The sequence below is a fragment of the Crotalus tigris genome, unplaced genomic scaffold (genome assembly GCF_016545835.1).
Source record: "Crotalus tigris isolate CLP2741 ecotype Arizona unplaced genomic scaffold, ASM1654583v1 scf7180000018058.1502924, whole genome shotgun sequence".
Lineage (NCBI taxonomy): Eukaryota > Metazoa > Chordata > Lepidosauria > Squamata > Viperidae > Crotalus > Crotalus tigris.
The window spans coordinates 924,235-979,552 of NW_024096801.1; the positions used below are offsets into that span (position 1 = coordinate 924,235).

The 55,318-nt window shown below is 37.8% G+C and overlaps 3 protein-coding genes across 3 annotated transcripts; 2 read left to right on the top strand and 1 right to left on the bottom strand.

Moving 5' to 3' along the window:
* Positions 1–9,891: 9,891 nt before the first annotated feature.
* On the bottom strand, positions 9,892–24,948 carry LOC120309731 (vomeronasal type-2 receptor 26-like). Its single transcript, XM_039347253.1, has 6 exons — positions 24,898–24,948; positions 22,911–23,240; positions 15,375–16,214; positions 14,694–15,029; positions 12,740–12,866; positions 9,892–10,805 (listed from the first exon to the last, which is right to left on the bottom strand). Exons 1-6 carry the CDS (start codon positions 24,946–24,948, stop codon positions 9,892–9,894), a joined length of 2,598 nt encoding a protein of 865 aa, XP_039203187.1.
* A 5,822-nt stretch (positions 24,949–30,770) lies between these two features.
* Positions 30,771–42,017, top strand: LOC120309732 (uncharacterized protein K02A2.6-like; the record flags this gene model as incomplete). Its single annotated transcript, XM_039347254.1, has 3 exons — positions 30,771–32,808; positions 33,424–33,554; positions 41,727–42,017. Coding segments are annotated over 3 exons (2,460 nt in total), but the record flags the coding sequence as incomplete, so codon positions are not given.
* Positions 42,018–44,403: 2,386 nt separating this feature from the next.
* On the top strand, positions 44,404–49,240 carry LOC120309733 (vomeronasal type-2 receptor 26-like). Its single transcript, XM_039347255.1, has 3 exons — positions 44,404–44,592; positions 47,142–47,268; positions 48,339–49,240. The coding sequence occupies exons 1-3, from the start codon at positions 44,404–44,406 to the stop codon at positions 49,238–49,240; spliced, it is 1,218 nt and encodes a 405-aa protein (XP_039203189.1).
* Positions 49,241–55,318: the final 6,078 nt, after the last annotated feature.

The following is a 55,318-nucleotide window of genomic DNA, read 5'->3' on the forward strand; positions in this document are numbered from 1 at the left end:
ATTTCATAGGGGACTATCTGAAACAAGTTAGGATATAGCTGTTTGTCATTTAGGCTTGGGTCAACAGATCTATAAGAGAACTGTGTAAAGAAATGAGTATATTACAAATAAAGTATCTATATTCAGTACATGATTATTATGCAATTCTTTGCCTTCTTTGAACTTATGAAAAACTCATAGTGTACTTTCCTCTTTTGCAGAAACATTTATATTCAGTTATATTTTGCAAGGCAATACATTTAAATAACTTTCAAGTGACCTTAAACCTTAGCTATCCAACTACATACCCAACCAACCCACATTTTCTTTTGAACAAATAAAATTGAAACTTGCTTTACTGTATGTCTCAAAATATTTACCTGAGGTATTTTATAGGTATTTGTAAGAGTGGCTAAGTTGTGAGATGGCATAGAAGACATTCCACCAACGACAGCAATCAAATTGTTCTGAATGATGCATTTGTAATTAGGACCATGTATGTTTTGTGAAGAAAGAAGATCCAATGCAATCTGATAAGTCATCTGAGGATTGCAGAAATTATTGATGATATAGAACCCAATGTAACATTAGGCAAGACTTTAGGATCTTTATTAATCTCCTTTATTGCAAAGATAATGGCCAGAATTTGCTGGTAATGTCTTGGTATTAGGCTGCAATAAAATATGCATTCTGTATAAAAGACTTTTTAAATTTTTTAGTTATTATTAAATATAAACCACAAACTGAATTTACTCATATTTATTTCAACCCTATTTTACTCCCTCCTCACTTCTAATGATTACATATTTTGGATGAGAAAGCTAACTTTCGAAAATGCATAAGACACAGTTGGAGAAGCATCTTTCTGCCAAAATGGTTAATTTGATCATAAGATAGTTTGGAAAAAATGCAACTGAGAAGATATGGGGTAGGTACAAATTGCATAGTGTTAATGTTAAGGAAGGGTGATTAGGATAACCTTAAGGGCAATCTTACAATTAAATTAATAACTACAAGCAATGTTCATGCTTATATAGAGCAGAATATCAAATGTTAGCTAAGAAAGAAAAGACCAGTAACTTTGAGTTTAGGATAAAAGAAGACAGAATTTTAATAGTTACATGCAAACATGAAGCAACACCAAGGAGTTATAAACTCCCTGAATGTTACTTTTTTTATTGAAAAGTTTTACAAAAATTACAAAATATACCCCAAACCCACCCCCTCCTTCTCCCCCTCCCCCACTTCCCAGAGCTGAATACAGGGTAACAAATATAATAATCATAATCTAACTAACATTAACCAACTATGTAGATAAACAAATATAATGCACTTTAACTCTCTTTTAACACAGAATAAACAATTTGCAAATAAGCTTTATCATATAATCAAATTAAAATCCCAATTTATAAACAATACAATATAATAAAAATTCCACTATACTAAACTATTAATAATAACAATAATAATATTCAATAATTTATTCATAAAATAAATGGAATTTTTTAATCCCATATTTATTCTGAATATAATCTATCCATCTTCTCCAAACCGAAATATATTTTTCTTGTGAATAATCCTTCAAATAAGCAGAAATCTTAGCCATTTCTGCTAAATTTAACACTTTAAGCTTCCATTCTTCTATAGTAGGCAAAGAATCCTTCTTCCAATATTGCCCTACCAACAGCCTTGCTGCAGTTATTAAATTCAACATCAAATTAGTTTCTTTAACATCAAAACCTACAATAATATCCAACAAAAATAGTTGAGGCGTAAACTTTATCTTTCTTTTAAAAATATTCTGAATGATCCACCAAATTTTAATCCAAAAAGTTTTACATTTCTACAAGTCCACCAAATATGAAAATAAGTTGCATCCAAACTATCACATCTCCAACATTTGGGCTGCAAGTTAGGATACATACAAGACAACCTTTGGAGATCCAAATGCCACCTATAAAACATTTTATAAAATTTTTCTCTCAAATTTTGAGCTTGAGTAAATTTTACATTTCTAACCCAAATTGTCTCCCATGTATCCAATAGAATAGGCTCTTGAATATTTTGTGCCCATTTTACCATACAATCTTTAACTAATTCCGTTTCAGAATCGAATTCTATTAAGACATTATAAATTCTCTTTATATGACCTAGCGTTTGATATTTAATCTGTTTTATCAAATTTGCATCCTCTAAAGTAATACCTACCTTTTGATCTAAACTCCACCTAACTGACAATTGATTATACTGAAACCAAGAGTGTACAATATTTTCTTGCTTCAACTCAGCTAAAGATCTTAATTGCCACTCCTTCCCTACCAAATCAAGTAATTCCTTATAAGAAATCCTATCTAAATTCACTCCCCTAGATACCCCCTCTATCACATGTCTGGGAATCCCCCAAATTGGAATTTTATAATTTAACCTATAATAATACTTCTTCCAGACATGTAATAAAGCATTTCTTAAAATGTGAGATTTAAAAGCCTGATCTAATTTATTATAAATTAGATATGCGTGCCATCCATATAGTAAATCCCATTCTTCAAGAGAAAGAATATTTTTGTTTGTTAAGTTGAGCCAATCACTAATCAATGTTAAAGCCGCCACATCATAATACAATTTTAGATTAGATGCCTTGAGTCCTCTTCTTTCCTGTGCATCTTGTATAATCTTAAACTTAACTCTTGGTTTTTTATCTGCCCAAATAAATTTGTTAATCCCTTTCTGCCATTCCTCCAAGTTAGCATCTTTTTTCAAAATAGGTATCATTTGGAACAAAAAGAGAAACTTTGGAAGAATATTCATTTTAACTGCCGATATTCTCCCCAGTAAAGATAAGTGTAATTTTTTCCAATCATTTAAATCCTTTTGCACTTTTACACATAATGTCTCATAATTATTCTTATACAATTTAACATTAGAAGCTGTAATATATACTCCCAAATATTTAACCTTTCTCACTATTTCATAACCTGTTAGTTTAACTAAAATCTCCTTTTCCTTCATAGACATATTTTTCGATAATATTTTAGTCTTACTTTTATTTACCTTAAAACCAGAAACCTTCCCATACTGGGTTATAATTTCCACCAAATCCCTTACCGACTCTGTCGGTTGAGATAATGTCACAACCAAATCATCTGCAAAAGCTCTCAACCTATAATCATTCTTATTTATTTTTATTCCCTTTATTATAGAGGATTCTCGAATTTTAATAAGTAAAATCTCCATTGTTAAAACAAATAACAATGGAGATAAAGGACATCCCTGTCTTGTTCCCTTTTCAATATTAAATGCTTCTGTTAATCCCCCATTAATTATAATTTGTGCTGATTGTTGTTGATATATAGCCTTAAGAGCACACAAAATTTTTTCCCCAAAATTCATTTTCTCTACAACTTTCAATAAAAATTGCCAATCCAACTGATCAAAAGCTTTTTCAGCATCCAAAAATATCAAAGCCGCAGGAATTTGATTGTTCTTGTCCAAGTACTCTATTAAGTTTACAATTTGTCTTACATTATATTTCATATATCTTCCAGTTATAAATCCAGATTGATCTCTATGAACCAATTGCTTCAAAACTTGCATTAATCAATTTGCCAATATTTTTGAAAAAATCTTATAATCTGTGTTCAAAAGAGATATTGGTCTATAATTTTTAGGCTGAGTCAAATCTTGATCCTCCTTTGGGATCAATGATATAAAAACCCTTCTCCAAGATGGAGGTACCTCTGCTCCCAACAAAATACTATTAAAAAGTTCCTTCAATGGTTCTATAATTTCTTCTGATAACATTTTGTAATAAATTGCTGTTAATCCATCTGTATCTGGAGCCTTACCAACCTTCAATTGCTTAATTGCCCAAATAATCTCCTCAGAAGTGACTAAACAATTAATCTCATCCCGTTGGTCATTTGTGAGTCTAGGAAAATGTGCCACTTGTAAATACTTTTCTATATCTGAAACTTGTATATTCTCACTAACATATAACTTTGAATAAAAATCTAAAAAACTCCTTTTAATCGGATTTTGTTGGTATACTTTTTTACCTTTATAATTTATTTTCTCTATAATCCTTGACTTCTGTTTCTTTTGTAATTGATAAGCCAACCACCTACAGGTTTATTTGCATTACAAAATGTATTATGTTTCATATACCGCAAATTAATTGCAATCTGATCAGCCATTAACATATTGAATTGCTCCCTAAGCATAGTTATAGAAACCTTTAAGCTATTATCCAATTGATTTAAAATAAGAGCCTTTTCTTTAAATTTAATCTCTTCTTCCAAGTCTTTACATTTCTGCATTTGTTTACGCTTATATGCATTATTCATATGAATCAACCCCCCATATACACTTTACTCGCATCCCAAGCCATTGGCATCAAAGTACCCTTATGCATATTCAAAAGAAAAAATCCTTCAAATATTCTCTATATTTCTGTGAATTCCCTTCATATCTAAATAGATTTTCATTCAGTCTCCAAGTCCTTCTATTCCCATCTTCAATAGATACCTCCATCCATACAGGACTATGGTCTGACAATATTCTAAGAAATATCTTAGTGTTCTTCACCCTAGAAAAAAGATCATTACTAATTAAGAAAAAATCAGTTCTAGAATACGATTGATGCCTATCTGAAAAAAAGTGAAGTCTCTTTCTTAAATATTCCGTTCTCTCCAAATGTCTCTAAGATCCAAATCATCCTTCAAATCAAAAAAAGCTTTGTGTAATTTAGCATGATTAGAAGATTTAAAAGAACCCTTCTTGTCTTTGATGGAGTCTAAAACACCATTCCAATCACCCATCAAAATAACAGATTTATAATCCAATTGAATTAGTTTCTGATGTATCAATTTATAAAACTGTTTTTGTTGTTGATTAGGGGCATATAATCCAACGATAAGACATCTCTTACCATTTAATAATAAATCAATAAAAAGATATCTTCCTTGCGGATCAGAGTCAATTAATTTCGGTGATAAATCTTTTCTCACATAAATAACTACTCCTCCTTTTTCCTGCGGAGCAGAAGCTATAAAATGTGATCCCAACCAGGAGTTAATCAAATATTTTTGATCCTTTGAAACAACATGAGTCTCTTGCAAACATACAACATCATTCTTATGTTGTTTCAAATAGTGAAATACTTTCTTTCTTTTCTGTGGTGAATTCAAACTATTAACATTCCATGTCAGAAACTTTGCCATTTTTAGTGGCCTGAAGCCTTCGGAACACTGCATGCAAATCTGCAGTCGAAGATCTCTTCGGTCTTGTCCTTCCCACTGGCTCTGAGGTAGTCAAGTGTGTTGTAGATCCATCATCCAATTTTTGCTGCTCTTTTTCTTTATGTCTATAAGCTGCATGAGTCATTCTCTGTTCCTTTGGATCATCTCTTGTCTCCAAACACTGTTGCATGGATTCAACCTGCAATTCTTCTCTTACTAATGACATTGCACCTTCAGCCAACTGTACTTGAAGCTTCCCTTCAATTCTTAGATAATGGAGATGGAGGTGCACCTGCCTTCAGAACTCATAGAAATCTCTTGCTTTTAAAATTGTGTTAAGTCTATAATGTGTCCCAACATAATTCACTACTATTACAACAGGTACCTCCCATCTAAACTGAATCTGTCATTTTTTAAGCTCCTCAGCCAAAAAGGCAAAGTCCTTTCTTTTTCTAAGAATTTTTGGAGGTATTTTAAAATTATAACATCTTGAGCTGCAATTTGAAATCTCTGCTTATAAAAGGCTTGTATAATTTCATTACTAAGTGATTTTCTAGAAAAATAAATCACCACATCTCTTGGTAAGTTTCTCTGTTTCCCAATCCATGAATTAACCCTGAAATTTTTTTCTATCTCTTTCAACATTTCTTCAGATTCACATCCCAAAATGGAGGCTAATTCTGCTGCAATTTCTTCTTTCAGATTCTCTTGCAAATTCTCCTTCAAACCTCTTATTCGCAAAGCATATTCCATATCTCTATATTGTGACATAATAATTTCATTCTGTGCTGTATCAACATCATTTTCAACTTTTCCAACTCTGTCTTCTAATTTTTCAACACTTTCCACCACATTGTCCACACGCTCATCAAGTCGTTCTAGATGGGCTGCCAGCCCCTGAAGAGCCAGCAGTATATCTTCTTTCATCTCTCTATTTTTCTCCTCAAAAAGCTCTGCCGTCTCATGTCTAATCTCTTGTGCTGTTTTTTCCAAAGCATCCTGTAAATCTTTAAGTGTGAATGCCGGTGGAGGAGGAGAGGGTGGGGGAGATTTTGGCTTTAGATTACTGTACAGTCTGAATTACCGGAGAAGAAATTGAGTCTTTAGGAAGAGAGGAAATTCCAGGGTGTTTTGAAGCCATTTTAAAACTTTTTTTTTTAAAAGAGTAAAAGGAGGGGATAGTTTAAAAAAAAATCCCCCCCAAATGAGAAAAAAGAAGCTTACTCTTTAAATAAATAAAATCTGTTACATTGTTTAAACTTTGTTGCCAGATGAAAGTGAAAGTTTTTCTTAGCAATGTCCTTTCAGGCAAAAAAACGGCATTCCTCCGCCATTTTTTTCCTTTCTCCTTTCTCCTTTTGTTAAAGTAATAAGAGGAGAAGATACTTTGATTATTTTGAGTTAAAGTCCCAAACTCTCACAATCTTAATCCTCCTGGTCAGCTCCATCTGCTTATAATTACTCACATATCACTTTAGACAGCAGATGTGGAAGCAGCATCTGGCTTCATTCCAAAGAACAAAGGCGTCCTGGGATGCGGAGACAATCCAGACTCCGAGCGAGTTCTTCCCCTTCATCCTCCCAAAAACAAAATTAATGGAGAACTAGGGGAACTCGACCTCTATCTGGAAAAGCTCACCTTCTTCCCTTCTCCTGGATGACAGGTTCAAGCTGCGGAACAGCTGATGAGTGCTGTCTCTGCCGGCTTTAATGCATTCCCAGGTTGGACGGCTAAAAGAAAGCTGCCATTGACATGGTAATCGCCACTGGAAGTCCCCTGAATGTTACTTAAATCTCATTGATTCAGCCTCTGGAATATCCTTGGTAGGGGGGAAGTATAAGGAATCTTGCTTCTTTTGCAGATGTATATTTGTATCTTTATCTATTTGTCTATCTATCATCTAAGTCTATCTATCGCTTGAGCTCTCTATCTATTTCCTGGAGCAATAGGGAGAAATAGCAGCTGTGGTGGAACAATACTGTACTAGACAGAATTTATGTGTAATGTAGCAATATAATTTAAATGATTTTAGGATCAAACACAAAACATTTTTTCACATTCAAAAGAAGATAAGACCCTCATGAAATGTTTTTTTTTCCGTGTTATTTTGTTCATTTCTAATTTATCAGTTAACCTATGGGTATCCATGTTATTTTGGTTCAAGTGCTGCCGCTAGCATTGTCCATCCTATTGAGGGTAGAAAATGCCATATCATAATGGGACCAACATTACAAGTATTCTTGATAGTGTGCAATTAATAATTTAAGAGATGAAATCTCAGCAATTGTTAATTCTAACTCTGGCCATTTATTCATTTATTTTGTTTCAAAAAGAAGAAAATGCCAAATTTTAGGAATTTGTCTATCATGGAGAACTATGGGTTGGCAACTTTTATAAGTTTTGTTTTTTCTGTCATTTTTCTAAGCAGATAAATGTCATGTGGAAAAACAAAAACAAAGAAAATTCCTTACACATTTTTCCTGATCAAATCAGGAGAAGGTGGTACACTGAAATTTGTTCTGTAGCATTGAAGGAAGCTAAGAGGAAGTACTTCTCCAATGATAAATTCTCCCTACTGAAAATTTTCCTGAGTTTTCAGAAAGAAGTTACTTACTCTGCATTTCTTAGAGGTACTCTGTGTATCAGGAGGAGCAGAAAGTTTCTTTTTTTTTTCCAGCTGAAGTTTTATTGAATGACAGCTGAGAATTCTTTAAAAATCATTGGACATCTCTTTAGGATTTTGTATGTATCTACTGAATGTATCAGACCATACATTCTGATTGTCCTGATGCTTCTGAGAACATCCTTAGCCTCATTGTTTTTTTTAAATATTTTTTTTTATTTTTCCAAACTCTCCCCCATACATATACTGTGATATTTATCAGATGTTAACATACATTCTTTTTACATTCATATATAAGATACTTTTAATAAAATGAAATAAATACATACACATGACTTTTGGTGTTGCTCGCCCATTTCCCCTTTCACTTTATCCACACTCCTTCTTCTCTACCTTCTTTCTCCCTTTTTTCTCTTCCCTACTTCCCTCTTCTTCCTCTCCTCTTCTCTTTCCTTCACCACTCTCCTCCCCTTTCTCCCCACTTCTCCTCTTCTCTTCCAACCTTCCTACTCCCTTCCCCCCTCCTTTACTCTTTTCTCTCTCCTCTCCTTTCTTCCCTCTCATCCCTCTTCAGATACAATTCGGGGGTAATGTCCGAGCAACTCCTCTCTCCAAATTTCCCTATCTGTATTATATACAATAAGATTAATTTTCTCTTACATTAATACTTCTATTTATCTAAACTTCTCGGTATATACTTCCATAAATATTTATACAATCTCCAGTTATTCAATGCCTGGGTCTCCCTCTTTATCAGGAGCAGAAAGTTTCTTATTGACACTGTGAGGCAGAAGTGCAAGTAGCATTATCAATAACAGTACCATTTTGTGGACAAATCCATCATTCCAAGCACATATTCCACTGTCCTTTTTAACTCCCTTCACTTTGTGTATATCCATTTATTCCAACTTGCTCAAGTTTTGTAGGTTTAGATTAAAATTGGAGATAAGCAGTTAGTCAAATTATATAATTGTTAAAGCAAACCTCCAATAAGCTTGGACAATGGTGGACTTTTTGCAAAACATCTGAGCATTAAAGAAGAGTTTTATAATCAGTGACTGAAATAGTTCTTCTTCTTTCTGGGCTTTAGAAATTCCTTGGGTGTTGTGGGCAGGAATTCTGTCGCCTCCTCCTCCTCCTCCTCCTCCTCCTCCTCCTCCTCCTCCTCCTCCTCCTCCTCCTCCTCCGCTGCTGCAGCCCAATTGCCTTTTGAAAAACACCTTTGAGATAATTATGACCTCAATGACTGAGAATCTTCATAGATATTCCCCTACTGAAAGGAGCCTCAAAACCAGTTCAAATCAGATCCAGCTCAGATCTGAGGCCGGGATGTTATATGTTTTAAAGCTAGTTTTAAGCCTTCCCATTTGTTTAGAAATATTCTTTCCTGAATTATAGAAAGAACAATTGCAACAATGGAATTGCTTTATTTCTTATCTTTATTTATTTAACTTGGATTGTAATTCTTGTGACACAATGACATGAGTCACTTAAGAGAAAAATTGAGAAATTTTAGTATCTTTTCCTTGTGGAACATTTTGAGGCTGATAGTGATTTTGGATGAACATAGTTAATATATGCATTAATACAATTACTTTTCAGATAATCTATTTCAGATTGGAAAGATCGGGGGAACACCTTGTTGAAGTTCTAATCCTTGTTCCCTCTCCATAGTTAGTGTTGCCTGAGGAGATCTGTTATCATAAATAAACTTTTGCACTGCATTGAAATCACATAAAACAAACGATCACAAAACAAACCATAAATCAATATTATACAGATACATTGTCCATCTTTTTTATATTTTATGGACCACGTCTATTATCTTACACCTGAAGAAGGTTCACACAGTCACAAGAAAACTTTATTATACAAACCAGAAAACATTTTTTCATGGAATAATGAATAAAGATATTATTTGTTATCTTTCCCTTTTGAATATATCTCAGTCTTTTCATTTGGCAAATTAATCCGACCCAACAAGCAAACAAATGTCAAGCTGGATGAGAAATCTTGAATCTTCCCATTTCTTTTATTAAGTGTTCTTATAATCAATTTCTACAGACCACATTTTTCCTTGTTAGATGATCCTTCTTATTCATTTCAGGCCTCAGGACAATTATGTAACACTTAGGGAGGAAAATGCAACCAAGTAATCCAGCACTGGAACTTAGTAAAGCAAAGATTTCCACAGCAACCATATATTTTCCCTTCGAGCTTAAGTATGTTGGAACAAAAGATAGCCAAACATTGCAAAATACTAACATGCTGAAAGTGATGAATTTGGCTTCATTGAAACTATTGGGCAACTTCCTGGCTAGGAAAGCCATAATAAGGCTGACAATAGCCAGAAACCCTAGATAGCTCAGAATACAATAAAACATAACAACTGAACCTTTGTTACACTCAAATATAATTTCTTCAGTCAAGGAGATCAAGTCCATATCTGGGTAAGGGCAAGCTACACAAAGCCAGGAAATACAAATTCCTATCTGAATTAGGGAGCTGAAAAGGACAATGTAATTTGACAATTTTTTCCCTACCCATTTCTTTATCGTTGATCCTGGCTTAGTGGCCATAAAAGCCAGAACTACAGTGATGGTTTTTGCCAATACACAAGAGATAGCTACTGAGAAAACGATAGCAAAAGCTATTTGTTGTAAAGGGCAGATCACTTCCCCAGGATGGCCAATAAATAGCAATGACGAGAGGAAGCAAAGCAGAAGGGAAATTAAGAGAAGATAAGAAAGATCCCGATTGTTGGCTTTGACAATAGGAGTATTCCTGTGCTTAATAAAAATTCCAAGCACTGCAGTTGTGAGCAGAGCAAAAAAACAAGCTGAAAGGGCTAAACTGATACCCAAAACATCATCATAAGACAGAAAGATTAAACTCTTTGGCAGGCATTTATCTTGAGGTCTGTTAGGATACTGATCTTCTGGGCACTTGAAACAGTCATCCATATCTGAAGAATAAAACATTACATTCCAAAATCTGTTAGTTATTTAATTTACACAGATCTTCCTATAGTCAAGATTATAGAAAGATTTAGACTGGAGCCTCACAATACTCTACAGGCTTTTCTCTACAGAATTTAAGATAAACAGCTAGGAGGCCTGGTAACTATAAGTCATTCATCTGAGCATAATATAATTCACACTTATCACACTAGGATATTCACTCTTTTCTCAGCATGGTCTAATTTTTTTTTTAAATGGAGATGTTCAAGACTGTGCATATTAAGAGAAAATAAATAGGTCAGTGAGTATGTGTCTAAATAAGTAGGTCAAAAATATACCAGGATAAATATTTTATTTATTTATTTCTTTAAATTTGTTTGCTTCTGATCTCTACAAATTATAAAGAGTTTTTATAAAACATTTTCAAACTGATAAAAAAATAAGAGTGGAATGAAATTGTCTTTAGAAAAATGAGACAGGGCACAATCAAAATGCATTTTCTTTGTAAACCAAAAGATGAAATTGGCATGTTACAATTTATAGAATAAATATGGTCACTTATCTTGAGACACTGTTGAGTTACACTCATTACTGTTTGAAAGTTATAAACTTTGTCAGTGTTTCCTTTATTTATTTACTTATTAAATTTATTTGCCTCCCATCACCATGATATTTAATTCCAAAGGCATCTAAACTGTAATTTGTACTAGAAATAAAGAAAACAGTTTTGTTTTCTATTTTTATGTAAAATAAGGACAAACAACTCATTTGTGGCTAAAGTTATCCTTAACCTTTTTAGAACTATCATGAGTGGAGACATATTAAACATGTGGTTAAGATTGGAAAAAGAAATATTTGCATATTTTCTTTCTTTTCTTTTAAAACCATAATGTACCTAGTTTATAGTTTATACTCCAGTTTTCATGTAATTTTAATCTCAGATTGAAAAATAGTACTGTTAACTTTTAGCAACTATGGTCAGAGGTGCAGATATGCAATCGAAGGACCTGAAATTTCATAACCTATTTATAAAACAATTATTTTATATTACATTCATAAATAAAAGTGTATGAAAAAAATACTTTAATTTCCAATCAAGTTATATTGTGTTTGCATATATAATTAATTAGAACTATTGTTTCATTGTGACACATTTCCCACTGTTAGTTGCTTATGGATTTTTAATAAAGCAATTATGGAATATATATATATATATATATATATATATATATATATATATATATATATGTCTTTGGTTGTTCAGGTTTTCTCCCGCGTAAAATTGGAAGTGTCTTGGCGACGTTTCGACGAAGTCCCATTCGTCATCTTCCCATTCGTCATCCTCAAAGCATGAAGCTAAAAACACCAGCCTGAAGATGACGAATGGGACTTCGTCGAAACGTCGCCAAGACACTTCCAATTTTACGTGGGAGAAAACCTGAACAACCAAAGACCTACATACAAACACCCGCGAAAACCTCAGAAAACATATATATATATATAACTTTGATCCATAATAATCCCTACAAATAAAAAGTAAAAGAAGCCTTAAATTTGTTTTTGTATATCCCACCAATTTCTTCATTTCTTCCAGTATGGAATTTCCTAGAGATCCTCCCCCACCATGTTCCCTCTTAAATCCTTTGAATTACATGTCTTTCATGAAACAATAGGAAGTTCTTGAATACTTTGTGTGATGTGTTCTTATTATAATCTTTTGAGTCAGACTTAACTCCTGGTGACCCCAGGAACAATTTCATGCGGGTTTCTTGGTAACATTTTCCTAGCACACAGAAGAATGACTGATCCAACCATCAGACTTTCATGCCTAAAGTGGGAATGGAGCTCACAGTCTTTCAGGTTCTTTCGGGTTCTAATCCAGCACCCTAAACCATTATACCAAAATGTCTCTTAATAAAAGGAAAGGAAGAATTCTTACCATTCTGATTTGAGATCTTTCCAGCTGGACATGGAATACAGTCATAGCAACAATATGGCTTCCCTTCTTGCTTTTTCCTGCTATAACCTGGATGACAGTTTTCATTGCACACAGCAGATGGTGGCACCTATGTATACATAGAAAACTGTAGAAGTTTACTAATTCTTGAAACAGTATTTGGTCCTTATGTCATGTGGGAATGCTCTTATTTTGGCATGCTCTGGCATTATCTATGTGCTTTTATTTATTTGACCCTTCCTTCTTTCTCTCTTCTACCTTAAGCTCTTCTAAATATATTTCTGGTACACTGGCATCCCAAGTGTCAATTGAATCCTTCAGATACAGTATTCCTTCCACTTCATTCTTGAACCTGCCTCTGCAAATCTCTCTTTCCATAACCAGGATTTCCTATTCCTAATAGCTGCTGTGACAGCTGATAGAAAAGCAAGTATAGTGAACAATTATCAAATTTGGAGCCCTGTTTTATGATTTGGTGAAAAAAATACAATCAAACTATGGTTCCTGAAATGCTTTCCCAGGTCTCTTAGTATTTCTGCCTTAATAGAATCTTCTCATTCTCTTGCCTGAACAATTTATAATTTTGTGTAAAAATAAATTTAGTAGGTGAATATGAAGTATAAGGACTAAAGCACTGAATGAATTTGAGTAGTACTGTTCTTGAATCCAAACTTTTATTGATGGATGTTGAAATTCACTCTGATGCTAATAAGTACAATGCTTTTTCCACTATATTAAAAATAACCTCTAAATCAATATGTGATTGTATCTCTCTGTCTCTGTCTCTGCTCTGTCTCTGTCTCTGTCTCTGTCTCTGTGTCTGTCTTTGTCTCTGTCTCTGTCCCTCTTCTCTCCTCTCCTCTCCTCTCATCTCATCTCATCTCTTTCTCTATCTAGAGAGCCATGATGGCACAGTGGTTAGAATGCAGTCCTGCAGGCTAATTCTGTTGACTGCCAGCAATTCAATTCTCACCAGCTCAGGGTTGACTCAGCCTTCCATCCATCTGAGGTTGATAAAATGAGGACCCAGATTGTTGGGGCAATATGCTGATTCTGTAAACTGCTTAGAGAGGGCTGTAAAACACTGTGAAGTGGTATATTTGTCTTTTTATCTTTCTACATCTCTCTCTCTCTCTCTCTCTCTCTCTCTCTCTCTCTCTCTCTCTCTCTCTCTCTCTCTCACACACACACACACACACACACCCCTCTCTCATCTATCTATCTATCTATCTATCTATCTATCTATCTATCTATCTATCTATCTATCTATCTATCTATCTATATCTTTCTTCTATATTTAATTTCTATGCTGCCCATCTCAAAATGACACTGGAAAGCATAGAAATTTATTTATTTTATGATCCACAGTTGTTGCTGTGTATTCCTCTTGTTTCTTGTAACCCACTTCCCCATCAGTGTTCACCATACCTGCTTATACTTGCTTCCTGATCTGAAAAAAAAGCAAAGTGTTCTCTTATAACCAGAATAAGCAATTGTTAAGGTCTACGTAATCTTCTAGCACACAGTCTCAGATGCTGAAATTTGCTGCAACACCCCTCCAAGTTTGACAGTATCCCCCTCCCAATATTAATAGTGAGAAAGAAAGAATGAAGTCTTTCAGAACCTTGTGGAAACCCGCAGAGCAGAGGAGAGTTCTGTTATAATAAAACATGGGACACACATACTGTATATCCTGAGTATGTGATACCCTGTGAGAACTTCACTGAAGTTTTATTTGCCTTTGAAAAATACTTTGAAAGCTGTTTATTGTCAATCAAAATTTAGAATAACATATTTTATAAAACCACCACTTCATTAACTATTATTAGTAGCATTCACCCACTCTACTGTATATGCTAAAGGATAAATGCCAAGCATCAATTTTGCAATACCTTCCCCATTTGAATTTATATTTTAGAACATAATTTGGTCTAACCTTGTTAAACTCTTTGTGCCATACGATAAGATCTTCATTAATGATGAATGGTTTGCTGGATGAAGCCTCTGAATCAATCCTTCCAACCCTGATATTTGAAAAGGATTTGTTTGGAAAACCAATCAAATTTGTTATGTCATAACCGGATCTTAATTCACCATTTTCATTGAAAGATATATGGTCCCCAACATTGTTATTAAATGAGATTCTGCTCAGGAAATGATGCAGCTGATTTGGAAAAAATAAAACATTCAGAGTTTGGTAGACAATTATTTCTTTGGTTGCTCTTATGCTTATCTTATGGAGCTGTCTCTGATTCTGTCTACCTCTATAGCTCTATGTGTCACAACATGTGCCTCACTAAAAATTGCTTGCTGATCATCTGCTCTTGTAGAAATGAAGAATCTAAAGCTCTATAATGGAAATTGATGGAATGCAGTTTGTAATAATATCAGCAAGCATAACTCATGGTGAGGTCTGATGGGAGTTTTGGTTCTTCTACATAAGAATGGGAACAGAAGTTCCCCATTTGTATTTTGTATTTTGTATCACATCCTGCAGCATCTATTATTTCATCTATCATTTATTATTCATGCAGGAGAGTTAACTACAGAACAGCATACGAATCAGAAAATAAAGAAATACTCCTTAATAAATAGGGCACTTTGAATGTTTTCTTACCTTCCAAGGTTCTAGATTCAGAAACTCCACTCTTGCTCTATCTATAGTTGGTTTCAGCCTAAATCTGGATGATTTCAAGTTATGTAAAACATGAGCAATGGCATAGACAGAATTGTAGATGCTGTAACTCTGACCAGTCATACTTATTTGAAAAAAAGACTTTGGTAGGTTTTCTAGACTTCCGTCCCAACCACATTCTTTTTTGTTTTCCTGGTGCATATTAAAACAGGGTATCAAACATTCCCTCTGCCAAATGAACGTGGAAATGCCATCTTCTTTTGGCCAATGTACATTAAGGAGCTCAAGGAAAGGCGGAAATCCTGGTACTTCATTAATTTGAATGGCAAAGGATAAAGCACCGTGGAAAATTTCTATCCCCATCTTTTTGAGAAATGTTGGTGATCCAAAGTCCCAATGAGCTGTGATAATCCACACTTTGCCTAAACTTACTTCTCCCAACTGCAACATATTTTTGAAGCTCCACATTGTCTGAGTATCTGAATACATGACAATTACATTGGTTGTCATATTTTGGAGAAAATGGGTCATACTTTGAATGTGCTGTGTCAAATGAACAACATGAACTAAATCAATTAAAGGTTGTATTCTTCCTATGAAAGCTGCACAGATTCCATTCTGGGAAAACATTGATAGCATAATTGCCATAACCTTCTCTCCTTTATCTGACTTTGTTACAATAATTCCAACCCAAGTCCATTGGAAATGAAGGAGCAACTGAACAATTCCATGAAACTGCTGTGCTTCACCAGGAACCATACGATAGAAGTAAGGTATCCTGTTTTCAGCATCCTTCTCTATAGCAAAAAAGCAATAAGCAACCTAAGTTAAAAAGAAACATTTTTTTAAAAAAATTGGGTAAACAATTTATCTTATAAATTCTCCTATAGAAATCTACAAATTAAAATTCATGCAAATTAAACATATCATTTAATTATTATTATTTTTTTTATTGAAAGTTTTATAAATTTTACAAAAAGACAAAAACAATACAAAACAAAAGACAACATATACAAAAAAGAAACTAAACATTACATATATATATATAAAAAAAAACCCCATCCCCCACCCCTCACAAAAACCCTCCCTTCCCCCCCCGAGCTTCCCAGAGCAGAATATAGGCTTAATTAAAAATTAAGAAATAAAAATAAAAAATTAAATTAAAAAATCATTTAATTATTATAATGCTGTTGTATATTTCTATTTTCTTAGTAAATTAATAACAATGCAGTATTTTGTTATGTTTCTGATATTAAAAAAATAGAGTTAAAAGGTGATTTGAACTGGAGTGCTTCTCTTTTATAATTTGTGATAGTTTTCTATGTTTTATCTTGACTATTAAATCAAATACAATAATGGTAAAGCATTTTTATGTTGCTTGGTTTTACTTTCTTCCCATGAAGGTGGAGAACATGTACGTGTGTGTGTGTTCCCGTGCACCTGGGTGCACATGTATGTGTGTGTATTATTTTATAACTATGCTTACAATTCTAGTTCTCCACCTTCAGGGGAAGAAAAAAGTACAACTCTCTTCATTTTCTTTCATTTGTAATCATAAAGCATTTTTATAAGTAATATTTAGTTTCTTGAGGGCACACAACTGAATGAATATTTGGGGAAAAAAATCTGACTTGAATCTTTCGAAGGGTCACTGTTACATTTTTCATGCATTTGAAAACTACAGAATAAATGTAATATGAGAAACCAAAACAAACCTTGACTGAGTATAGAGAAGTGTATATTTATTTAAATGTTTTAAAAACATGTATAATGTATGTATATTTGTATTTGTAATATTTGCCATTCATGTATATGAACCTGAAATCTCTTTAGAATTTTCCATTTTTATAAATAAGCCATTAAGAGAATTTTAATAGTGTTGAGTCCTTGGATCAACGGCGAATGAAGAAAAGACATTCTGCTCATTACAACAGCCTTTATTCAACAGTTCTCTCTCCGTCACAGCTCTCAGGCTCACAGGTCTCTCAGACTCCTTTTAACAACGTCCCCGAGCAGAATGGTAACAATTAGGCGCGCTCCGAGCCTTGCACATGCGCGTGAAGCCGGCGCCAGCTAGTCTGGTCCCGGGCAGCTTGCAACTGCCTGGGACCATTGCAATGTCCCGAGCCTGCCTTTGCAGGCTCAGGACACAACACCCCTTCCCCCCTGGATGAGACTTATTAACTATATAGGTAGTTATACACGACCTCAACATGAGTGTGGTGTGCCAATCCAAACCTGCACATCTATTGCAGCTGTGCAATACCCACACCACAAATGGTACCGGGCTATAGTTCTGGGATTAATACCCAATGCCCATACTTCTATTTTCCACAACAACAGGCACCCTCTCACTTTTTCTGCTTTGCCAGCAGGGTTACAAAGTCCTCAAGATACTTGGGAGATCTTTTTACTCTCTGTGACCTCCTTAGATTCTGAGAATCCCCTACTTCCTCTTGTACAGAGGATGACGTGGAGTTACCCCCTCTTTCAAACCCTGGTGGTCCCCGTGAACTGTGCCCCGTTGCCTGGTCTGCTTGCTTGCCCACCGGGCTCGTCAGACCAGGACTTTGCTCCCCCATGAACCTGGTTGACCTGCCTAACTGTAGGCTCTCGGGCCCCTCTGTAAGCCTGCCACTCTTTGGCATTTCTGTAGAGCCCTCCAAGCCCACAATGGACCTATCAAGGGAACGCATCCCTTCACTCCCAAGCCCCGTAACGGGATTGTCTGGGGTTTCTGCAGTGCCCCAAAACTCAATTGCCCCCCAATCTATGCCGGAGGTGCCAGAATTGGGATTTGCCTCTCCGACCACCTCCCTGTGTGAAGGCTTCCTTCTGGAAACAGTAGCAGTACTGGGCCAGCTTGACTGTTTGTGTGCCAGCTCTCTTGCAATGTTCGGGTTATTAGGATGCTCCCGGTTATTCTCCCTGAATGGAGTGCTGAATGGTAGTTGTGAATGATGAGTATGCCCCCTGGGTGACTCCCTGGCTGGAGTAGGCACTGGTGCCTGTGTGATTTCTTGTTCCCTTGAATTCCTGTTTGGAACACTTGCGGAACCTTGGAACAGGCTGTCTGTGGCTTCTCTGTTTGGCCCCGGCTACTGCCAACACGCTTCCCTTTGCCCATAGTGGTTCCCCTCCCCCCTGGAGAAAACCCAGGAGTTCCAGAGGGTAAGTCCAGTCTCGTACGCAGCTGATAGATATGCCGCCGAAGGACACGACCATCGTCCAAGGAGACCTCGTATGACAAAGGGCCAGTAACCTTGCATACTATGGCAGGAACCCACAAGTGACCAGGCCCATAGTTCTGGGTCCTTACGGGGGCACCCACTTACAGTTACCGCAGTGCCCTGGGTTGGGTGACATCAGGAGGCAGTCTATGCGGGTGCAACCTGTCAAGTTTGGTGATCAGTTTGCGCCTCCAATGGAGTTCAGCTGGGCTCTTCCCAGTGGAAGTTGAAGGTGTGGTGCGGTAAGGAAGAAGAAAGTCTGCCAACCTGTGGTGCCAGTCTCCATAGATCAGTTTCTTTAAAGCATCCTTGGTGATGCGGACCATCCGTTCAGCCATACCGTTGGTGGAAGGGTGGAATGGTGCAGAGGTGGCATGACGAATCATGTTGGCCTGTAAGAAAGCTTGAAACTTGAAAGAAGTGAATTGAGGACCATTGTCAGACACCAGGACGTCAGGGAGCCCATGTGCAGCAAAAATCCCCCTCAGTACTTGAATGGTCTTGGCAGCAGTGGTTGAAGAGACAGGTACAATCTCAAGCCACTTTGAATAGCTGTCAACAAGGACCAAGAAGAATTGACCCTGAAAGGGCCCAGCATAATCAATGTGCACCCTAGACAAAGGTGACTGTGTTTCCTCCCATCTATGTACAGGAGCCTGAGGCATTTCTGGGCGTGAGCGCTGACACAAATGGCATCCGTGCACCTGAGCCTCTACTTCCCTGTCTAACCCTGGCCACCACAAATGGCTGCACACAAGTGCCTTCATTCTGACAATGCCAGGATGGCCCTCATGAAGGGAAGCCAAGACCCTAGGCCTCATTGAGGTAGGAATAACAACTTTGCTGTCCCACAGTAGACAGCCTGAAAAGTGGATAACTCATGTTTCTTAAGCCAGAAACTCTGAAACTCAGTACCTTGACAACTCTCTGGCCATCCAGATAAAACCCAGGACAATACACGAGTGAGTGTGAGGTCCATGGCTGATTCAGCAGCCACATCCCTGGCATTTAAAGGCGACTCAGGCAATGCCTGAATGGAAAGGATGTTGATAGCAGGGGCAGGGTCAGCCTCTACCATTTGTAAGGGTAATCTGCTAAGGCCATCAACATGGCCCATTTCCTTGCCAGGTTTGTGAACCAGAGAAAAGTCATAGGCTGACAGAAAGATGGACCATCTCAGCATTCTGGGGGAGATGATGTGGGGGGTTTGTTTGTTTGTAGTAAACAACCCCAACAGAGGCTTATGGTCAGTGTAGACCGTGAAGTGTCTGCCATATAGGAAATCATGGAATTTTTTAATTCCAGCAACAATGGCCAAGGCTTCTCTATCTATCTGAATGTAGTTTCGCTCAGCAAAAGACAAGGTTCTGGAGTAATATGCAACAGGAACCTGAGTTCCATCAGGTCTTAGATGGCTAAGTACTGCTCCCACCCCATATGGGGAAGCATCACAAGCGATGCACACAGGAAGAGTTTCATTAAAATGTGCAAGCACATCATTTGATGTAAGTAAGGCCTTAACCTCATTGAAGCTTGCTTCATGTGCTTGTGACCAATGCCACACTGCCTGTTTGTCCAAGAGCCGATGAAGTGGCTCAGCTACATTAGCTTTGTTAGGTATGAATGAATTGTAGAAGTTCAAGTGGCCCAGAAAAGCTTGTAATTCAACTTTAGACTTAGGCCTAGGAGCCTGCAGGATAGCCTTTAATTTAGACTCAGCAGGGTCAATACCCTTGGCATCTATTCTGAATTCCAGGAAATCTGTAGAAGACACTCCAATTTTGCATTTGTCTTTTTTAAGCTTGAGGCCTTATTTCCTGAAACGCAGCAGAACAGCCCTCAACCTCTCAGCTAAATTTTGAGTGGATTCTCCTGCTATTAGGACACCATCAAAATAAGGGCCAAACCCCTTGTATACCCTTCAGGGTGTTTTCCATTACGCTTTGGAAAATTCCAGGAGCCACATTTATTCCAAATTGTAGTTTTTTGACTTTGAATGCCCCCCTATGAGTTACAATAGTTTGTGCTTCAGCAGCAGCTTCATCAACAGGTAACTGTTGATAAGCCTGTGCTAAATCCAGCTTTGCAAAAACACGCCCCCCCCTTTGAGGGAGGCTAAAATGTGGCTGACTACAGGTACAGGATATGCATGCTATTGCAAAGCCTTGTTTAGAGTGCATTTGTAATCTGCACAGATGCGAATGTCCCCATTAGCCTTGAGAGGCGTGACTATGGGAGTTTCCCATGGACTGAAGTCCACAGGTTCCAAAACACCTTGCTGAATCAATTTGTCCAATTCAGCATCAATTTTTCCTTTCAAAGCAAAGGGTACTCTCCTTGCTTTTACTCTGATAGGAGTGACAGTGACAGTGGGGTCCAGTTTCAAGGAAACTGGGGGGTCTTTGTATGTTCCCAGCTGAGGGCTGAAGACATCTGCAAATTCTTTGCAGACTTCTTGTAGACCTAATGTTTGCAAATTGTGTAGCCCTGTAACTTGGATTCCCAAAGCCTCAAACCAATCGAGTCCAATGAGACTCCTTCTTTCACCCCCAACTACCAATGTACAACACAAGGATTTTGAAATCCTCAAAATTCTTATGTTGTACATTAAGGGTGGCCTCCCCCTTAACACACACCTTGGAATTTTGGAAGTCTGTCAAGACTATATTGGATGGCCTAAGCTTGGCTTGGAACCCACTGCTAGAGCAAATCTTTCTGAAAGTGTGAACAGAAATTATTGAAAGGGCAGAGCCAGTGTCCAGTTCCATAACTAATGGAACTCCCTGTAACTTCACCTTAAGTGACAGTTTCTTTTTAAGTGGCCTGTGTATGCCTGTCCTATAAATGCTTCTACGTGATGCACAGAAACCCACCCTGTTTTGGCTGGGGACCCTGATACCTTTCAGGCGCAATTCTTCTCGGGGTTGTACCTTCTGACAGCCCAGACACACAGCTGCTATGTGGCCGTGCTTTCCACATGCTCTACAGATTGCAGAACGGAACCTGCAGTCGATCCTCCTGTGGCAACCTCCACACCCGAAGCACTTGGGTACAGCTGAAGAATTTTCTTTGCCTTCCTTCTTTTTCCTTTCTCTGGCTGGGTAGAGATGATCCACCTCATCTTCAGGATCTTCTTCTGAGTTCTCCTGGACTCCCTCATGGTGTACGGAGACGGCTTCTGGGTTGTTCCTGATAGGCCTCATGTTCTTGACTGCCCCACTTGCTGCCTCTTCTGCAGTGACCTCTCTCAAGGCATCTTGGAATGAAATGTCCTCTTTTGCAAAGAGTCTTTGTTGCAAGTCTCTGTTCCTAAGCCCGCATACAAACGGTCTCTCAGCCTTTCTTCTAGATCTTTAAAATCACAAGGCTTAGCTGCTCTTCTCAAGGCTGCAATGTATTCTTTAGCTGATTCACCAGCTCTTTGATCCCTCTGTTCAAAAGTGTGTCTCCACGCAATAACAAACAACTTGGGCTGAAAATGTTTCTTCAATAACTTTTTAAAATCTGTGTAAGTTTTCTGCAATTTCAAATGCATCTTGACCACAGACACACAGCAAAATAGCGGCTTTCAAGCCATCTTCTCTTACTTGATTTACTCTAAAGTAATTTTCTACTCTGGCAACATAAGACTCCCATCTTTCTGGGTGATTAACCTCGAATTCAGACAGTCTTCCTATCTTCGCCATTCTTGCTTCTTACTCTAGGAAGGGGTCTATCAGCCAGCTTACCTCCAGCGACACTGTACTGGCAGGCCAGGTGCTGAATTTAATGCCGTCTTCCTCTCTCCAGGACTCCTAGGGTGAGCTCACAAATCTTCTTCTTTAATCTTGCAAGCGATCCCACCTTCATCGCCAGTGTTGAGTCCTTGGATCAATGGCGAATGAAAAGAAGACATTCTGCTCATTACAACAGCCTTTATTCAACAGTTCTCTCTCCGTCACAGCTTTCAGGCTAGCAGGCCTCTCAGACTCCTTTTAACAACGTCCCCGGGCAGAATGGTAACAATTAGGCACGCACATGCGCGTGAAGCCAGCGCCAGCCAGTCTGGTCCCAGGCAGCTTGCAACTGCCCAGGACCATTGCAATGTCCCAAGCCTACCTTTGCAGGCTCAGGACACAACAAATAGGTATAAAGGGCATCTTAGGCACATAATCAGGTCTTAGCCACTGACTGTAAATCATATTTTTCCCACATTCTTGTTTTCCTTGGTTTTGTGAGGACTTAGAAAAGGCTAATAAAGAGTATACTGTAAACTAGAATATCAATCTTTCTTGTATACATATCCTACCTGTGGAATTTTGTAGCTGATTAAGATGTTGGCCATCAGATGTGAGTTTTCGGAGTCAGATTCTCCAATGACAACTGGTAACATATTCTGTTTCTCACAACTATAATTAGGGATAGTCCTTTCTTGGCTGGATAGAAGCTTCAAGGTGTTCAGATATATCATCCTTGCATCAATGTAACTATTAGAGATGTGGAATCCAAGGCTGATGTTTGGTAAGATTTTTGGATTCCTATTGATCTCCTTTACTGCATATACTAAGGAGAGTATATGTTGATTGTTTATTGGCATTTCACTGGAATGAGAAGTTGTATTCTTTATCAAATGGTCATACTACAAAGAGATAAAAAGGAAGATAAAGAAAACAAGGAGAAGAAATAAAGAGATAAAAATTGCAGGCAAAAATGGGGTGATACATAAATTAGAAAAATGCAGAGAGGAGTAAATGAGAGGGCAAAGACAATTGCAATATCAAGAATATTATCTTAAAGTATATTGACATTATGTAACTCAGCCTACATATGTTTCAGATTGGCATAATTAAGTTACTGTTGTTCTCTCTTCATTGGCAATGCAAAAGGTAATGATTACAGACTACTATAAGAATTATTTTATATCCCATAAATTGAATCTTGAAGGTGACAATACTCCTATCAACATGTTCTTTGGTACCCATTAAACTTTTCATCCTATCTAATTTTATTTTAAAATACTTTTAATTAAACGAGTATATCTATAACAAAGCAAAAACAATTCCCCCCAGCTTCAAGATATCTCAAAGGTGCTTTTTCAAAAGGCAACTAGATTGTTTTTTCCTTGAGGAAGAAGAAGTGGCTTCAAGATAGTTTTTTCTAACAATGATTCAGAGTTTCACACATCTCTGAACCCAGAGATATTCTTAGAACACAAAATGGGAGTGATTGTAGTTCAGTTTGCCTTCAAATTTTTTTGATATTTTCTGATTATCTCCAGTCAATGATTTTGTGAGAGTGCCCATAAAATGGCTTCCAAGTAACAGATGTATGTCCTGGTCTTCAATACTAGAGACTTCAGCCTTACAAACTATGGGCATATTTCTCACCCTTATGGAACATAAATTGCAAATTGACACTATCAACTGCATACAGAGAGAATCAATATAAAATGATTTACAGATGGCATTTAACACCAGAGAGATTGGCTAAAATGTATAAAAACATAGACCCAAAATGTTGGAAATATAAAATCAGAGAAAGAACATTTTATCATATGTGGTGGCTGTGCCCCAAAGCAAAAAATTATTAGGAACGAATAAGAGATTGGATACAGGAGATAACTGATTTCAGTTATAACTGGTTTGATAACTGATAACTGATAACTGATAACTGGTTTGAAATGGATTTCAAACCAGAATTATTTCTTTTGGGCACAATAAATTTAAAGATGGAAAAACAACTCAAACACATCATTATACACATATTGACTGCAGCTCGTATAGCATATGCTCAATGTTGGAAGAATGAAAATATTGCCACAAATGATATGATTATGTACAAAATCTTGGAATGTGCAGAAATGAACAAACTTACATTAGAATTAAAAGACAAGGAGGCAACAGAATTTTATGAAATTTGGAATAAATATTATAATTGGCTAGAACAGAGAAAGAAAAAGACATAATTATTGATGTACATAAAATGTAAATAAGATGTAAAGAATGCTTAAAATGTAGAGTACTGTTTATGTTTATGTATTTTAAGTTTGTTTTGGTGTATGGTATATGGTGAAAAATAATAAAAAAAAATTTAAAAAAGAATTTATCACTCAACAGATAGACAGATACTTACACTGGCGATTCAAAAAGCCATGGATTTGGATACTGCCTGAAATGTATTGTTTCTGAGAATGGATAGAACTGAGAAGCAACCCCACCAATGATAAAGTCACCAGTCTGATAATATTTTTGTGGTTTCTTAAAGGGGTTGCTCAGTTTGCATATAATACCATATACCTTGCCTAGAGATACAAGCAACAGCCACACTGAAAGCATAAAGAATGACATGTTCATTCCTATGGCTGATACAGGTCTTTTTTCACACAAATTCTCTCTTTTATTTTAAATGAGATGATAATATCCATCAAGATGCATTTTTCCTTGTTCATTGCCCTCAAGGTCATCTATATCTGTTTGTAAATATGCTTCATTAGCTTTCAAAATTTTAACTTTTAAAATGTATGAGTTTGGGAGAGACTGAGGTTAAATCATAGTGATCTGAGATAATGATATGTTTTATCAGATCTCCAAAGAACATTCGTTGGAAAGCATAATGTCATGTAAAATGTTTAAATGTTCAAGATAGTATGCTATTCTATTACTCTTATACAAAGGTAATGTTTTTGAAGTTTCTATTTTAGTTTGCTTTTTAGTTTGCTTTTTTATCTCTAAAAGTTAACTGACTGGTTGAATGCTGATTTATTTTAACACCCTGCTGGACTTTATCTGTTTTCTTTCTTTCCTTCATTTGATCTACTTTGCTGTCTTGAATAACTCTTGCTTCTCTGTAAGGCTGTGGTGGTGAACCTATGGCACATATGTCAGAAGCAGCACTCAGAGCCCTCTCTGTGGGCACACATGCCATGCCCCGAAGATGGCAATCATCCCTTTTCAACCAGCCACCCACTAACTCGCAGAGGTCCTACATGGCCAGATGCATCCCAGCACAGCTGGTTTCCCTCCCCCCGTCCCTCCTGGCCTCGTATGCTCTCCTTTCCTGGGCATGACCCACTGCATCGCCTATTCAGCTGTTGGCCGGCCATCCATCCAGCTGAGAGGCGGCTTCTCTGAACTGCTGGCAGCAGGCTGTAGAGCCCCAGAGTGCGCCAGTTGAGGGGCTGGCAGCCTGTGGCTGCTGACGGACACTGTTGGCCCCCATGCACTTGCTGGCATCTGTGTGTGGGGGCTGATGGTGTCAGGCAGCCACTGCCCTGGCCCCTGCCTTGCCTTGCCCTGTGACAATGGCACCCCTGCCTCACCTTGTCTTGCCTCACCCCACAGGATGAGCCTCCTGCCCACTGCCCCACCTGCCAGAGACCCTCTGGATTTCTCCCAACCTTGCCTGGCCCCCACAGGCATCCCTCCTGAGCAACATTGAGGTGACTACATCCACCTTGGCCACACCCACCCAGTCTGCCATGACTACAGCCACGCCCACTCAGTGGGCCATGCCCACCTGGCACCTGGTGATAAATAAGTGGGTTTTGGGTTGCAGTTTGGGCACTCGGTCACTAAAAAGTTCGCCATCACTGCCGTAAGGAATTTATGACACATTCCTGGGTACAGAAAGTGTTTTGACTTGATTTACATTTATATTAGACTTTCACTACAGGAATGTTGCATTTTATTAACTTGCAAAATATTTATTTTTAATTTAAAGATGAAGTATACTTAATATTCTGTCTTAATTTTTCTGATTATGTTCTGTACATTTTCCTTCAGCTTGCTTATTGAACATTTACACTAGTATATGGTAACAAAAATATTTTACCATTGTTGTACCAGATGGTCCCAAATGTCTATCAATACACTGAGGTTATTCAACTACTTTAGAATTTTGGATGGATATGGATTGATCTCTTTGCTGTGGATGATGATTTTGGGCACATACATTTGCTGAAAATTGTACCATTGCTCTCCTGAAACATTTGTTAAGCTTTCATACTTAGAACACCACAGTAGACATATGTGGATGAATATAGACACTTGACTTCAATAGAATTAAGATATGATTTTTTTTATGGATCAAAAAGTTCATGTATGCTTTGTATATGGAACTTATCCATTCATGCAAAAACTGAGAGTTTAGCATCTTTGACTTGGAGAAAAGAACTCCTTAAAAGGGACATATTTCAACATCAAAGGATGGAAGTGTCCTATTCAATTTAATGTGAATGATGATCACCTGGATATAATTTTTTTAAAAAATGGTTTATTCAGTTTCAAATATAAAAGGTTATAATATAAAATTACAACAAAAGGGGAAAAGTAGGGAGGGGATAACAATGAGAAAAGTTTAAAATGGAGACAACTTACCAAAGTAACATAAAAAAATTACCTCCAACTCTTCAATATGGATACAATTATATAATAGAATAATTCCTTGTTTTAGTTTAATTAAAAGTAGTTCCAAATCTAAAATATAAAAAGTATACATACCTAGCAATCAAATGATACCAATAAATAGTATCATGGTCTCTGACTCTAAATAAATACATATCACATAATAATAATTCCATAAAGGCCCATAATAGTACTAGGTACTTAATCAAATATCTATAAGAAAGCATCATGTACTTTAAATTTAAGCAAATGAATGAAACCATAAAGTAAATATTGATCCAATTTGATCTAGTGGTTCAGACTCGAGGCTAGAAACATCTCTGCAGTCACTTTGAACACTCTGATACAAGTAAAACAATAGATGGCCAGCTCTTGAAAGTGGGTCCGATTAAACATGCTGCGGCACACCCTCCCCCACGTAACTAACCTATAACCTAACATAACCCTATATATTGGGGAAGAACTGCATTGCCAAAATTCTCCCACTTGAATCCTGCAGTTGCACATTCCATCACATTTTAGAAGAAAGATACAAAATATTTGATTTATAAAATTTTGGGTGAAGAATGTATTTCAGCAGGAACAAAAGAAAAAGAAAGAAAGAAAGAAAGAAGACGGAAGAAAGGAAGGAAGGAAGGAAGGAAGGAAGGAAGGAAGGAAAGAAGGAAGGGAATTGTTTTGTATATAAATTTCTAAATGAATGTAGAAATTGTATTGATTGATGAGCATGGTAGATTGGTTGGAATGGAAATTAATTTATCTGGAATTAAGACTTTGATAAAGGGAATTTATAAAGTAGTATTTAATAAAAAATTAACAGGTTTTCCTATGACAGTTATGTTTGATGAGGGATTGGAATGCAATGATCATTCACAACTGGGTAGAATTTCTCAGATGAATATTAAAATCACTCAGGGCAAATTACCAAAAGATTTATTTGATTTTGATGGGCAACCTAGGCATGAAAATGAATCTAGTATACTAGGTAAAACTTTTCAGTTTTAATCACTGTTATCAATTTATTGTATAGGAGGGTTGTCTTGTAGTTTTTTCAGGAAATTTGATTAAAAAAAGGCCCATAGGACTTACATGGTATAAAAAAAAATCAAAGCAAACTACACTGTATTTACAATCATTAAATACATACTTCTAGCCCTTTTCTCAGGAGAAATGAGCAAAATACTGAGAACTGGAGAGAACTTAATTGTTTCCCCAACTGTTATCAAAATTACAGGTTCCTTCTTTAGCATTATTGATGATATTAAACTCAATTTTCAGAAAGTCAGCCTACCAGAGTGCTTTTGCCTATCTTCAAAATATAATTTGTTGAATAGTGTATAGATAAATAGCATTTGAAGCATTTCTATTCTAATCTTCATTTCATATTTCAATTTTTCTCCCATTATACCGATTGCTCAGATCACTTTTATATAAAGGAATGTATCTTTGCCATGTACAGAGATCATTGAAGAGAAATGAACAAATGGAAGCTTTAGTGACTTTAAGAAGTGGTTGTCCATGCAGAATTTTATTAATTTAATTTAAAAGCAATGAGGAAATAATTCTACTCTTGCAAGCAAAAAATGAAGATGGCAAAGTAGCTTCTTGGATATAAAACATTTGTTTTTGTTTTTTTAAAAACTGGCATTAGTTCAAAGCACTTTAAAAAACTGAAAGAAGCACAGAGGAACCAAAATTGAAATCTCTTTGGAGAAAATATTCCAATATTGTGGCAACTGTTTTAGAGGCCATATATGTAATGTAATAAAAATGATGCCATGGAATTTAATGATGTAGCAATAGGATGTTTTTCTGTACAGGAACAGCTATCTTTCTCTGGATGGAAACTGTCAACAATAGGACAGAGTTGACAGCAATAATGCTTCTTGTGTTCCTGTTCTGTACTTACAAAACATATGCTACCAATTGTAGCATTCTTGATGACCCACTTCCTATACCCCATCAATTTGTTCAGCCAGGAAATGTTATTTTGGGGGCAATTGTCCCTCAAGCCTTCTTCTTTCATAACAGGCCTTCCTTCACAGAAGATCCTGCTTGGACGTTGATCAATGAAGTGATGTAAGGAATTCTATATTTTTTTTTCTTCAGACTAGTAATTGCAAAATAATTCAGGGAAAAAGCAACAGGATTATAAAGTGATAACTCTTTGAAATCAAATGTCATTGAAAAATTTCAAATGTCATTGAGAGTTTTCTATTAATTAGTTTTCTCTTTCTTTGAAATATAAGAAGTTGGCTACTGATTAGAAAACTCCATGTGCCTTCACACATTGCATTAAAAACATGTATGATTCTACTGATGTTCACTTTATGAGTCATTTGTAATAGTTAATGATAATTTGTCAGATGGTCAGTGTTATGTCCCGAGCCTTTGCAAACGGCTCGGGCGTTTGCAGGCAGTCCCGGGCAGGTGCAAAGCTGCCCGGGACCAGACAGGCTGTCGCCAGCGCCGTGCGCATGCGCGGGTGCTGGCACGGGAAAAGTAACCCATTTACCCGGGAGTTGCCTATATAAGAGGCTGCGAGGCGTTTGGGCGAGGCTGAAGCCATCTTCCTGTAAGCTGAACGCTGAATAAAAGAAACTGAGAACTCCAGCTGCTTCTCGTGTCTGTTTTCCCGCCACGGACTCAACACTGGCGACGAGGATGGGATGCCTTGCACTACCTGGAAAGGAAGAAGTGTAAGCTTACCCAAGGAGTCCTGAGCGGCGGAAGAGGAACGGCGTCGACTCGGCAGCTGCCCGCCAATCCGGTGCGCATTCGGGGGTAGGCTGGCTGATAGACCCGTCTCCTGAAGATCCGAAGATGGCGAAAATCGGAAGGCTTTCGGAATTCGACGTCTCACATCCAGAGCGGTGGGAGTCCTACGTATCCAGAATGGAGAACTACGTCAAGGCAAACCAAGTGAGGGAAGATAGCTTGAAGGCGGCCACCCTGCTTTGCGTTTGCGGCCAAGACGCCTTCGAAATCGCAGAAAACCTTGCAGCACCTGTCCCAGTAGAGTCTGTAAGCTACGCAGACCTGAAGAAGCTGCTGAAGGAGCACTTCATCCCCAAGGTGTCCGTTATCTCATGGCGCCACACCTTCGAACAAAGGGATCAACGGTCCGGTGAGTCAGCCAAGGAATACATCGCCGCGTTACGGAAGGCCGCCAAGCCCTGCGAGTTCAAGGACCTCGAGGAACGACTGAGGGACCGATTCGTGTGCGGGTTAAGGCATCGCGAGCTACAACAGAGACTTTTCGCAAAGGAAGAATTATCCTTCCAAGACGCCTTAAGGGAAGTCACCGCAGAAGAAGCAGCAGGCGGCGCCATCAAAAACATGCGGCCGATCAGAAACAGTGCAGAGGGTGCGTCCGTGCACCAGGAAGACGTCCGACGAAACTCCGAGGAGGATCCGGACGAAGAAGTCGACCGTCTACACCCCGCGAAGGAAGAAAACCAGAAGGGAAGCTCTTCGGCTCCGCTCAAGTGCATCGGCTGTGGAGGTCGCCACAGGAGAACCGACTGCAAGTTCCGCTCTGCTACCTGCCGGGCATGCGGGAAACAAGGGCACATTGCAGCTGTGTGTCTGGGCCGACGAAAGGCACAACCCCAAGAAGAACGCCTGAAGGGTACCAGACTTCCCCAGCCAGAATAGGGTAGGTTTTTGAGCTTCGCGAAGAAGCATCTGTAACAGGCACACACAAGCCCATGAAGAAAAAGCTGTCACTCAACGTGAAGCTACAAGGGGTTCCATTATCTATGGAACTAGACACAGGGTCTGCCCTGTCCATCATTTCATTGCATACATTTAGGAAGATTTGTTCCAGAAGTGGGTCTAAGGCCAAGTTAAGGCCTTCTGATATTGTATTAACAGATTTTCAGAACTCAAGAGTGTGTGTTAAGGGGGAGGCCACCCTTAACGTGCAATACAAGAGTTTTGAAGGTCCACTAGACTTATTAGTAGTAGGGGGTGAACGAACGAGTCTCATAGGACTCGATTGGTTTGAGGCCCTGGGGATACACGTCACAGGACTCAACAGCTTACAAACACTCGACCTACAGGAAGTCTGCAAAGAATTTGCAGATGTTTTCAGCCCCCAGCTGGGCACATTCAAAGGACCACCTGTGTCCTTAAAGCTAGACCCCACTGTCACTCCCATTAGGATTAAAGCAAGAAGGGTCCCTTTTGCTTTAAAAAGTAAGATTGACACTGAACTAGACAAACTAATCCAACAGGGAATCCTAGAACCTGTTGATTCCAGCCCGTGGGAGACCCCCATTGTCACGCCTCTAAAGGCAAATGGGGACATTCGCATTTGTGCTGATTACAAATGCACACTCAATAAGGCATTGCAGCAACATGCCTATCCTGTTCCTGTGGTCAGTCACATCCTGGCCTCTCTCAAGGGGGGGCGTGTTTTTGCAAAGCTTGACCTAGCTCAAGCATATCAACAGCTGCCTGTTGATGATGATGCTGCCATAGCTCAGACCATTGTGACCCACAGGGGAGCCTTTAAAGTAAAAAGGCTACAGTTTGGAGTAAATGTCGCTCCTGGGATTTTCCAAAGCGTAATGGAAAACACACTACGAGGTATACCAGGGGTCTGCCCCTACTTTGACGATGTCTTGATTGCAGGAGACTCCACACACATTCTAGCTGAAAGGCTTAGGGCTGTCCTGTTAAGATTCAGGAAATCAGGCCTCAAGCTCAGAAAAGACAAATGCCAGATTGGGGTGCCTTCTACTGAATTTCTGGGATTCAAAATTGATGCTGCTGGGATTCATCCTGCTGAATCCAAACTAACTGCTATTTTAGATGCACCCAGGCCAAAGTCTAAGGCCGAACTTCAGGCCTTCCTAGGCCTCCTGAATTTCTACAATTCTTTTCTTCCACATAAAGCTAGTGTAGCTGAGCCTCTTCACAGGCTACTAGACAAACAGGCTGTGTGGCTGTGGTCACAAGCGCATGAGGCTTGCTTTAAAGAAGTCAAGGCCTTGCTCACTTCTAACAGTGTTCTTGCACATTTCAACGAGTCTCTCCCTGTGTGCATCGCTTGTGATGCGTCCCCCTATGGGGTTGGAGCTGTCCTGAGTCACCTCAGGTCTGATGGAACTCAGGTTCCTATTGCATACTACTCCAGAACACTGTCTTCTGCCGAGCGCAACTACGCTCAGATAGACAGGGAGGCTCTGGCTGTTGTTGCTGGAATTAAAAAATTCCATGATTTTCTATATGGCAGGCATTTCACGGTCTTCACTGACCATAAGCCTCTGCTGGGACTGTTTACCACACGTAAGCAGACTCCCCACATCATTTCCCCTAGAATGCTTAGGTGGTCTATTTTTTTGTCTGCATATGATTTTTCATTACTCCACAAGCCTGGGAAAGAAATGGGCCATGCTGATGGCCTCAGTAGATTGCCTCTGCCAGTAGTAGAAGCTGACCCCGCGCCAGCTGTCAACATTCTATCAATCCAAGCCTTGCCCGAGCTCCCTCTTAGTGCCAGGGATGTTACCGCTGAAACAGGTACTGATCACACACTTTCACGTGTCCGCTCCTGGGTCCTGTCCGGGTGGCCTGAGCACTGCCCTAGTCCTGAGTTTCAGAGTTTCTGGTCCAAAAGGAACGAACTGTCCCTTTCTCAGGGTTGTCTGCTTTGGGGAAACAGAGTTGTCATTCCCACCTCAATGAGGACTAGGGTCTTAGAATCCCTCCACGAGGGTCATCCTGGCATTGTTCGTATGAAGGCTCTTGCACGAAGCCACTTGTGGTGGCCTGGTTTAGATAAAGATATTGAGGCTAAGGTACACGCATGCCACCTGTGCCAACGATCTCGCCCAGAGATGCCCCAAGCTCCTGTGCATAGATGGGAGGAAACACAGTCCCCATGGTCTAGGGTGCACATTGACTACGCTGGGCCCTTTCAGGGCCAGTTCTTCTTGGTCCTTGTTGACAGCCATTCAAAATGGCTTGAGGTTGTGCCTGTCTCATCCACCACCACTGCAAAGACTATTCAGGTACTGAGGGGGATTTTTGCTGCACACGGGCTGCCAGATGTCATTGTGTCCGACAACGGCCCTCAATTCACCTCCTCCGAATTCCAAGCTTTCTTACAGGCAAACCTGATTCGTCATGCCACGTCTGCGCCTTTTCACCCGTCCACCAACGGTATGGCTGAACGCATGGTGCGCATCGCAAAGGACGCCTTGAAGAGACTCACCTACGGGGACTGGCATCACAGGTTGGCTGACTTTCTCCTTTCTTATCGCACCACACCGTCCACTTCTACAGGGAGAAGTCCAGCTGAACTTCGTTGGGGGCGCCAACTTACTACTAGACTTGACCGGTTGCATCCGGACAGACTGCCTTCATCTACCTCACATCCTAGGGCACCTAGACAACTACTTGTGGGTGCCCCGGTTTGGGCTCGCAATTACGGGCCTGGTCATACATGGGTCCCCGCTTCTGTGTCCAGGATCACAGGTCCTCTCTCCTACGAGGTTGCCCTGGACAACGGTCGTGTCCTGCGTCGGCACATCGACCAACTTCGCTCTAGGCGAGACTTTTCTGCTGAGACTCCTGGGTCTTTTCCAGGGGGGGAGGGGGACCCTTTGGAGCAAAGGGAAGGGCAAGAGCTACTGCCCATCTCCACTGAGGGAGCCACAAACGGCTCGTCCCAAGGTTCTGCAATTGCTCCGAAAAGAAAGTCATGGAGCTTACCCACACAACAGGCACTCACGCCTACTCCAGCCAGGGAGTCACCCCGGGGGCATACTCACTTTCCACACACATCACACAGCACTCCAGCAACGGAGGATACCCGGGGGCATCCCAACAAATCATTCCCCGCAAGAGAACTGGCACACAATTCCCAAGGTTGGCCTGACCTTACCCCAAATCCTACAGGGGGTCAAACATACACAGAGTTAGTCGAGGAACCAAGTCCCGACTACAACAACCCTAGCACAAATCAGGGAACACCTGAGTTTTGGGAAAGTACAGAAACCCACACGAGCCCGAACACAGAATGGGGTTCAGGGAATGGACAGCCTCCTGACAGGTCTTGGACTGACCTAGGAGGTTCTACAGAGACGCCCAGCAGCGGCTATCACTTCAAGGGGCCTGAGGGTCTACAGCTAGGTAGGTCAACCAGGTCACAAAGTAACAGAAGCCCTGGCCTGACGAGCCCGGTGGGCAAGCAAGCAGGCCAGGCATCGGGGCACAGTCCTTGGAAGACACCAGGGCACAATAGAGAGAACAGGCTCACGCCTCCCTCCAGTCAGGGGAATTATGCCAGTAATCCAGAGCTAAGAAGGTCACAGAGAGCAAAGAAATCTCCCAAGTACCTAGAAGACTACATAACATTGCTGGCAAAGCAAAAGCCAGTAAACAGTGGGAACATTGGGGAGCAAAATGTCGTATAAAATAAATGTTGTATGTTGGTAGTAGTTTTAGCCCGGGGGAAAGGGGTGTTATGTCCCGAGCCTTTGCAAACGGCTCGGGCGTTTGCAGGCAGTCCCGGGCAGGTGCAAAGCTGCCCGGGACCAGACAGGCTGTCGCCAGCGCCGTGCGCATGCGCGGGTGCTGGCGCGGGAAAAGTAACCCATTTACCCGGGAGTTGCCTATATAAGAGGCTGCGAGGCGTTTGGGCGAGGCTGAAGCCATCTTCCTGTAAGCTGAACGCTGAATAAATGAAACTGAGAACTCCAGCTGCTTCTCGTGTCTGTTTTCCCGCCACGGACTCAACAGTCAGGCTAATAATAGCACTGCTTCTACCTATCTTCAAAATATCATTTCTTGAATAGTGTATAGAGAAGTGTCATTTGAAGCCTTTCTATTCTAATCCTCAAATAATATTCTGATAAGAGTAAAATACAAACAGGCATACTCTCTGTATATGCTGATTAGATCTCTTTAGTGAAGGAATTTTATCTTTGCCATGTGGAGAGATCATGGAAGGGAAAGTAAACACATGGAAGCTTTATTAATTGTAAGAGATGATAACCAACTTTGAATCTTATTTAGTTTAAAATCAATGAGGAAAATCATCCCACTTTTCTCTTCCAAGAAATATCATTTGTTGAGTAGTGTATAGAGTGAATAGTGTATTTCTATTCTAATCCTCGTACAATTTGGTTTTACTCTGATAGGAGTAAAATACAAAAAGGCATACTCTGTGTATTTGCTGATTGGCTCTACTTTTAGGTAAGGCAATTTATATTTACCATGTGGAAAGATCACGGAAGGGAAAATAAACACACAGAAGCTCTATTAGCTGTTAGATATGGTAACCCATGCAGAATCTTATTTAGTTTAAAGTTTAAAGAAGAAAAGAAAAGAAAAAAAGAACAAAAGAAAAAAGAATTGAAGATCATAAAGTAGCTTCTGAAATACAAAACCATTTTTCCCCAATAGCATTAATTCATAGAGCATTAAAGAATTGAAGGAAGGTACAAACAAATCACACAGGTATGCATAGAGACTGCATGCACACAGTGAAAAAAAAATGGAATCTATTTGGAGAAAATTGTGGAAACTGCCTTTGTGGCCACATATATAAAGATAATCAAAAATGATGCCATGGAATTTAATTTTGTAGAGATAGGAAAATTTTATGTATAGGAAAATTTATGTTTTACTGGATAAAAGTTATCAACAATAGAATGGGGATGTTAGCACTGATGCTCCTTGAGTTCCTATTCTGTATTACACAATACAGGGCATTGATTGTACTATGCCTGATGGAAGTAAATTGATCCCCTTCTCTTCGTGGCAGCCCTTTGAATAGATAATATAATGATGTTATCCATTCAATTGTGTTTACTCTTGGTGATTCTATGGGCCAGGTTTCTCCACAACTTCAGGTCTTGCACTATTTCTTTACTCTATGCTCTGGCTGGTGTTGTCAACAACAGAATGAAGATGCTAGCAATGTTACTCCTTATGGGGGACTTTAATTACCCTGACATCAAGTGGGAGACAAACTCTGCACCAAGTGGAAGATTAAACAGATTCAAGACAAACCTAGCAGACAACTTTGTCTCCCCAAAAGTAGAGAAGGTAATTAGGGGATAAGCCATATTGGACTTAATTCTCACTAACAGAGATGAAATGATAGAAGGTGTTGAAACCACAGGAACCTTGGGAGGGGGAGTGCAGTTTTGGAATTCAACATTATGCAGGCACAAGCAATAAAACACAGTCAAATTAGAGTCTTTGACTTCAAGAGAGCTAATTTCAATAAACTTAGAGAGGGCTTGGGAAGGATTCCATGCATGAGAATCCTCCAGGGGAAAACAACTCAAGAAGCTTAGGAAATTTTGAAAAGTGAGATAATAGAAGCCCACTCTAGCACAATAGCAAAAGGAAAATTAACAGCTCTCAAAAGAAACCAGCATGACTGCATAATGAACTCTCTGATAAATTGAAAGATAAAAAGGACAAGTATAGAAAGTGGAAAGAAGGACACATAACTAAGTCAGAATATCAGCAAATAGCCCTACAGGCAAACAAAGTCATTACTAAAAGCCAACATGGGCTTGTCAAAAACAGATCATGCCAGACAAATCTTACTGCATTCTTTGACCAAGTGACAAAATTAGTGGACCAGAGAAATGCTATGGACATAATTTACTTGGACTTCAGTAAGGCATTTGACAAAGTAGATCACAACATACTACTTGATAAGATAGAAAAATGTGAGTTAGACAGCATCACCACCAGATGGATTCGTAGCTGGCTGACCGGCCAGACTTAGCTTGTGATCCTCAATGGAACCGCATCTTCATGGAGGGAAATGTGTAGTGAGGCACCCCAGAGCTCTGTTCTGGACCCAGTGCTTTCAACAATGATTTGGACGAGGGGATAGATGGGGAACTCATCAAATTTGCAGACAACACCAAGCTGGCAGGAATAGCCAACACTCCAGAAGACAGGCTTAGGATACAGGAGAATCTGGGCAGACTTGAACACTGGGCGCTATCTAACACAATGAAATTCAATGGTGAGAAAAGTAAGGTTCTACATTTAGGCAAGAAAAAACAAATGTACATGTATAGTATAGGAGGTACCTTGCTCAATAGTAGTAACTATGAGAGGGATCTTGGAGTCCTAGTGGACAATCATTTAAATAAACCATCACCTGTGGAGACGGTTACCAGCATCAAATTCCTGGCTGTGCAGCTAATGAGTAGGCTGACTTGGTCGCTCAACAGTGAGAAACTGGTGAAGTGGGCACAGCAGTGCCTGCATTTTCTGCGCCGCATGAAAAAAGCATATTTTTCTTCCCCTGTCCTGACCACTTTCTACAGGGGGACAATTGAGAGCATCCTGTCATACAGCATCACAGTTTGGTTTGGAGGCATCATTGCTTCAGACAGGAAGGTGGTGTAGAGAGTGGTGAGAATGGTTGAAAAGATCATTGGCAGTTCCCTCCCTCCCATCCAGCACATAGCACAGAAGCGCTGATTGAGCAGGGTCCGTACGATTATCTAGGACACTACACATCCTCTTCAGGACCTGTTTTCCTTGTTACCTTCTGGGAGGAGGCTTTGTGGTATCCTTAGCAGAACATCCAGATTCAGCCAGTTTCATTCCATACAGCATTAACCTTGCGAACTCTCAAGCTTCCTCCTTCCATTATATATTCAAGATGGACAATATTTAATATTTATTTGCTATGTATATGTAGGGATGTGGGTCTATACATATGTTGTTCATAGTATGTTTAGGTGTGTGTCATGTATGTTTCACTTTGAAAGCGGGGAACTAAATTTCATTTTTGATGTGTGCCATTGTGCCACACATAAAATGACAATAAAGGTTATCTTATCTTATCTTATCTTATCTTATCTTATCTTATCTTATCTTATCTTATCTTATCTTATCTTATCTTATCTTATCTTATCTTATCCCATCCCATCCCATCCCATCCCATCCCATCCCATCCCATCCCATCCATCCATCCATCCATCCATCCATCCATCCATCCATCTATCTTATCTTATCTTACCTTACCTTACCTTATCTTATCTTATCTTATCTTATCTTATCTTATCTTATCTTATCTTATCTTATCTTATCTTATCTTATCTTATCTTATCTTATCTTATCTTATCTTATCAGTGTGCTGCAGCTGCAAAAAAAGCCAACACTGTGCTAGGCTGTATTAACAGAGGGATAGAATCAAGATCACATGAAGTATTAATACCACTTTACAATGCCTTGGTAAGGCCACACTTGGAATACTACATCCAGTTTTGGTCATCACAATGTAAAAAAGATGTTGAGACTCTAGAAAGAGTACAGAGAAGAGCAACAAAGATGATTAAGGGACTGGAGGCTAAAACATATAAGGAATGGTTGCTGGAATTGAGTATGTCTAGTTCAATGAAGAGAAAGATTAGGGGGGCATGATAGCAGTGTTCCAATATCTCAGGGGCTGCCACAAAGAAGAGGGAGTCAAGCTATTTTCCAAAACGCTTGAGGGCAGGACAAGAAGCAATGGATGGAAACTAATCAAGGAGAGAAGCAACCTAGAACTAAGGAGAAACTTCCTGATAGTTAGAACAACCTGCCTCCAGAAGTGGTAAATGCTCTAACACTGGAAGTTTTTAAGAAGAGACTGGACAGCATTTATCCAAAATAATATAGGGTTACCTGCCTGAGCAGGGAGTTGGACTTGATGACCTCCAAGGTCCCTTCCAACTTTATTATTATATATAAATCTTTGATTATATAATTTCCAGCCCATCCAATTGTATGATTGATTTAACTATTGTTGCCTATGTCTGGATGTCTTCTTTGGGATGATATGAAATCATTAGGAATTCATCAAACATTTTATCTAATTTTGCATTTAAAGCTTGTAAGTAAGAAAACACTGTTATTTAAAAATATAAAGAATGGTTGCTGGAATTGGGTATGTCTAGTTAATGAAGAGAAGGACTAGGGGTAACATGATAGCAGTGTTCCAATATCTCAGAGATTGCCACAAAGAAGAGGGAGTTAAACTATTCTTCAAAACACCTTAGGGCAGGACATGAAGCAACAGATGGAAACTAACTAAAGAGAGAAGGAACCTAGAAATAAGGAGAAATTTCCTGACAGACACAACAATTAATCAGTGTAGCAACTTGCCTCCAGAAGTTTTGAATGCTCCAACACTGGAAGTCTTTAAGAAGAGATTGGATAGCCACTTGTCTGAAATGGTATAGGGTTTCCTGCCTGAGCAGGTGGTTGGACTAGATGGTTTCCAAGGTCCCTTCCAACATTATTATTATTATTATGGATCATCGCACAGTCAGCCAGATGTTCAGACTGGATTTGGCATTTTGTCTACCTATCGAATCCTTACCCAGGACCTGGGATAGGCAGATGTGGATGTTTGATGGTATTACAGGTATCGTCGCAGGATGGAAGCAGTTCCTAGTAAGGCCGCCTTTTGCAATTGACTAATAGCGAATTTGTCAATGCCAATGGTGTTCAAGTGGTGCTCCAGTTGTTTTGGGATTGCACCCAAGGCGCCTATGACTATTGGTACTACCCTTGCTTGCTTTTGCCACAGTCTTTCTATTTCTATTTGTAGGTCTTTGTATTTTGTTATCTTCTCCAGTTCTTTCTCTTCTATTCTGCTGTCTCCAGGCACTGCCACGTCCACTATCCAGACTTTTTTGTCTTTCTTATCGACAATTGTTAAGTCTGGGGTGTTATGTTGCAGGTGCTTGTCTGTTTGAATTCTGAAGTGCCAGAGCAGTTTAATTTTATCATTTTCTATGACTTTTTCTATTTTATGATCCCACCAGTTTTTGCTTACAGGCAAATGATATTTTTTGCAGATCTTCCAATGCACCATTGTTGTTACTTTGTCATGCCGCTGCTTGTAGTCATTCTGTGCAATCTTCTTGCAACAGCTTACCAGGTGGTCCATTGTTTCTTCAGCTTCTTTGCATAGGCGGCACTTACTGTCTGTTGCTGTCTTCTCAATTTTGACTTTATATGCATTTGTCCTTAGGGCTTGGTCTTGTGCAGCCAGAATTAGTTGTTGTTGTTGTTGTTGTTGTTGTTATTGTTATTATTATTATTAAATTATTGTTATCTGTATCTGGATGTCTTGTTTAGGATGCTTTGAAATAATTAGGAATTTATCAAATATTTTATCTAAATTTTCATTTAAAAATTGTAAGTTGGCAAACATTGTTTTTTCAAAAGTTTCCAAGAAGGTTTTAACATTTAAAATATCTGTGTCCTATTTCTTTTTTATATCTCTTTTTGTAGAGAATTGTAGAAAATATATAATGTAAAATATTCAAAATCCTTCATTTATCACTGCTTTGATTTTACTGTAGTCCAAGTATCTCTTATATCCAAGCTTTGGCAGCAGAGTGTTCAAGGACAGAGAGAATAGATATTCAATAATAATTTTCACAACAGGGATAGGGGAAAAAAGGGAAAGTTCCCATCATTTTAAAATAAAAAAGCAAATATATATATATAAAAATAAAATGAACCAATGGAATTTTTTTTAGAAAGGCTAACAAAATGGAAACTCCATAGAGTAGAAATCCAGCATAAAGCAGATCAAGTCACTATCACTGCAAAGAAAAAAATCCCTCATGCCACTGATTTCTTTCCAATAAAGAGAAAGTGTTGTAAAACTCTGGAGTAAAACAATAAAAGTTTACATTTGCAAACAAGCAAAGGAATACAGAGCAAATCAGCATTCAGCCAGGGTATTAACCATTAAACTTCAAAAGGTGATGTTAAAAACAAAGCCACACCTAAAAATACAAACAGCGAATAGAAAAGTTGGAGACCTGACTGGCTGCTTTTAATGAGACTCACAATCCTCTAGATCAGTGGTTCTCAACCTGTGGGTCGGGACCCCATTTGGGGTCGAATGACCATTTCACGGGGGGTCATCAAACAACACATTTTTTCCCCTTTTTTCTTAGCTGTGCTACTCCCTTTTATTCTATTGGCTTTTGAAAGCCAATAGAATAGACTCTCTTGAATAGAGTCTAATTCTATTGGCTTTCAAAAGCCAATAGGAATTGTTCAGGCTGTCTCTGCCCTGCTGAGCCCGCCAAAAGTCCCATTCTGCAAACGGTGCTGCACCAGTTGAGTAATCCTCGACTTACGACTGGTTGAGTAGTCCTTGACTTACGACCGGTTGGGGGTCGCGGCATTAAAAAGGTTGAGAACCACTGCTCTAGATTTATCTTCTCAGGCAAGTACACAGTTATCAAAGGGTCATCATTGGTCATTCCTAGGAGTTCCTGTTCAAATCTGGGGAACTGGCTTTGGCAGCAAAGTCAGCTGTTTGTCTGCAGAGAGAGAAAAAATGCCCTGCTGCTCAGAGTGTCACTTACTGGTGATCTCCTTGGCATACAATATCATAGATTTGAATACACAAGTAGAAGAGAAGTCTAGCAATAGCAATAGCACTTAGACTCATATAGTGCTTCACAGTCCTTTACAGCCTTCTCTAAGTGGCTTACAGAGTCAACATATTGCCCCCAACAATCTGGGTCCTCATTTTACCCACCTCGGAAAGATGGAAGGCTGAGTCAAGCTTGCACCAGTGAAAATCAAACTGCTGGCAGTCAGCAGAATTAGCTTGTAATGCTGAATTCTAACCACTGTGCTACCATGGTTCTTAGGAGATACTTATTATGTTGTTTAATTAAATTGATAGTTTTTATTGCAGTTCTGTGCCAAAGATATATCAGCACATCCTTGCTTTGGGGTTTGCTGTAAAGGAGATCAATAGGAATCCTGAGCTCCTACCAAACATCACATTGGGTTTCCACATTGTGAACAACTACTTCCCTTTGAGGATAACCTATAAGGCAACCTTGAGCTTACTTTCTACGCAGCAGAAGTTTGTTCCCAACTTTACCTGTGATTTAAAGAAAACATTTATTGCTGCCATTGGAGGACGTATTACAGAGACCTCATTGACTATGGCCACAATTCTTGCCAACTACAAGATTCCACAGGTATATCCTTGAGATGGCTCCCTAGAAATGCCAAGTTTCTTTAATTTCTTCCATTGTCAAAGCATCTTTAGAAATCTTTTCAGAGTTGACATTCATAGCGGAAAATCTAGGAGAACACTGTATTGTACATTCAGTTAATATAAATATGAATAAACTATATGGATTATTAAATATTTAGAAACTAAGAACTCTTTGTAGTTTCCCCCAAATATTGAATATTAGCAAACTCCTGTTAGCATTCAGTTTTAATGTGATTGGTCCACTACAGAAAATACTGTCTTTCCTACATGCTACTTCAGGAAGTCAAACTAGAACACTTTTGCCAATCATAAATGCCTGGGTTTTGATCTTGTGCTATATTTTAAGTGTTTCTACAATCAGTTAAAATGGGCTCAGAAACAGACAGGCAACTTATTAAAATGATATAATATTGCATGTATATGAACTGAAATGTATAATTTCACCAACACTTCAGTACTGACTTTCTTCCTTAGTTATAATGAAAATGAATCCCATTTAATATTCTTATGTAATTGTTCTGATTATTTGGTATATATTGCCTTTCAGCTTGCATATGGAGAATTTTCTCTAGTACATGGTGAGAAAAATATATTTTCATTTTTGTACCAGATGGTTCCGAATGAAATGCATCAATTCACTGGGGTTATTCGATTACTTCAGCATTTTGGATGGAATTGGATTGGGGTATTGGCCATGGATGATGACTATGGGGACGTGTTTCTGCAGAAAATTGAACCGTTGCTTTCTCAAAACAGCATTTGTTATGCTTTTATACTTAGAACACCACCGAAGGCATATATAGATCATATCTTATATATATACATATAATATATATAAGATATGATCAACTCTTTGTGGAAAATAAGGTCAGTGTGTGCTTAATCTATGCATTAAGTCCAGCCATGCAAAATCTGAGAGTGATCATCTTTGTAGCATCTTTTACTTCACTGCCAACTTTGGGTAAAGTGTGGATTGTTACATCCCATTGGAATTTTGAATCACTGTCCCTTCAGAAACTTTGGGATATACAGAGTTTCCATGGTGTCCTTTCATTCGCAGTTCACTCAAAAGAGCCACCTGGATTCCAAGAATTTCTTCAGACTGTAAGGCCATCTTGGGCACAAGAAGATAATTTCATTCAGAATTTTTGGGAACAGGCATTTGACTGTCCATTACACATTTCCAGTATAAATGAAAATAGCAACCTATTATGCACTGGGGATGAGAAGTTAGATAATGTGCCGAGTAAATTATTTGAAATGAGCATGAGCGGTCACAGTTACAACATTTATAATGCAGTCCATGTTATGGTACATTCTTTGCATGCCTTACTCAAGTCCAGATCCAGATGGAGAAATGCAACAGGAACAGAACGATTAATATTTCAGAATTTAAAACCATGGCAGGAATTTTATTTTATTTATTTTATTTTATTTTTTCTAACACACAAAAATTGTTTGTTTAATTGCACCATGTAGTGATGCTACTGGCAATGATGTTATACAGCACTGTTATACCAATGAATTCTGTTAAATAAAAAAAAAACACTTCATTTTGCAGAAAATAAAAGCTTTTACATTAGTAGTTAGTTGTATTGCAGAGATATTTGTTTCCAAATTGGGAAACAATATAACTACTAATTTAAAAGATTATAGTTGCTTTAGGGGGGAAGTATTTTTCTATTCTACAGAATGTATAGTGTTTTTTCCAGAGATGGTCATTGTTTTTTTCCCCACAGCTGTAGTTTTACACATTAATTTGTTTTGAATTTCATAGAAAACATACCTAACAGTGAAGTAATGTTGGGAAAGTGAGAAGTGGGAAAGAATAATATATTAAGCTTTATTTTCTCATTTGGAGGTTCAGAATGTAGTAAAGATAAAATCATGCTTTCTAAAGTTCAGATTCTAAAGTTCTAAAGTTTGGTTTAGGTTATTATATGTAGATGATCCATCTATGTGAATGAGGACTGGCAACTTTGTAATGGTATTTGAGAAGCACTATTTGATTATTCATTGTGGAGTGCATTCAGATTCTATGCAACCAAAAAACTGCAGGTTTTTTAATTTGGCCAATCTAAGGTCAACTGGTGATCTTAGACCACTCATTCTCTCTTAGAATAGAAAGGATGAAAGTGCAAACCAATTCTGGACATCTTGCCAAAAAACAAAACAAAACAAAAAAAACCTGCAGCGAGCTGTCCAAACAGTCAAAGACACCCATAATCTTCATTTGCATTTTTCAAAGCAGGATAGTTCACTTTAATATACTTTTATGTGATTGAGATTGCAAAGTCTTGCTGTTAATTTCTTTTACTTTTTTTTTTAAAAAAATATAGTTTCATTCTTTCTTGAAAAACATCGTATTCAACAACAGTATGGGGGACACTATTACATTTGATGAAAAGAAAGAACTGATTATGGGTTTTGATGTTGTAAATTGGATTACTTTTTACAATAATTCCTTTTCTCGAATCAAAGTTGGAACATTGGAACCTTGGGCTCCACCGGGCAGAGAATTAACTCTTAATGACGATCAAATTGTATGGCACAGAAGCTTTAACCAGGTGAGAAGAAACTGCAGATTCTCAACTGCAGATTCTTTCAAATACATGGCAATAATTGAAAAAAATGATTTTTCTGTCTTTTGGAGCTTTTTTTAAACTCTTTTTTTATTTTATTTAAAAAGGGTTAAAATACAAGATTCCAAAAAAGTTTTTAAGGAAACAAAGAAAAAGTACAAAATGAACAAGACATTTAAAAAAGTGCATAAAAAAGTAACACATATACACATATTATCCCCTCTAATTGAATATTAATATATTAAAACAATATTAGTTCCCCATCCCTTGCAAAACAGGCCCCATCCAAAGTTTAAACTTCTAATTCTATTTCCAAAGTATTAACCTGTCATCTATATGCTATATTAATGACAAAATAGCTAACAGGAACAACAACAACAATAATAATAAATATTAAAGTTTCAAAATCTTCTGTTAACGAACTGTTATTGTAATCAACTTATAGCATTTACCATGGCTTCTTATTTATCCCAGATTGTCCCTAGAGATAATACTGATTCATCCTGGACCAAATATTCACATTTGTTTCTTAATGCCATATCTAATCAATTGTTTCCTGATTAAACATAATAAGTCCAATCTACAAAGTCGTCTGTATTCCTAAAAAAGTCCAGATGAAATGGTTTTCTAATTAACTGTGATAAATCAGTTCCCCAATCTTTTTCAAACCTCTTAAGGAAAATCAATTTATTACATCCATTCAGTTTTCTATTGTTGTAAAAGATTGCAGGCTTGAATTTTAGAGAGGCATGTGCAATTGAGTCTGTTCTAAATCTTTAAGGTACATGTTTCTTTCTGCTACTTTCAGATCACATTCTTTTTGTGAATCTGATTTATCTACAGTTATTTGTATCTGAATATTTTCTGCAGCCATTATCACTTCATCACTTTCAACTAGGGATCATATGTTACCAAATGGTCTTTTTTCAGATGCCAGCCACATTACCTTGTTTATAATCTGATAATTGTTGCTCAGTGTAACTTAGTAATGGTAAGTAAGAGAATTCTTCAAAGACAGGAAACAAGAAATGTTGAAGTAACATCCCACGGAATAAGAAAGTAGACAGAAAATCAGGGAAGATATTTTTTGGATATTTTAATCCACAATTAAAACAAAGATTAAAAAATAATCTACAAATTTTTACAAATTAATAAAATACAAAATCCCTTTAATCCACTAAAATACAAATCAAGTGAAAGCACGTTCACTACTCAGGACTACACTGTGATTTCCTTATGGAAAAACAAAAGTTATTCAAAACAAGAAAATAGATCAAAGGAGAGAGACAAAAAAAAAAATAGAGTCCAAGCAGGGGATTAAAATAAATTATCATTCAACCAGCCAGTCAAATTTTAGAAATAAGAAGCAAAGAAAAACAGAAATTTAAAAAAGTGAAGTTGAAACCCAGACAAGCTTAAGAAAGTGAACTACCGAGAGGAAAGATGGATGACTGGTGATTTTCCAATCATGCCCACAGGGAAATGCAATCTTCAAGATTCCTCTTCCCACCTGGGTCCATGGTTGTCTGAAAGATGCCATAAGTCATTCCTATGTGCTCCCATTCATATCCAGGGTGCAACACTGCCAAAGAATCAGCTTTGACAGCAAAATCAGCAGATTTAAGAGAGAAAAATTACCTTACCATTCAGTAGCCATTATGAGGAAGAGTCGCTTTTAGAGGTTTTCAAGGTGATGAGCCAGAACATTTTTTATATAGCATTGAGCATTAATGATTCCATGGCAAGTTTATGGCAAATGCTTCCAATTGTGCTTGGAATACACAGATTGCCAATGAAACTACACATAGTATTAGACTTACAATGGATCATTTAACAATCTTCAAAATTTACTATTGACTGAAAAATAGCTATTTATTATCTGTCTTCAAAGTTGAGACTGCTGCCTCCATTGTTGTTGCATGATCACATTTCAAGCACATGGCAACTGGCTCAGATTTTATGAACAACTGGAGTGTCCCTTGGTCACATGATCATGATTTGCAGACTTAGTTTCCAGCAAACACTGCCCATTTAGCAGAATTATTTTTTTTAATGAACATGTGGTTGAATTAACAATAGTGATTTAGTTTACATCCAGTTTAAAAATGATTGCAAAATTGAAATTTTCACATAGTGGCCCAACTTCCAGTTGCAACATCTTATGACTGAAATTCTGCATTCCAGAATTGGTTGTAAGTCAGGACCTACCTGTAGTACCACATTCTATTTTTAAACATTCTGGGTGCCAAAGAACCTGGATTGCATTTGCTCATGTTCAGAAAAAATATTATCTAATGAATCCATTAGGACTGATCCAAACACCTGCCAGATCCTATGGAAATATAATTTTCTGCCATTCAGGCCCTCTGTTAGAATATCCAAAGAAGTCAAAGCAAATTCTTCTCATTTACTCAAGTTTCCTCATTTTCATTTTCTTTTGCTTCTTTATCCTGGTTGTGGGTTTCTTTTTTTGAAAAAGCTGTATTAATGCAGGTATTTTATCCTCTGATTCTCTCACACTTTTTACTGTTCAGGGGCTTCCTATTTCTGTGTGCAATGACCACTGCTATCCAGGCTCCAGCAGAAAGAAGAAAGAAGGAGAGAAATTTTGTTGCTATGATTGTGCGCCATGTTCAGAAGGACAGATCTCTAATGAAATAGGTAGGCAAAAGATGTGAGGACTTTGGCTAACTGGCCAGCAAAAATCAAGTCCAATGTCCAGATTTATTTAAGGAGAACTATATGAACAACAGCAAAAACAATGCAAGACAAGAAAAAAGATTTCCCCTCATAATATTCTCTCTTCTCTTGCTCTTTATCCCTCTATCTTTTTCTCTCATTTATCTACTTCTCAGGCATTAATGTATGAAATTAAAATTTTAAACAAACTTTTTTTATGATGACATATTGTAGTGTAATCAGCAGTGCATATATGAATTTTAGTGGAATTCGTTCATAGGCCAAGGCAAGACCAGTTTTAAATGAACATGCATTTACCCTTCCATTGTTGAAGGATTAGTCTCTGAGCAAAAAGAAAAGAATGTGGGATTAATTTGTTCAGCTATTATTTTCCATTTAACGGTTTTGTAATTCAAAAATATGTACAACTAAAAATATTAAATGTTATCTCATAGTCAACATAATACAAAGCACAAATTAACACATAAGATGTGAAAAAATATATTCCATTGAAGCATTATTCTCTTTATATCCACAATAATATGAGAATTTACTCTTTTCCAGTAAAAATACAGTTTTATCTAATAAAAATAGTCTATGATCCCTTAAAATTTTTAATTTGGGTATTCTGATTGATTTCCATAGTTTAGATAAAATAGGGTTCTCCAATTTTTTATTCAATCCATTACTTAAAATACCATATCAAATTTATCTATTAGTACAAAGTATTTCTACAAACCTAGTTGTCTCTGAAGCTGCAAATATTTCTAGTCCAAACTGGAATGGCACTTAAGAGTCAATAGTAATCTCCTCATTTAACAAATAAACAGAGGGGACAGGAAACAGTTTTATTTGATTTTGATTTTCAAACAACACCCTCTGTGCATAATGAAGGACCTCAGGCTTAACTATATGTTATGAGAGTGATGTATGTTTTTGCATTAAAAAATAATTGCTATCCTGTATGAACATCAATTGTGCTCTGTATATTCTGTACTGATAGAAAGTTTGGAAAAGATATTGGAAAAATATCTTCTTTTTTCTTTTTCCAGATATGGATGTCTGCATGAAATGTCCAGAAAATGAATATCCCAACAATATCCAAAATCAATGTATCCCCAAAGTGCTTACATATTTCTCTTATAATGAATCTTTAGGAATCCTCTTTATTACAATGGCTATTTTTTTCTCTTTGATTACAGTCTTTGTGCTTGGAATCTTTTGGATGCATCAAGAGACTCCAATTGTCAAAGCCAACAATTGGAGCCTCACTTGTGTCCTCCTCCTCTCCCTTCTTCTCTGCTTCTTCTGCTCCTTTCTCTTCATAGGACGCCCTGAAAAGATGACCTGTCTTCTCCGGCAAATGACTTTTGGTATTATCTTCTCAGTGGCTCTTTCGTCTGTTTTGGCAAAAACCATGACTGTGATTATGGCATTTGTGGCAACCAAACCAGGATCCAAAATGAGGAAGTGGATAGGGAAAGGATTGGCTAATTCTATTGTTCTTTTGGGTTCCTTCATCCAGGTGGGAATTTGCAGTGTTTGGCTGAGTACCTCTCCCCCTTTCCCAGATACAGACCTGCACTCATTGAAGGGAGAAATCATAATGGATTGCAATGAGGGCTCAGTGATTATGTTTTACTGTGTCCTGGGTTACATGGGCTTCCTGGCTAGTGTCAGCTTTAACATTGCTTTCCAAGCCAGGAAGCTGCCCAGCAGTTTTAACGAGGCTAAGTTTATAACTTTCAGCATGTTGGTCTTTTGCAGTGTTTGGTTGTCATTTGTTCCAACGTACCTGAGCACCAAAGGGAAATACATGGTAGCTGTGGAGATCTTTTCTATCTTATCCTCCAGTGCTGGTTTACTGGGATGTATATTTTCCCCCAAATGTTATATCATTTTACTGAGACCTGAGATGAACAAAAAGGAACATTTAATAAGGAAAAAAACATAACTGGCTTTTTGTATTCAGATTAATGAAACTGTTTATATTATTTGTAAAGTGTTCTTTTCTGGGGATTTTTTGTATATTAATCCTTGCAGGAATTTGGAAGGATATCCAAGACTTTGATTTAACTTCATTCATATACAAAACTTGATATGAAGAAAAGAAATTTTTAAAAGTAGATCTGTTTCAAGATCAAAAAATGGATGTGTCCTATCCAATTTGATGTGAATGATGATTAAATTTTATTAACATATGTCCATATATGCCCAATTCTGAAAGAGTTGTCATATACAAATGTGAAGTTTTACAAGGTTGTGAATGGTCCTATTGCAGGGATCCCCAACCCCCAGGCTGTGGACCAGTACTGGGCTGCGGCATGCTAGCAACTGGGCTGCACAAACAAGCAAAGCCCCATTTGCAGGATGCAGGCAGAACATAAAATCACGCCCCCTACAAATCTCTCTCCGCATAATGGGTCCCTGGTGCCCAAAAGGTTGGTCCTATTGTCCTATTGGATATTAAAGGAAAAGTTTAATTTGGAGTGCATTGAAGTTTTATATGCTTTTCATAGTGATTCATTAGTGGGATAGTTTATGGGCCTGGTTCCTTCTTGGGCTGCATATCCATGCCCTTTTTTCCATATAATATTCAATTTTTGAAATAAAGTCTCAGTCCAAGCACAGATATTAATTTTAACTAAATCATATGCTGCTTCAAAGTAGTCTCAACTACATTTGTATATTGTAAGCGCTGTATCATAGGCTTGTTAGTGGAAAAGATGTTTGATGCCTACCTGGGAAAAATGAATAACCAAATTTTGGGATTATGCTTTGAGGTTTAAAATTTCTATGAGTTAACAATCTACTTAAAATCAAAATATGCTTTGCTGTTCAAAATAAGCATGTATTAAAAATCTATTTCAAATATATTTAAATTGGCATTAAATTAAAGAAAAAAGACACACTTTCATTGGAATGTACTTTGTTTACTTTCAAACAGGGCAATATATAATAACAAAGTTCAATTTTAATCTCCTTGACATCAAAACTAAAAGGAAAACTTCTGTTTTCAGTTTCATATTTATTTTAAAATTCTTCTGTATTAGGATACATCTGATCCCATATTTATGGATTTGGTTTCTCTTGATTAAGTATATAAACTTAATTTTGTTACCATGGAGTTGCATCCAGTGTTCATCTGTGTCATTGTCTTTCTGAATCTTGAATCTATCAACTATTAGCTATTCCCCCATCTTGGTGTTTTCTGCAGATTTGATGAGTTTCCGTTCTATCCTCTCATCTAGATCATTTATGTTGAAGTGTACTGGGCCTAAAACAGAATTTGAATTGCATATTATTTCAAAACAACAATGTTAAAACATGGAATGAAATTACAGATATGTTAAGATGGAAGACACTACATGTGGTATTGCTGGGAAGAATTGCTACAATAAAAATGAATGGTTTGCTTAGTACAATGTTCATTTTTATCATTACTACCTATTTATTGTGCCTGAAATGCAACTTTTATATTTCTTAGGAAATTTGATGAAAAACTGGGTTATGGCACTTTCATGGCATCAAAAGTCAAAGCACTTAACCTTCTCTGAGACAGGGAAAGGAGACTTAATAACAAGGCCACATATTACATAAAAGAATAATCTTTGGAAATAGATGCAAAATAACCTTTCTGTCAATGAGTCATAACTGTTTTTGTCCAACGCTTGTCAAGGCAGGAACAAGTGTTGCTTTCTTTCAGTCCCTTCAAACAGTCATCTGAACTGTCACTGAGCTCTCTCTTTGTAACTAGCAGTGGGACAAGACTTAGCAACCCCTTTGAAGAAGTTAAGCCAATTAAGTGTGAAGGACATTTCAGTGTTTCCTCCACCTCTTCCTGCTGCCCTTGATCATCTGCAGCCTGAGATGTCTGCCTTTTAGAGAACAGTAGAACTGGTTCTATGGTCTTCTTTGAATTTCATGGTGAAATTATAGCTTTTAGTACACAAGAACTGAAGAAAGCTGGTAGATACTGTCATGTTATAAATTTAAATTGATAGGTTGCTGGGGGATTTTTGCAGTTCTGTGCCTAAGTCCTATCAAGACATCCTTGCTTTGGCCCTCTGTTATTTCTGTGTGAAATCAGAGCACATGGTGAAGAACTCTTATTTAAAAGCACGGGAGAGGAGAAAGACCCTCAAGCCACAGTGCTAAACAATGCTTCCCTGAATGCAAACCCCAAAGCCAGGGAAATGATAACAACCCGTCTCACAAGAGGTTGGTCTATTGATTATGAGCTTCACAGGTTGGCTGGAATGGAAATTATTTTAAAGGGAACTAATATTTTGACACTTCAAAATTATGCCCCAACTGAGGATAAAGTAGTGTTTTATAAACCATCTATAAAAATTGACAGATTTTCTTATGAAAGTTGGTGTTTGATGGGGGATTGGAATGTAGTGATCACCCACAATTGGGTAGAACTTCTCAGATAAATATTAAAATCACTCAAAGCAAATTACCAAAAGATTTCTTTGATTCTGATAGGCAATCTAGGGTTGGTTGATGTATTTATGAAAATTAATCTTTTACCTAGTATACTGTTTTAATCACTGCTATCGATTTATTGTATATGAAGTTTGATTTGTCTATCTGTCAGGAAATTTGATTTAAAAAAAGGCTTATGGCACTTTCATGGTATATAAAAAAATCAAAGCAAATTGCTGGGTGCTCCATTACTGGAGGTTTTAAAGAAGAGACTAGATAGTCACTTATTTGAAATGGTATAGATTCTCCTGCTTGAGCAGGGAGCTGGACTAGAAGACCTCCAATGTCCCTTCTAGCTGTATTGTATTCTAATTCTAAATGCACCTTTCGAGCCCTTTTCTCAGGAGAGATGTGCAAAATATTGATAATTGGAGAGGACTTGATTATTCCCCCAGTGGTCCAAATTACAGGTTCCTTATTGAACTCAATTTTCAGAAAGTCGATCTATTGCAAGTGCTTTTACCTATCTTCAGAATATAATTTGTTGATCAGGGTGTAGAGAGCTATCATTTGAAGCATTGCTATTCTAATCCTCATTTCATATTCTAAACTGTTTTATCTCTCTTTCATTCTCAATAGTTTCTGTATTTTTTTCTCTTTTTTCCCTGCCCCTCTTCTTATTTCTTCTTCTAATGTTCATAAATAGGAGGATGTACTTTGGAAGACACACACTGAGAATTCTTCTCCCTGTGCACTGATTGCTCAGATCACTTTTAGATAAAGGAGTTTATGTTTACCATGTTGACAGATCATGGAAGAAACCTGAATAAATGGAAGCTTTATTGACTTTAAGACTGGTTGTCCACGAAGAATTATATTAATCTAATTTAAACATAATGAGAAAATTGTCTCATGTTTAGCTTTCAAAGAAAGAAATGAAGATCTGAAGGTAGCTTCTCAATTATAATTTTATTTTTTTAAAAAAGTGGCATTAATTCACAGCGCATTAAAAAAGCAGAAAGCAGCATAGACAATCCAAAACTGAAATCTGTTTGAAGAAAATATTGTAATACTATAGTACTTAGAGACTGTATACAGTATGTAAGGATAATGAAAAAATGCATTTTATTTTCATGGTGTCACAATAGGATATTTTTCTGCATAGGGACATCTATCTTTCTCTCAATGGAAATTGTCAACAATTGGATGGGGTTTATAGCAATGACGCTTCTTGTGTTCCTGTTCTGTATTATATGCAAAACATATGCTATCAATTGTAGCATACCTGATGACCCACTTCCTATACCCCATCACTTTGCTCAGCCAGGAAATGTTATCTTTGGGGCAATTGTCTCTCAAGCCTTCTTTTTTCACAACAGCCCTTCCTTCACAGAAGATCCTGCTCAGGCGTTGATCAATGAAGTGATGTAAGCAATTCTATTTTTCCCCTATCACACTAGTAAGTGCAAAATAATTGAGGAGAAAAAAGTTAAGCAGCAGGATTATAATAATAAGTCTTTGAAAATTTTCATACCTATAATGTCATTGGGAATTTGCTGTTAATTAGTTTTCTCTCTTTTGAAGTGTAAGAAGATGGCTACTAAGTTAAAACTCCATGTGCCTTCACACACTGCATCAAATCCATATACAGTTCTTCTGATGTTCACTTCATGATTCAAAACCATAGTAATTTGTCAGAAAGTTAGGCTAATAATAGCAGTGCTTCTACCTATTTTTAAAGTATCATTTCTTGAATAGTATATAGAGAAATGTCATTTGAAGCCTTTTTATTCTAATCCTCATATAATATTCTGGTATTACCATTGATAGGAGTAAAACACAAACAGTTATGCTCTTTACCATTTGGAGAGCATGAAGGGAAAGTAAATACATGGAAACTTTATTAGCTCTAAGATATCGTAACCCGTGCAAAACCTTATTTAGTTTAAAGAAAATGAGGAAAAGCATCTCACTTTTCTCTTCCAAAAAAGAAATAAAGATCACAGCTTCTGAAATACAAACCCCTTTCCCCCAATGGTATTAGTTCAAAGAGCATTAAAGAATTGAAAGAAGGTGGAATTATAAACAAACCAAACACACAGACTGAAATTTCACATTGAAAAAAGAAAAAGGAATCTGTTTGAGAAAACATTTCAATACTGTGATAACTGTCTTAAAGGCCCTAGGAAAATTTTATCCATGGGAAACTCTATGTTTCCTTGGATGGGAATTTTCAACAATGATGATGATGATAACAGAATAAGAGAATGGAAAGGGATCTTCAAGTTCTATCCCTGTACAATTTCAGACAAATAGTTGTCCAATCTCTTCTTATTGTGTTGAAGCACAATAACCTCTGGAGTAAGTTGTTGTGGAGCATCCATTGATTAATTGTTGCCACTATCAAGAAATTTCTCCTTAGTTCTAGTTTGGTTCTCTCCATGATTAGTTTCCATGCATTGGTTCTTGTCCTGTTTTCAGGTGCTTTGGAGAATAGCTTGATTCCCTCTTCTATGTGGCAACCCCTTGAATGGATAATATGATATTTGAGTATTCACTCTTGTGATTCTATGGGCCAAGTCTCTCCACAACTTCAGGTCTTGCATTATTTGAGTTTTTCTATATCTCTGGCTGGTGTTGTCAACAATAGAATGTAGATGCTGGCAATGTTGCTCCTATTATATACAAAACACTTGCGATTGATTGTACCATAATTGATGGGAAAGGAAATTCATTAATAAGGGTACATATTAAATAGGAAGGGTAGCCTTTAGAAATAGATTCAAAGCACCTTTCCTGCATATGATTATAAAATGTTTCTTTCCCAAGATAAATTATGGCAGGAGATATCATGGTTTTCATTATGAGTGTGGTTATTTAAGGGTTTCGGGGCCTCTTCCAACTATTGCAGCTGACTTTCAGCACATGTAGCTTGAAGTGGCTGCCTCTCAGTTAATTGTAGGACTGGAAACCTTTGAACTTCATGGTATTCAGTTTCATAGCTTTGAGAACACAGGTACAAGAGAAGAATAGGGGACACTTCAGTTAAACTTTTTTATTGCAGTTCTCTGCCAAAGATGTATCAGCATATCCTTGCTTTGGTGTTTACTGTCAAGGAGATCAATAGGAACCTCGAGCTCTTACCGAACATCACATTGGGTTTCCACATTGTGAACAACTACTTCCCTGCGAGGATAACCTATAAGGCAATGCTGAGTTTACTTTCTACACAGCAGAAGTTTGTTCCCAACTTTACCTGTGATTTAAAGAAAACATTTATTGCTGCCATTGGAGGACGTATGACAGAGACCTCATTCATCATGGCCACAGTTCTTGCCAACTACAAGATTCCACAGGTAAACCTTTTAAATGGCTCACCAGAAAAAACAATTTTTTAAATTTCTTCCATTGCCAAAGCACATTTAGGCCACTTTCCAGAGTTGATTTAAATATTTAGAAACTAAGGAGTCTTTGTAGTTGTGCCCAAATATCGAAGATTACCAAACTCCTGTTGACATTAAGTTTCAAAGAGGTTGGGTCACTACAAAAAATATTATCTTTTCTACATGCTACTTGACTCCCTTCAGGTAGTCAAACTAAA

Bases quoted from the DNA above. Each gene is read 5' to 3' on its own strand.
- LOC120309733 (XM_039347255.1), top strand. From the start codon at position 44,404: ATGGGGGACACTATTACATTTGATGAAAAGAAAGAACTGATTATGGGT. The intron at 44,593-47,141 runs GTGAGAAGAAAC...TTTACTGTTCAG, and splicing joins GGCACAGAAGCTTTAACCAG to GGGCTTCCTATTTCTGTGTG. The intron at 47,269-48,338 runs GTAGGCAAAAGA...TTCTTTTTCCAG, and splicing joins ACAGATCTCTAATGAAATAG to ATATGGATGTCTGCATGAAA.
- LOC120309731 (XM_039347253.1), bottom strand. From the start codon at position 24,948: ATGTCATTCTTTATGCTTTCAGTGTGGCTGTTGCTTGTATCTCTAGGC. The intron at 23,241-24,897 runs GTATATGGTATT...ATCTCTTTGTAG, and splicing joins TGCTTGTATCTCTAGGCAAG to TATGACCATTTGATAAAGAA. The intron at 15,030-15,374 runs GTAAGAAAACAT...TGTGACACATAG, and splicing joins TGAATCTAGAACCTTGGAAG to AGCTATAGAGGTAGACAGAA.